Below are 72,089 nucleotides of genomic sequence, written 5' to 3'. Positions count from 1 at the left end.
ATATATGGTCTCACATTTTTCCAATTGGTAATTTCTATTAAATGCATATTTTATACTAGTTTGTATCCAATTACTCAAGAAATAAAATTATTTTAGAAAATTAATGTTCCAACAACTCTTATTACTTTTTATGATATTTTTTAATAACATATAAACATCATTTTATAAAGCTCAAAGTCAAGAATATTCTCATATAGATTTTATAGTGTTTTAATTAGATATAGTATATTGTAATTAAAAAATTCTACAAGTATATATTTTAACACTAAAAAAATATGTCAATTTTGAGAAAGGAAAAAATATAAAATCATATAAAAAAATAATAATCATATGACATTCTAGAGGAGAGAGTCCTCTTCTAGAATATTTCTCTTCTAGCTATGATAATTTGTTTTGAAAGACATAGTGGGAGATGAAAACTATCAATTTTAGGTGAGTTAAAATTTGAATCATTATAAAAGAGAAAATATAGGTTTAAAGCCAATTTTTATTTGTGATTGTTCTAGATATATATGTTATCTATAACATAGTCTTAAATCCAAGGGAAATAATTTTATTTTCATATAGTTTTGTGGTGGGAACTAAAAAATTATCTATTAAAATTAGAAAAATATATCAATTCTTATTCCAAATAATTATTAAAAGTTATAATCCTAAACTCATCCATTTATACACATTTCATTAGTTTACTTCATTTTCAAATTCTAAATAATAATACCAATTTTTTCTTTTACCCGATGATTTATTTCCTCTTTAGTCATAATAAGATTTTCTCTTTTTCTCTTGATCTACTTTACTGTGAGTTTGAGGAAAATTATAATCTGAGTAAAGTGGGGGCTCAATGTACCATCTTAAAATGGACATAGTCGTGGACTAGGTTGACATGGTCCTCCTAGGTTGACATAGTCCTGGACTAGGATCATCCAAGTCGACCTAGTTTCTGGTAGTTCTAGATCTCGAGGCTCAAAAGTCCTCAGGGGTTTGATTAGTTTATGACCATTACCCGCTGGGCCTATATTGTTTTCCCACTCCAAAATGCATGGATTCATTTGATTATCAAGTAGTTTCAAACATCTCAATTAATATCTCATCTCAAGTAATTTAGTCTCTTTCTCTCTAGTGGATATTTAGTCGTTTGCATTCAAGGAGTTCAAGCATTCAAGCCTTTTTCAAAAAATCAAGAAAGGAGAATTCTATCTAGCATTTAAAAATCCTTTGTGAGAATTTCCTCTTCAAGATCTTGCATAGATTTGGCCAACAAGAGAGGAGATCTGCATTGAATCATTCATCCTCTTTATTGATGTATATCCATATCCATGCCACCATAACAAAGTTATGATAGATCCATTGCAAAGTGTGGAGATATCCTACATTCCTAATTTAAGAGCTACATTACATACAAACGAGCAAAGTGAATCCCATAATTTATCTTATTCTTTATAGTCCTTTACATTTACATTTTTCATTTACGATTAATTCTTTAACATAGGGCTTGACCAAGGAAAGCCCTCATCAAACCCCGACCCCAAACTTTTCTTTTCTGTTTTGATGTGTAGGTTGGGAGTAAACAAATTTGTAGATATGGAACCTATAGCTTGCAATACTTATGGATGTTTTAGTTTCATAGCCAAGGACTATGTCAACCTAGTTATAAGATGTCCTTCCATATCGACCTATTCCTTTAGTCTCATATTTCGGAGAGATTTTTGGGTTTTCTTTCTTTTGTTGTTTCATTCCAGGATCAATGAATGAAAGTTCAAAAAAGATTTAGATCCAAAATTTATTGAGCATAAACACATCTTCCTCTATGCATTTCAAGCTGAGTCTTTTGCATTTGATTTGATTTCATATCTTTAAGCTAGATTTGAATCTTATTTGGGCTTATTGTATTTACAAAGTATCTAAATTTACATTTCCTCGGCAATTAGTTCAATTTCACATTCACATTATCCTATAAAGAGTCTAAGATTGTGTATTTCTTGTTATTGCATTCCTCTTTACAACCTAGATTTAGTATGAGTACCCTTCTCTAGGTCTTAGTTAATCTACTATGAATAATAAGTGGAATCATACATGGAAATCCCTCTCGTCCCCCCCACAACACACACACACATATTTGAATGGATCAGTGTCTTGTAAAGTGGAGGCCTACATTCTATTATAGTGCTTCTATTTTACAATAGAACATAAGCAAAACGTATTGACAAAAAAGAATGGTGAGATGCATTATTTAATGAAAGGAAATGATTAGTTGAGAAATCAAAGGAAAAGATTTGAGAAGATGTTTCTAGAAGTGTAGAGAAGATAAGACAAACAAGAAGATGAACAAATTTATTGAATTTTTTGGATATGATCGTAAACCCTATGATCTATGATTTTGATTAAGTGGAAAAAGATCAAAGATACCTACCTATTTAAGGAGGTGTATGATATGTTTTAGAGGGTTGTTGGTATGAAATTTTTTTAAGAGAAGTGGTGAAAAAGCCTGAAAGGAGAAGTGCAAAGTTTGTAAGGTGAAGGATTTCTTGAAGAGTTGCAAAGTAGATCTAAGATGATGAGAATGATGGAGTTTACTAAATGAACTAAAGTTGAGTAAAACATAGATCTAAACTTGCAAAGTGAGTTGTATGTTATCACATCAAACATTTATTGTTACTTTCTAACCATTGTGGCAGTAGTAAAAACCCTTCTGATAAGGTTGACCTAACAATCATTTCTAAATCCTTAAATCAAGGTGACATTCTAATGGAATGTTATTAAGTCCTCTAACAAGGCCACTCCTAATAGGGTGATTAAATAATTTAACAAGGTCACACCTAACAACAATGTGTTTTGTAGCCTTTAACAAGGTTGGCTCCTAAAAAAGCTCACTTTAGAGAGTTAAAAGTGGTAGCATATTTCTAGTATTTTTTTCCAAATTGGGTTTCCACATTAAATCTTGGTGTCAAACATTGTGTTCATGTGTTTATGCTACTTTCAATTTTTAAGTTTATTTTTATTATTAACTATGATAAGTTTTTGCAATTCAGCACATACAAAACACAAAACTAAATGGAATGAATAAGTTGGATTATAGTGAATAGTTTTAGTTAGTGAGTTATTGGGTTAAGTTTGTTGAAGTTTCAAGTGTTTGATTTGTACATCTAGATCTAGGAATAATGGATTTAACCCCACTCTCAATTATTCCAAATATTCTAACACTAGACACACCTGCACACCTTAATAGTGTGTGCCAAGTGCACACTTCGTTCATGCGCACTCATAAATACATAACCCCCATAAGCATGTTCATTCACATTCTTGATCTCTAGTTTGCCACACAATCACACCCTTGAACCTACACCAAGTCTATTTCTCTCCACTCTAAGGTATTGATTTGTGTACAAGGCACACTTTTGTATGTATTCCATTTACATCACATATATTTCCTACCAATATAGACTCACTAGGTAGTCTGCATAATGTGCTCCACACATACATGTGCCAAATTTACACCTTCAATCACTAAAGCTAACTCACTTATTTAGGCATTTGTATAATGTGCACTTGTGCAAGTGCTCTAGTGTGCCAACTATAGTATTTTTCTAATTTTTCTTTGTTTTTTAGTTTCTTGTATGTCCAACCTAGTTGTTAAGAATCTTTTATCTCTCAAAAATAATATACTGACATTTTTATTTTGTACAGGTTAAAATGGCATCCTCATCATCATGCAAGGCAATAGAGATTGTAGCCAAGCCAATTACCTTTAATTTTCAAGGTGTGAGAAAGTAAATTCCACCAAGATAGCTAAGAGGAGGGGGGTGGGAATGAATCAATTATCAGATCAATATAACTTTTATCAACGTTATTAAACCTTAAGCATGTGAACAATATAATTAGCAAGCATAAGAATATACATGTCCACAATAACATCAAATATGTTAACTAGGGAAACCCTTGATCAAATGGAAAACCCTGATAGGGATGGTACAAACAAAATGATGTAGTACTATAAAATTTCTTTATAAGAGGATGGACTCTGTTAGGATCCAATGAAATACATTCAGTACATATTATTCCCTGTTAGGAGACTTTGAATCCCTATTATGAGATTCCAACCCTATTAGTAGTTGTAGAAGGTAGATGGACCCATTGTCCAAACAACTTTAGGGGCAAGACAACCAAACTCACTGTCCAACTAGTCCCTTAATTATTCCTTTCAGACTAATAGAAATAAAATTGAACTCTGCAACTTGAACTCTTTTTTCATCCTCTTACTATGCCAATACCGCACCAAATACCTTCTCAGATCTCAAAACAAAATCTTCAAATTCACATCAAACTGATCCCTTTGATCACTTATATGTAGTTACCAACTTTACATATGTAATACAATTTCTCTTACTTACATTGATACACACTTCACCACAAGGAAAATAATCTTCCTTTGTACCATGTCCTCAAAATAATTCTTAGAGTTTTCCTTTAGGATTTCCCAATTAATTATAATTAGACCTAATAATTAAGATATTTGAATTCATTGCATCTTTTTGCAATTACAAGATATTGTCAGATCACAATAAATATAACTTCTCACACATATAACTCTAACCTTGCACACTTACTGATGTCATCATCAGGTTTTTTACTATCATTGTCTAACTTTTCTCATCACGATTCTATGCATGTTAAGAGATACAATCCAAACATCAGAAACTGCTTCTTAGGTACTCTTTCTACACACTATCTTTTGTAATCATAAATAACTTTCACATGTCTTTGATTCTTTGCATGCACACCTATCTATATCATCAAGACACAATGTAGAACATATATACTCAACTTTTCTTGACCTCATCATCAATACAAAGTCTGTATGACCTAAATCTCTATCTTCTACTCTGCCAGTCTTTACAGAAACAATACTACATTGACATCAATGACAAACACAATCATGAATGCAACATATCAATCATGATAAAAATCTTTCTAATTGTTCTAGAAATTCTTAGGATACTCCCACAAAGCAATACCATCAACATTCATGCTAAAAATACCCCCCTTTGGCATTGACGGAAACATAGATGAAAAACATCTAAGCTCCAAGAATACCAAATCCAACTTTGTTGTGGCTATTGTTGTCATCTTTTCAAATCCTTTTCATTAATCAAATTTGAAACTTACATGAATAACTCTCCATCTATGATTCCTCATTCTTACATAAATGACATCAATTGTTCACACTTCTCTCCTATTGATATTATTCCCTATTGAACAATTCCCCACCATACATTCTCTTCCTCATACACATCTCCCATATACTATCAGAAGATGTTTTTCATGCAATCTCCCCCCATTATCAATCATTTTCTTAAAGTCTTCAACCAGTTCAAGTGTCCAAAGACATCATTTCATACTAGCTACCAAGAGTCCTTAGTGACTCTTCTCAATCATAGATACTCCCTCATACAAGAAGCATCAACATTTAGTCTAGATAAAGAATATAGCTTTGTACCACTAGGATGATGCATTCTCTACATCATCTACTAAGAAGTAGGTAGGGGCATAACCTCAAGCATACTTTGCAAATACTCAAATGTATCCTTAGGAAAAGGCTTCATAAAAATATCTACAATCTACTATTTCATATTCACATAACCTAATACGATCTCTTTCTCTGCAAATTTCTCTCTCAAAACATGATACTTAATCGATATATGCTTAGCCTTAGAATGTACCACAAGATTCATAGACATACTCACTATACTTGTGTTATCACAGTGTATGATAACAAGTTCAAAAAACTCCGTCCCAATATCCTTCAACATTTATTTCATCCACATGATATGATTGCAATTGTTTGTTGCTACTACATACTCTGCTTCTGTTGTTTTCTATTAAATACATTCTTTTCTCTTGCTCACCAAGAAACCAATCTTCCTCCAAGGAAAAAGTCTCCACCACTTTTACTCTTTTTGTCTCACATATTGCTTGCCCAATTTGCATTAGTATATGTACATAGAGTAAATTCATTTGATCTATCATACCAAGGGACAAAATCAAGTGTACCCTTCAAATATCTAAATATTCTTTTTACTACTGCATAGTGTGATTCCTTAAGGTCTACTTGAAATATTTCTACTATACTAACTGCATTTTCTATATCTAGTCTGGTGTGAGTCTGATATTGCAAACCTTCAATCATGGATCTTTACTTCTTCTTCTTCTCAACTGTAGGTGTCTCATCTTTGCTAGATAACTTGTGACTAGTTATCATAGGAGTACCAATAATAAGCTTACAACTTAGTCTGTGATAGGAAAATACCATCATTGTTTTACACAATCTATAAACCTAAGAAATATTCCATCTTACCAATCATACTCATCTCAAATTCATTCTTCATTTCATTAGAAAAACTATCACTTGCTTCATCATTGCCTCCAAATATTATGTCATTCAAAAATATCACAATAATCAACAATTCATCTTCACTTTCTTTCAAATATAAATTACCATCTACAATAGCTTTAGCAAATCCCAACTTTTCCAAATACTTGTCTAACCTTGCATACCAGGTTCTAGGTGCTTGCTTTAGTCATATAACACTTTCTTTAACTTTTATACCATGTCTCTTTTTGTTATCAAACACAATCCTTCGAGCTACTCAATGTAGACTTCTTATTCAAGTTCACCATTTAGAAATGTTGACTTCACATCCATCTAATACACTTTGAACTTCTTCCTTGCTACATAATCCAAGGACATCCTTGTTGCCTCAATTTTGGCAACAGGGGAAAATGTCTTTTTATAGTATATACCTTCTTGCTGTAAATATCCTTTACATACCAATATTTCTTTATTTCTTACAATCTCACCTTGTTCATTCATCTTGTTTCTGAAAACTCATTTTGTTCCTATAGAATTCATACCTTTAGGTCCAGGAACCAATTCCTATGTCTCATTCTTCACAATATGATCTTGTTCTTCCTTCATTGCTTGAATCCAATGATCATCCTTGCATGCCTCATCTACACTATGTGTTTCAACTTGAGAAATCAAACACAATTCTTCATGTACTCTATTTCATGTTATAACTCCTTTTTATTTGATTCCAATAATCTAATTAGTAGGGTCATTCTTTTTCAAGTTCCTATTAGGTGTAGGTGTCATTGACTCAATTCTTACTTCTTCTCTAGGTTCATATCTTGATTTTTCTCTTTGTTCCACAACTTGAATATCATTCTAAAAATCATTATTAGTCTCAAAGAAAGTTTCAACATTTGCTATGGTAGGCATAGGATTAGCTTCTTCATCATTAGAATTATAATCCAACATTGTCTCTTAACTTCAAACTTTTCATCCACTTTCACATTTGCGCACTCAACAATAGTCTTAGTTCTATAATTAAAACATCTATAATATTTTGTTTTCAATGAATAAATAAGAAACATACCTTCATCTCATATTTCATCAAACTCACCAATTTCATCATCCCTCTTGATATAACATTTACTTCCAAAAATTCTAAAATACTTCACTGATGGTGCATGTCCAAACCAAAATTCATAGGGTGTCTTGTTTGTACCTTTTTTGATATGTACTCTATTCATTGTATATATTATTGTATTTATTTGTTTTCTCCAAAATGTCTTTGATACATCATTCTCAAACATCACAACCCTAGCTACTTCTATTACATACCTATTTCTTCTCTTAGCAACTACATTCTGCTCAAGAGTCTTAGGTGTTGAGAGCTATCTCTTAATGTCATTCACTTCACAAAAGGTGTTAAACTCATTTGAGCTAAACTCTCCACCTCTATCTGAGCTTAAAAATTTAATCTTCACTCCACACTCATTCTCAAATATATTCTTAAACAACTTAAACTTCTCAAATTCTTCAAACTTTTCTTTAAGGAATGCTACCCACATCATCCTAGTAAAGTCATCAAAAATAGTCATGAAGTACCTTTCACCATAGAATCCTCTTGTTTTAGTAGGAACACTTATATCTATATGAACAATCTCCAAATTTTCTATTGTCATAAAATTCTTGCTAGGAAAGGAGCTTTTCTTCTACTTAGCCATAACATGTTCTTTGCACACAACATTATAGGCTTCATCATTTTTGGTAAATCTGTAAACTAAAATGTACTACTAGCCTTCACAATATTATCAAAGTTTATATGACAATACCTTCTATGCCACAACCAACTATTATCAAATTTTTCCACCAAACATATCATCTCTTTAGTGTTTAGCTAAAAAACATTACCTCTAGATCTTGTAGTAGTGCTAATCAACTTACCATCTTTATCCTTGATAATGCATTTCTTCTCTCTAAATTGTAGCTAATGTCCCTTATTAGCCAATCGTCTAAAACTCAATAGGTTATGCTTTAATCCATCAAAAACATATACATCATTTGTGTTAGTTTTCCCATTGACATAATAGATCCTATCCCCTTGATATGATAGGTTGCGTCTTATTTCACCACTGAAACTTAATCTTATTTCACCAATTAATCCTTCATATATATTCTAATCTAATTACATCCATGAAAGACTAAAAGCAATAAAACATTTATAACATATTGACACAAGATATGATGACCCAGAAACCTTCCAAATAGAAAGTAAAACTAGGGTGGGGATGATACCCACAACCTTTAGTACTGTAGTACAAAGTTGGCTGATTAAGGCTTACAATTGATCACTTTTGATGATCTACCTAGTTAGGAGAAAAAAGGACTACTAGATCCACCTTGTGAAAGGAATTACAAAACATATAATGAAGTATGCACTCAGTAAAGAGACTTTTAAAATATTATTAAGTCTACCTTGTTAAAGGATTTAACTGATACACCTATTAGGATGAACTAGTGGCTGATCTCTGATCTACAACTTTGATTTGTCGGTTGAGATTCCTTTGAAATGTAATGATCACCTTGTTATGATAGATAAATCTTTTTTGCTCCTCATACTACTTGTAGCCTTTTCACTTTGCACTTCTGCTCTCTATATTCACATCATTACTTCTTGCATGGTTATTTGGATATGATACAATACATTACATATATACCAATCCAAAACATAATTCATCAAATCAACTACAACATAAATTTCCAATAAGAATCACAAAGTTAGCCCAACTATTGGTACTCAAGTTCTGAAGAAAAACTTAGTAAGGTTGTGATACTTGATAACCATTTTCAACACTCGGCATCATCATGCCCTCAGTAGATGTAGAAGATTGGTTCATACTAATCAATTCAAAGTAGTATGAACTTGGTCAACACTGGTGAGTTAGTGAACATTGTGAAACTTGACATATAAATAGAATCACTTGGTTAACACTCAATGGCTTGGTCAACACTAACATTGCAAGCTCAGTATAAATTGAATCACTTGGTTGACCCTCATTAGCTCGATCAATAATAGAATTACATCACTAGCACTGTAAGCTCCATAGATACTAGAGACCGTGGTTGACACTATGTAACTTGATAACAACTATGAAGCTCAATTCGCACTATCACTAATCAACTCTATAGATACTATTCAGTGTGAATTAAATATTGATTTTGAAACTTGGTAGCAATTGTAGAACTTAGTAGAAATTGGATTACTTTGTTAACATAGAAAATTGCAAGATAAGCTTAGTAGCTATTTAACCAATTCACTAAGTTTGAGTCACTAATAAACAAACTTGACCATAATGTCAACAATCTCCCCCTTTGGCATTAGTGACAAAAACACTTATCAATCCAAAACTAAATTCTCAAAATTTCAAGTACAAAACTTTCTTTTGTCTCCATCATGTGTCTTCAACTCGATAACATACTCTATTTTTGTGATTTTTCAAAATTGATTTTGTAAAAGATGTTTTATGATTCTCTATACATGTATTTGTATAATATTATGTTGCTCTACCATATATGTGTGTGTGTCTGTGTGTATATATATGTATGTGTGTGTGTGTGTATACATATATATCACATATTATACTTCTCCTCAATACATGTGCAATGCATTTCTATAATGCATCCATGTTTGGAAGAATCATGCCTTGGATTTCTACAAGTGTGGCCCTTATTCTAGCTTCTTCCCTTAATAATTTTGCTTGCAAATTAGTCAAAAATCTAATGTTTGAGTAGTAAGCAGAACTATAGCTCGGGTCAAGTGACAACTGGCGTGCACTTTCCTTTAAGTCTTCATCTATCATAGATAATTTATCTTTGATTCCCTAAGTGAAGATAGATCTATCACATAACTTAATGAATAATGAAGTAACATTATTAGTAGAGGTTTCCAATGGCTAAGAATAGTTAATGAAGGGTGCTCCCCTTAATACCATAAACCATAACAGAAACAAAGAAACAATAACAAATGCAAGAATGAAATATGGACTTCTTATTTGTGCTACAAATGCGAAATTACAAAATTCACAAGTACAATATGCTAACCCACATGGGCGCCTTCATTACTGTAATCTACAAGACAAGCTGCAAACTATCACTCAGAGCTATTCTAGACAATGTTTGAACCTTTCTTAAATAGGCAATTTTATGCCACCTGGAAATGTTCTATACATTGAAACTTAATACCTAGGGTTGATAGACCCTAACAATACATATAGAGTCGGCCAAATACATCTTTGTCAATTATTTTAGATATTTTGGGTAGCCGAACTTTGAAAGGCCATAACTCTCGAATCGTTGCTCTGATTGGCTATTGTAACCATTTTTCAAAAATGCCAACTTGTGATCTACAGGATCAAAATAGCACAAGTGCTCGTCTATCAATTTTTTGGACCTCATCTAGGCACTCTAAGACCTCCAATGGTGAGCCTGCAAATTTTTCTGCAAATTTTTCCACCAAAAATCTACAATAACTTCTCTGATACTTAAGTTGGAGCAATGAGATTTTTATGGTAGACTCATAAGTCTAAACTGAACCTTCATGTATAAAATGAGAATATTCCAAGCTTGTATGACATTACTAAAAATAGCAAGTTCCCATAAATAGTAACCACCCTATCTACTAGTCATTACTAAAATAAAAAAGACTAAAATGAAAATATTTTTGGGTGATGCAAGATTTCTCTTACACCCAAGATGCTCCTGCATCAATAGTCGACAATTCTACTTGATTTATTGTAATTTTTTGGGTAACTTGCTCCAATACTTTGTTCTCAAATTTCTTATCTCCTCTCTATAGCAACTTTTCTTGTCCATTCAGATCTTCATTGAATTTTTGGAGAACTTCTACTAATTGAACCAAAATAGGTTGTGTACTATCAACCTCAATACTTAGTGCATCCATGAGTATGCTCTTTACATCTTCAAGCACTTAGTTTTCTCTGCTTTTCTCTTCTTTAAGCTTCTATTGCTTATCTCTCTTTTGCAATAGTTCACCCATTATGCTCATTTGACTAGGATTTAGAGTAGAGATATCCCAATTTGGGATAACTACATCCTCATATAGATCAATGTCTTCTTCTTTACCTTTATCCTTAATTTAAACTTTAATACCTAGTTGAGACTTGTTCTCAACTATCCTTGTACTTGTTATTTGTACACTTGGAATTGAAACAACAGTGGAAATAGAAGGCCTAGAGACAATAGTAGATATTGGATTGACAGTATAAATACCTAGTTGTTGTGTAGCCAAATCTGATGATGGTGGAGGCACTAACTACTTGGTAGATGAAGTTTTGATCACTTTAGTCAATATGGTACTCAGGTGAATAGGTGCAAAGATTGCTTGGGTGCATGGTGTTGTAGTGGTTGCCACAACCAACTTAGAAAAATATTTCTCTAAGCTTGATGGCATTAAAGATTTTCTTCAAGAATGAGGAAATGAGGCCATTTCTATTGCTGCAATCTTCTCTTGGTTAGTTTCCTCAATACTATGAATCTAAGGGAGATTCTCCTCTATAGCTTCCTATTCTTGCTCCTCATCATCTAGATTTACATCATCTTCATCATCATTGTCATCATATTCCTTGATGTCTTCCTCATCTTCCTTATCACTAACATGAACAAAAAAATCATCTAGTTGATGAAGTTTGTAAATGTTCTTCCATATGATAGTAGTTGTATTCACTATGGATTCTATGTCTATCACCGGCACAAGACATGTATTTAACTTCAAAGTGAGCTTCTCCTCATTTTTCTTCATGGAATCTTTCACCTCTTTGTTACTAAAACTTGACATGAGTTACCTTAGAGTATGTTCAAATATATTGTTTTCAATCTTCTTAGCATTTTTCCATCTTGGCTTGATCAATTGAATAAGCTCATTGGAAATTTTTTGTACAAGTTGATCAGGGGAGTATATCCATTTACCCAGTTTTGACATCAACATGTCCTCAATTTTCTTCTTCTCATTTGCACTCCTGGTTTCATACTTGAGAGGTTTGAAGTTTTCCATTCCAGCTCCTTCTTCAGTTTCCTTTAATTTTTCTTGAAATTTAGGTGAAGGTCTTTTGAAAATGACTTCCTCGGCATCCTCCTCACCCAATTTCAATTTCTTTCTAGATCTTGATGCTCTTCTAGTGAATATTGTAGTAGATGACTTGGTAGGTCTGGTTATGATAATCTTACCTTTCTTCCTAATTGGCTCTTCTTCTTCAAACTTTATTTCTTCTACTTAATCCTCTATTTCATCTTCTTCTACATCATCTCCTTTTACTTCAGTCAACAAGAGAGTAGAACTTGCTTGCTCAGCTTTTCTATCCTCTCCTTTCCTTTGTTGATTACTTGAGGAAGCTTGATTTCAAGTTTTATTCTAGCTTTGGCTTCATCACAAGTACCAAAATATGTGGCCTTGGGATCCACAGGTTCATTCAACAATGCCTCAATGATATCTTTGGTGTCATCAATGTTAACCTCATAGCTTAGAGGCTTAATCCAAACCACTTGATATTTGACTGCTTGAATGTACACTTTGTCACAACTCACCATTAAACAAACATCATCTTTGTATTCTTCTACAAGTTTCTTTGGAATTCTATATATGTTATTCATCTTTTCCTTGAATGAATCAAAATAATTATTCATGATACTACCAAAGTTCTCACCCATCTCTTTTATATATTCATTAATCTGATATAACACGGGTACATCTTTTCTCCATACAACTAAGCCTTTAGAAGAGAAAAAATTTTGCACATAGAAGAATAAACAAGTCAAGAGTGAACCAAACTTACACAGAATGTTCTTTGAGGTTTTGATGCTCTCCATGTCCTTGTTGAACTGATTCAACATTAGCTTGGCAAGGTCAAAAGAAAGGTTGTTGTTTACTACCTTGAGAGCTAGATCAACTGCCTCACATGACATGTTGTTGAGATGATCAAAGCTATATATCTTACGGGTAATCACATGAATTTCAAATTTCAGCTCCATATTAGTTACATTGTTGATCTTCATTCCTCTTCCATCTCACTCAACAGCAGTCTTGTTCTCAAGTTCTACCTGACTTAGGGTTTTGGTAGTCTTGGATTTCTTCAACATTGGGGGCCCTATGATTCTATGAATTATTTTCTTTGTGATTTGAATAGGCTGCTCCAACCATTATTTACCATTGTGCACTTGGCTAAGAATAAAATTGATCCATTTAATTTGAAAATCTTGGGGCATATGTAGAATGTGTGTCAAACCCTTGGTCTCCAAATTTTGATGCTTAGGTTTCAACACATCATTAGCACATGTTCAAAGATTCATCCATCTTTAGGGTTCCAAGTTCTTAGATCAAACATAGACAATTTGGAAGGATATTGTTAACAAGTAATACCTTGGGTAGAATCTATGATTGAGCTCCAGTTGGGTCAAGCACTTCTGCAATTGCCAGACTCAACTTGAAGTTTGGTGCCTTCCATTCAATTCCATGAACCTACATCTTGAATCCTTTCTTGGTTTTGCTACTGGAAGATGCCATTCTTAGTAGGGTCTCATAAAACACAAAAAAATTCAATAATAAACACATAGATCACTTGGAAGCACAAAGTCCTTGCAAATATCTCTTCAAAAATTCACAGTGAAAAATGAATTTAATTTCCTTCCTTGTAACAAATTTTCACTTTTCAATCACCATATGCTTGGTATGATCGCTCATTCAGTGACAAACTATCTTCCACTCAGTTCAACCTTAATTCTCGATACATACATTTATAGCTCAGTGTCCATACATTTTTTAGTGTATCTCAACCTTGCTCCATAAGGTCTTTCAACCCAACGTAGCTCGGTAATGTCTTAATTTTTCGCAATCACTCGATGATCCCTTTGCATCTTGAATGTTGATATGGATCTTTCTTTTTGTTGGTTGGAACTAATGTAAGATGTCTACTTCAGAGTCTTACTTCCATTCATTCATGTGGGAGATCAATTTGAAATGCTTGAATCACCCAAATTCTTGAGTGACATTTGTTTCATGATTCAAACTTGCATTCTCAGAAGATTTTGGAATCCATTACTGCCTTATTAGCTTTCTTTTCATCTTCAATCCTTCCAATCTTCATACTATTCTTGGCAAGATGTCCAACAACTATACAAATAAAACATCTTCTAGTGGTGTCTCTTGTCCTCATGTAATGTTTAACACTATTTTCTCCAATGTGCCCAAATTCTTCATAGTAGTGGCATCTAAACCAATTGTATTCACTTGCTCTATGACCATGCTTATTGCAATTGTATTACTTTCCATTGAATTTTGCTTTACCATAACTCCAAAATTTGTTTGATGTATGACCTAATTTACCACAGTGATTTCAAGTAGGCCTTTGATTCTTTTGAGCTCTTTGCTTGGATGATTCACCTTCTTCTATGTATCCTATTCTTTCTTTGTCTTTCTATTGGTATTGACTTTGCTCATTCAAATGATTCATGTCCGCCTGAGATTTCATCATCCTCACATTGGTTTTCTTTTTAATGTTTAGATCATTTTTTAATATTTCATTCTCTAATCTTAGATTCATGATTTCTTCATTTGCATTAGTGAGCTAATCAATGAAGTCCACATGTTGAAGGCATAGATGCTAAATTTTATTGTTCTTTCCTTCTATCTCTTCTTTGGCTTTGTCTTTTTCTTCCATGACTTCACATAATCTTAGTGACTAGATTTCTTGTTCACTTTTTAGCTTTCTAACTTCTTCTTGAAGATTGAAATTCTTTTCTAATAGATCTTTGATTCCTTCATTAGCTTCATCTAAATTTCTTTATGGATAGACGTTATTTATTTGTACTACAAGATATTTTCTTATTTTCAATAATTGAGAGAGTTGCTCCTTTGCTTTATTTAGTTTCCCAATAGCCAATTACAAATCCAATTTTTCACATTGCCTTAGCTAGCCTATATATCTTCATTGCCTCCGTTCTTTGCTCAATCTATAAAACTTCTTCCTTGAGAACTATAATAGCTATGATACCAAGTGTTGGAAATATATGATAGACTAGGTTACTGAGAGGGGAGGGGTGAATCAAAAACTAATAAAAATTAATCTTATTTCACCAATTAATCCTTCATATATATTCTGATCTAATTACATGCATGAAAGACTAAAAGCAATAAAATATTCATAACATATTGACACAAGATATGGTGACCCAAAAACCTTCCAAATAGAAAGTAAAACTAGGGTGGGGATGATACCCACAAGCTTTAGTACTGTAGTATAAATTTGGCTCGTTAAGGCTTACAATTGATCACGTCTGATGATATGCCCCGTTAGGAGCAATAAGGACTACTAGGTCCACCTTGTGAAAGGATTTACAAAACATACAATGAAGTATGCACTCAGTAAAGAGATTTGTAAAAGACTATTAAGTCTACCTTGTTAAAGGATTAATCTAATACACCTATTAGGATAAACCAGTAGTTGATCTCTAATCTACAACTCTGATTTTCCATTTGAGATTCCTTTGAAATTTAATAATCACCTTGCTATTATAGTTAAATCATTTTTGCTCCTCATACTGCTTGTAACCTTTTCATTTTGCACTTTTTCTCTCTATATTCACATTATTATTTCTTACATGATCATTTGGATATGATACAATACATTACATATATACCAAACCAAAACACAGTTCATCAAAGTTGGCTACAACATAGATTTCCAATAAGAATCACAAAGTTGGCCCAACTACTGGTACTCAAGTTCTAAAGACAAACTTGGTGAGGTTATGATAATTGGCAACACTTGTCAACACTTGTTAGAAATGATTTAGAATAATTGAGAGAGGGGGCCGGGGGGTGAATCAGTTATCCAAGGTCCAAATGTCCTATTCAAACTTTTCACTAAGTATAGTGAGCCCATTCAACCATTCATTCATCCGAACTTTAACTTTTCTAATCAACAAGTTACTGTAAATCAACATGCAAGCATAACACACAAGAAATCAACACATAACACAATGATTTATGTACAAACCCAATTTGAAAAAAAACACCAGTAACATGCTACTCAATTCTCACTCTTCTAAAGTGATGCCTTGTGAAAGGCCTGCCTTGTTAAAGGATTACAAAACACTATTAAATGTGACCTTGTTAGAGGATTTAACCACCCTGTTAGAAGTGGGCCTAGTTAGAGGACTTTAAAATGTTCACTTGGAATGCCACTCTATTAAAGGATTTACAAATGCCTATTAAACCAACCTAAGTCCATAGGATTTTCATATCTAATACAGTTACTAGAGAGTATTAGAAAATCTTGACTTGACTACAACATACACCTTAACTTTTAGATCTCAGATCACTTCTCATCTCTACCATTGCCTAACCTTCAATCTCTGCAACTCTTGACAGCTTGCCCTCCTTTCAAGCTCAGTCTCCTTGAGTCTCCATGCTCAATGTACCAGTGCAATCATCTCTTCATGACCACTCATAGAAGTAGAGCCTCTGTGCTCTTCCTTCTCCTAGATGTCTTCACCTTGACACCCTTCTAAGCACTTCACAATTTGGCCCTTCAACAGAAATAGCATCAGCAACATTTGCTTCTTGGTCTATGAATCCTTAAATAGAAGTCTTGGAGTTCCTTTTCCTGCTCAATTCTTCCATTATTTAATTTCAATTCGTATGGATTAGGTAGGATTCATTGCATCTAACCCATATTTTTTTTCCTCTAAAAATTTATTGAATAATCCTCTTGAATTTGCCTAAAAATGGTTTACATAAAATTCTGTGCCACCAGCTCATCATCCTTATCTTTCAACTCGTTCACAAAATTCAAGGTAACCACTTTGTTGGCTCAGATTTGGCAAGTCTTCATCATTTGAAATAATGCAGCAGCATGACACTATTGAAATATTGGTGCTCAGCATGTACTGTGTTACCCGACATCAACTATATTTTTCCTGATGCTCGGCACCAAGATTTTCTATTGCTTGGCACCTGAACTTCACTCGACACCAACTGAGAGTTTTCTCAGCTTCAACTAATTTTCTCAACACCCACTAATGATCTTTGTTTAAACTTTGCAGTCAACCTTGTTACAACTTCTTCCTCTAATGTTTCTAAGTGTGGCCAACCCCTATATCCTTGAGCATATTATCAATACATCATTTAACCATTATCTTAGCTAATCCTTGCACTTCATTCCAACATCGTAACTCAACCTTTTCCCTTAGGTTCTCTTATTACATCTTGTTCATCAAATCCTCTTCATCAATCAACAAAGTGATAGTACTTGGATCTTATAAGAAAATGTCATTCCTACAAATAGCAAGTTTGACATCAATGACAAAACAATGATTGAAAAAAACAATCTTCTTTCTTTGCAACAATCTCCCTCTTTGATCTTCAACAATGAGCTTTTCAATCAGATTTCCAACAATCTCCCTCTTTGGCATTGATGGAAAACTAAACTAATCAACCATCAAACTAAACTATTTAACCACAAGTTAACTAAGTTAGAACAGTAAGTCAAATGCCAAAAAGTAATTGTAAATTCACATCTCCCTTTACTATTCTGATTGCTTCATTTCTGCTTCTCCCTCTTAGCTGTTGTATCCTTGTTCTTTGTCTTTCTCCCTCTGTTTGTCTTTCTCCCTCTATATTGCTCATCTTCTGTTGTTCTGATCAACTTTTGATTATTTATGTCAACTTCTCCCTCTATCTTCTTTTGATCAGTATCTCCCTCATACTTCTAATTACCGGATCATCAGCATGTGATCAATTTCTCACAACTTCTCTCATTGACCGGTTTCTCACAATTTCTCCCTCTGTGACAACAATGCCAAAGATAAATTAGCATCTTAGTATGCAAGTGTAGCTTTTGTAGGTTCATTCAATTTCTCCCTTTGTCACCTTGCTTGCGACTAATTTGGGACTTCAACACATCTACTACTTTAGGCATAAATCTTAAAGTAAACATCTCCTGCATCAATGTGTAAAATCTTTTAATAATCAACTTATTTGATGCAAGGAAGTCTTTCTTTTTCCTCAAGTAGCCTTGGCTAGGGGTATCACCCCTAATTTACCTGTAAGATACTCAAAAGCATCTTTGGGTAGGGCTTTTGTGAAGATGTTAGCAATCTGTTCTTTTGAGCTAACATATTCGATCTTCACTTGTTTATCTTCCACCAACTCTCTTACATAGTGATACTTGATTGCAATATGTTTGGTTTTAGAATGCATTACAAGATTCTTTGATATATTGATAACACTTGTATTATCACAATAGAGTATCACAAGCTCAGTTATTTCTTCCTTCATACCTTGCAGCAAATTTTTGATCCATACAATATTGATGCAATTTATAGCAGCTACAATGTATTCAGATTTAGCACTGGACTGTGAGGTACAACTTTGCTTTTTGCTGGTCCATGTAATCAACCTCTTTCCCAAGAAAAGTGCTCCTCCACTGGTGCTTTTTCTATCATCAATGTTACCTCCCCAATCTACATCAGTGTAGGCTTTTAGTTCAAAATTTTCACTCCTTTTGTAGTACAAACCAAAGTCATTAGTTGCTTTTAGGTATCTCAGTATTCTCTTTACTGACATTAAGTGATTTTCTCTTGGATTTGCAGAAAATATTTTCACTATTCCAAGAGCCAATGTAATGTCTGGTCTACTATGTACAACATATTGCAGCTTTCCAATCATTGATCTATACAATGTCTGATTTACTTCAACAAACTCATCATTCTTGGATAACTTATGTCCTATTGCCATTGGTGTGCCAACTGGTTTTGACTCTTCTAATCCAAATTTTTTAAGTATCTCCTTGATGTATTTGGATTGGGTCACAAATATGCCATGTTTCAATTGATGTACTTGTAACACAACAAAGAATTTGATTTCTCCAAACATTGACATCTCAAATTCATGTTTCATTTGATCAACAAAATCTTTGCATAGAACATCTTTTCCTCCAAATATTATATCATCAACAAGGATTTCTGATATCAAAATATCTTTACTTTTTTCTGCTTTGATGTACAAGTTGTTGTTGTCATCTATTCTCTCGAATCCTATCTTCATTATATATTTGTGCAATCTCTCATACCATGCTCTAGGTGCTTGCTTCAATCCATAAAGTGCTTTGTGCAGTTTGTAGACCATGTCCTTGTTCTTGTCATCTACAAATCCCTCTGGTTGTTCTATGTAGGCTTCCTCTTCCACTATACCATTCAGAAAAGCAGACTTCACATCCATTTGGTACACTTTGAAACCTTTGTATGCAACATATGCAAGTAATGTTCTTACTCCTTCCATTCTTGCAATAGCGGAAAATGTCTCCCCATAATCCAGTCCTTCTTCTTAGGCATAGCCTTTGCAAACTAATCTAACTTTGTTTCTTGTTATCTCACCATTCTCATCAATTTTGTTTCTAAACACCCATTTGTTACCAATCACATTCTTATCGGTTGGTCTAGGAACTAGGGTCTATGCTTTGTTCTTCTCAATATGATCTATCTCCTCTTCCATGTCTTTATACCAGTCATCATCTTGTAGGGCATCTTTCACTATTTTAGGTTCAACCTTGCTTAGTAGACATGATTCATTCTTGAGTCTATTCCTTGTCATTGGTCTAGCATCCTTGTGACCAATGATTTGTTTTGTAGGGTGATGTCTTCTCACATACTTGGCTAATCTCAGTTTTGTCCTTCTTTCCATGTTTGATCCTTCAGCTTCAGAGTCAATTTATTCTTCTTCATCTAGCACTTCATCATTCCTCTCATGTAGACTGTTTTCAGAATCCAAATGTGCATTTTCTACATTGTACAACTCAGCTTCTAAATGCAGCTCAACATTCTCTAGCTATGACTTGGCAAATACTGAAATTTGTTATTGATTCCCAACTTGATTTGTAGCATTGTCTTCAAAATTCATTCCTTCATAAAAGTATACAAAGGATCTATAATCCCCTGATTGCTTGGACTCATCAATTTGAACTTCTGCATGCTCATCAAAATTTACATTTGCACTCTCCACAATCTTGTTAGTGTTAATGTTCAAACACTTATATGCTTTTCTTCTAGTGGAGTATCCAAGGAATATACCTTCATCACTTTTTGCATCAAACTTGCCATTTCTAGTATCTTTAAGAATATAGCATTTACAACCAAATATTTTGAAATATTTAACATTAGGTGAGTGACCATACCATTATTCAAAAGGTGTTATATTTGTACCTTTCTTGACTTGGACTTTATTCAGTGTGTAGATTGTAGTACTTACAGCTTCTCTCCAATATTTTAGTGCAACATTTTTCTCCATCATCAAGTTTCTAGCATAGTCAATCACTAATATATTCCTTCTTTTAGCAATACCATTCTATGGTGGATTTCTTGGTGTTGATGTTTTTCTTTTGATACATTTGTCATTGTAGAATATTTCAAACTCTTTTGATGTGAACTCACCTTCTCTATCTGACCTTAGACATTTCAGGTTCTTTCTTGTTTCCTTCTCAACTCTAACCAAATATCACTTAAACATTTGGAATGCATCAAATTTTTCCTTTAAAAACATAGCAGTCATCATTCTGGAATAATCATCTACAAATATCATTATGTATTTTTCTCCTAGATAGCTTTGCACTTCTATTGGACCACATAAGTTTGTATGGACTAACTCTAGTACTTCTTTGGAAGTGTATGTTTTTCTTTTGAAACTAGACTTAGTCATCTTCCCTAGTTGACATTGTTTGCACATTGTGTTTTCAGGTTTCTTTAGTTTTGGCAACCCTCTAACCTTCTTCTTGCTCATGTTGATTAGATTATCAAAGTTAACATGACACAACATTTTATGTCATAGCCACATAACATCAAGTCTAACAACAAGACATGTTACATCTTCCATATCTAGGTAAAATAGATTACTCCTAGTTTATTCACCTTTTCCTATTAGATTTCTATCAGTGTCATAGATCTTAGCAGTTTTGTTTCCAAATTCAACTTTGCAACCTACATTGCCTAATAGTGATACACTCAACAAGTTGTAGTTCAATATTTCAACATAGTATGCATTATCACATGAAATTTTCTCTATGAGTTTAATAGAGCCTTTTCCTTTGATTTGACATGGAGCATCATTACCAAATCTAACACTATTTTGATCATATTGAGTAAAGGTAATGAACTTACTTTATCTCCTGTCATGTGATGTGAGCATCCACTATCTATGATCCACTTGTCATTATTTTTCACATAGGTAACCAATGTTGTTGCTTCATCTTCATCTTTATCCGATTCATCCTTCATGGCCACATAGACTACTTCATCATCATTCTCATCAGAATCTTCTTCAACAATGTAGCATTTCTTGCCTTTTTCCTTATAGTCTTTGCTATCATCTTCCCTCTTGTTCCTATACTTGTTTCCTTCTTTATAGTTCTTCTTCTATGTACATCTTGTAGCAATATGACCTACTTCATTGCAATTGAAACATATGATAGGGAGTTTACCTTTGAATTTATCTTTGCCTCTATGGAATCTCCTAGCCAGTAGTGCTTCTAACTGTTCCACATCTTCCTCATCTGCGTTGCTATCACTAGATGCATGTTTTCCCATTCTTCTCTTTTTGTTTGATGTCTCTTCCTCAGTATCTTTTATTGTCATGTTGGCCTTGAAAGCAGATTCAAGGTTCTCAGGTCTGTAATTATCAAAATTTGACAATTCAAATGCAGTAAGTCTTCCCACTATTCCTTCAAAGGTTAGTGTGTTTCCTTTTACACACCTTAGCTCTTGGATGGCTGAAACTCTAATAGCATAGATAGGGAGCAAAGTTTGTAAGTATTTTCTTATGATAGTTTCTTCTTCCAATTGACCACCTAGACTTCTTATTGCACTTACCACTTCTTTCATTCTTGCAGCATATTGAGTATCATTTTCACCTTTCTCCATTTTCATATCATCAAACATTCCTCTTAGGCTTTCTCTCTTTGCTCTCTGAACATTTTGATCTCCTCCATAGATATCTGATAATGCTTTCCACATCTTGAATGCAACGTCACAATCTTTGATGTCATCATATTCTACATAATTAAGTGCAGAGGCAATCTCCAACATTGCTTGATTGTGCTCCTTTTTATTCAAATCATCTACAGTAAGAGGTCCTGCTAGATTTACATGTTCTATTCCAATTGAGGTTTGTGCATGGTTACCTATTGATCCAAGGCAAAATTTTATCAAACTCTACCATGCAGCAAAGTTGTCTTTGTTAAGCTTGGGAACTACTCTTTTGGACATCTTGATCTTCCTGCTTCTAGTACCTTGAAACTAAATCAGTAGATGGCTCTGATACCAATTGTTAGAAATGATTTAGAATAACTGGGGGGGTGAATTAGTTATTCAAGGTCCAAATGTCCTATTCAAACTTTTCACTAAGTATAGTGAGCCCATTCAACCATTCATTCATCCAAGCTTTAACTTTTCTAATCAGCAAGTTACTATAAATCAACATGCAAGCTTTACACACAAGAAATCAACACATAACACAATGATTTACGTGGAAACCCAATTTGGGAAAAACCACTAGTAACATGCTACTCAATTCTCACTCTTCTAAAGTGATGCCCTGTAAAAGGCCTTCCCTATTAAAGGCTTACAACACATTGGTATATGTGACCTTGTTAGAGGATTTAACCACCCTATTAGAAGTGGGCTTAGTTAGAGGACTTTACAACATTCACTTGGAATGCCACCCTATTAAAGTATTTACAAATGGCTATTAAACCAACCTAAATCCATAGGATTTCATATCTAATACAATTTCTAGAGAGCAATAGAAAATCTTGACCTAACTACAACATACAACTTAACTTGCAAATCTCAGATCACTTCTCAGCTCATACCATTGCCTGGCCTTCAATCTCTTCAACTCTTGACAACTTGCCTTCCTTTCAAGCTCAATCTCCTTGAGTCTCCATGCTCAATGTACCAATGCAATCATGCCTTCATGACCACTTGTAGAAGCAGAGCTTCTGTGCTCTTCCTTCTCCTAGATGTCTTCTCCTTGACACCCTTCTAAACACTTCGCAATTTAGCACTTCAACAACAATAGCATTAGCAACATTTGCTTCTTGGTCTATGAATCCTTAAATAGAAGTCTTGGAGTTTCTTTTCTTGATCGATTCTTCCATTCTTTAATTTGAATTCATATGGATTAGGTAGGATTCATTGCATCTAACCCATATTTTGTTTCCTCTAGAAATTTCTTGAATAATCCTCTTGAATTTGCCTAAAAATGGTTTACATAAAATTATGTGCCACCAGCTCATCATCCTTATCTTCCAACTCATTCATGAAATTCAAGGTAACCACTTTGTCAGCTCAGATTTGGTGAATCTTCATCATTTGAAATAATGGAAGAACTCGGCACTATTGAAATACTGGTGCTCGGCACATACTATGTTACTTAGCATCAACTATGTTTTTCCTGATGCTTGACACCTAAAGATCACTTGGCACCAACTAAGATTTTTTGATGCTCGGCACTTGAACTTCACTCGACACCAATTGAGAGTTTGCTCAGCTTCAACTAACTTGCTTGGCACCCACTAATGGTCTTAGTTTAAGCTTTGTAGTCAACCTTGTTACAACTTCTTCCTCTAATGTTTCTAAGTGTGACCAACCTCTGTATCCATGAGTATGTTATCAATACATCATTTAACCATTATCTTAACTGATCCTTGCACTTCATTACAACATCATAACTCAACCTTTTCCCTTAGGTGCTCTTGTTACATCTTGTTGATCAAATCCTCTTCATCAATCAACTAAGCGATAGTACTTGGATCTTATAAGCAAATGGCATTCCTACAAATAGCAAGTTTGACGTCAATGACAAAACAATAATTGAAAACAACAATCTTCTTTCTTTGTAACAATCTCCCTATTTGATCTTCAACAATGAGCTTTTCAACTAGATTTCGAACAACACTCAACATCATCATGCCCTTGGTAGACATAGAAGGTAGGTTCATACTAATCACTTCAAAGTAGTATGAACTCGATTAGCACTGGTGACTTGGTGAACACTATGAAACCTGGCATATAAATTGAATCACTTGGTTGACACTCAATGGCTTGACCAACACTAACACTATGAGCTTGACATAAATTGAATCACTTGGTTGACCCTCCTTGGCTCAGTCAACATTAGATTTACATCACTAATAGTGTGATCTTGGTAGACACTGGAGACCATGGTTAACACTATGCAACTCGGTAATAACTGTGAAGCTCAGTTTGCATTGCCACTGATCAAAATTGATAGATACTACTCAGCATGAACTGAATACTGATTCTAAAACTCAGTAGCAACTAGAGAACTTGGTGGAACTTGGATTATTTGGTTAACATAGCAAACTACAAGATAAGCTTGGTAGCTGTTTAACCAATTGACTAAGTGTGAGTCACTAATAAACAAACTTGACTATAATGTCAACAGCTTTCACCATAGAATCCTCTTATTTTAGTAGGAGCACTTATATCTATATGAATAATCTCCAATTTTTATATTGTAGTAAACTTCTTGCTAGGAAAGGAGCTTTTCTTCTACTTAGCCATAACATGTTCTTTGCACACAACATTAGTAGGCTTCACCATTTTTGGTAAATCTCTAACAAAAAATGTATTACTAGCCTTCACAATATTATCAAAGTTTATATGAAAATAGCTTCTATGCCACAACCAATTATTATCAACTTTTGCTCCAAAATATATCATCTCTATAGGGTTCAACTGAAAAACATTACCTCTAGATCTTGTACCAGTGCTAATCAACTTACCATTTTTTTCCTTGATAATACATTTCTTCTTTCTAAATTGTAATTGATGTCCTTATTAGCCAATTCTCTAAAACTCGGTAGGTTATGCTTTTATCCACCAACAACGTATACATCATCTGTGTTAATTTTCCCATCGAGAGTAATAGATCATATCGCCTTGATATGATAGGTTGCATTGTTACCAACTCTAAAAATCCCTTCATCATGACTACTAAACTTAAAATAATTATTCATGTCATTTTTCATATGATGTGAATAACCACTATTTGTGATCCAATCAGTTTTATTTTCAACCTGCAAAACTAGGGCTTTGTTTTCTCTGACTTCTATTTCAAGATTTTATTCTTTTATAGCTACAAATCCTAACTCATCACTACTTTCACTCTAAAATCTCTCATCAAACTCATCATCTTCATTTGCATACACATAATCTTTAGGCCTTATAGACTTGAAATTATTTTTATTATTTTTCTCTCTTTTAGATCACTTAGAATTGTAATGACCAAATTCATTGCAATTCTAACATTTAAAAATTATTTTACCATTTGGTTCTCTCCTTACAAGCAAAGAAATTCCTTCTTCAATCCTTTTGTCCTCCTCAAATCTAGATCTTTTGATACTAGCATAATCTTCACTAATGCTTGCACTTCTTGACAAGGAAGGGAAAATACTTAATGCACTAAAAGTGGTTTCCACTCTAAGAAAATCTCCAATTTTCTTCAAGCTCACTTTTGCAGCTTTTGCTACTTCCAATGTTCTAAGAGGAGTCTCCTTCGTAAGTTTATTAGTGAAAGGTATCACTTTCTCAATCATCTGAGCTATCTATTAGAATGGTGGTGTCAAAATTTTCAACACCTTCCATATAATCTCATCTTCATCTTTAGATCCATTACAAGACTTAATTCCTGCAACAATTTTTGATATTCTACCAATTTAACTTCTTACAGATTCATCTTCCATTATCTTAACATCTTGAAACAAATATATCCTATTTTGTAATCTAATTATCTTAGCATGCTTATCACCTTAAAAAGTAGATTCTAAAGTTGTCAAACTTTTATGAGATATTTCTAAGGATTTTACCTAACTATATTCATTTTTAGGAAGATATGTCAATAATGCTTCCCTGGAAAGCACATTGCACATAAATAGATCTCCTTTAGTTTCACTACTTTCTTCAAGTTTTCTTTCTTCCTTAATATTCTTCTTATTTTTTGTCATCAACCAATATCCTAGACGCATACGTAGAAAATGTGTCTTCATCTTCTCTTTCTAGTTGTCATACTGAACTCTATCAAACTTCAGAATTTCTTTTTAGAAATGACTATGAGCCATTTTTGCCCTCTCACTAAAATTTGAGTTTTGCTTGTCAAGCATGGCCATTATATCTTTTCAAATATTCATATTTTAAAACATTCTAATGTTGTAAGGATACATATAAAACCTTGGCTTATCTTTATATCCTAAGTCTTCAAGCCATTTCACATTACAAACACCTTAGCAGGCCCACATCTTCTCAACCATCCAATTTAAAAAAATCAATGAAAATCACTTTGTCACTATGAAAAAATGTACGATCAATTTACATAGGGACATAACGACAATGTGACAGGTGTCTAGGTGGGGCCTCTTGCTTCAAGTCATGTATAGTAGTTAGTGAAACATTGGGAACCGTAGATTGAAGATAGATCCACGGTTGTCATTTTGTCACTATAAAAAGTTGCTATACCTTTAGTAGTAGTGACATAATGACAACGTGCCACGTATCCTAGGTGGGCCTTTCTTCTTTGTGGCTGGTGGACTTGTCAGCCAAGGTAACAACTATCAAAATTCTATTCACTGCCTTTTGAAGTGGGTCAGTTTCTTAACGTACCCTTGTCCACCGTTGATTTGGAGATGATCAATGATTGTCATTTTGTCACTATGAAAAGATGCAAGATCTTTAGTCATAGCGACATAATAACAATTTGACGTGTGGATGTGGTGGGACTAGTCCGTGTAGGAGTTGTTGAAGGTTTTCTTCCATAAATGAAGCACCAGCTGTTAGGTTCCTATTTGTTGCAGATATAAGCATAGAGAGAAAGGGTATTTTGTAATGGTTGCCCAATCTTTCAAGATTAATGATTGTTTCTTTGTCACTATGGAAAATTGTATGATGAATTTTCATAGTGAGATAGCAATGATGCAACACTTGTCCCAATGGGCCCATCATAGTTCATAAGGTGTTGTATTTCCTACATCGTCAAATTAAAACAGACCGAGAGTTGTCGCTTTATCACTATGGAAAGTTGTACAATAAAAAATCATAGTGACATAATGACAGGTTGACATTTTTCCTAGTGGGCTCGGCTAGCGAATGAGTAGTGATGGTTATGATCGCAGTTTCACAGGATCACTGACATTTGATGTTAGCCAGGAAAAGCACAACGATGATGTGAAGGACAAAATTCATACATTCTTTGGGTCACAATAATTAGTGAAATGAAGAGAAGGCAAGTTGTGAAGCAATGCTAATAGTTAGTTTGATGAGTTTATGGTTTTACAAGGTTAAATAATTAATTAAGAATGAAAGGTGGTGAAGCTATGACTAGGGAAAAGGCACGGGTCAACATAAGTTTGAATGCTGGAATGAGGTGGCAAAATGTTTTAATATGGTTAGACCAAAAGGCGAAGCCTAAGAATTGGCTCTAGTTGACTAATGACATGACTGGCTTGGTGTGCTAAGAACAAAGAAAGATAACTCTTTAATGGTGAATCTAATCTTCTTGATCATCTACAACCACATATGAACATTCTCTATGCCTAAAAAATATAAAGGGACACTCCACCACCTAGTTATCCATCTACTCGGTTAAAACATTAATGGCCACCATTTTTTTCTTCTCATGGCTATTTTTTGTTGAATGATACGATTTTCCTGCATCTAGATGTGTACCAGTATCAGATCTTCTTCAGGTTTGTAATGATTGTTCTCTACAACCTTAAATGTAGTTGTTGTGCTTTGCCTTAGGGTAGAAGTTTCTTAGTTATGCTTGAACTATAAAAGAAAATTTTGTAACCCTTCCAAGGGTCGACCTCTTTTCTGATTCATTGGTATGGAATTTTATGCTCTACTACTGTAATTTTCCTTTTGTCTATGCATGAATGTATTCTCTATCTTACCTCATTCTCCCATTAACATATATGTAGAACTTCCTTTCTTTTGTTGATGTTTTGTCTTCTATCCTTTAATTTGCATAACAATATCTATCTTGCCTTAGATGTTATAGAGTGAATTTCCTTCCTTGTAGAATTTCATTTGGTTTCTGATATATTTGTGGCTTTTGGACTGAAATAAAGGTTGAATCAATGTATCCTGGGAATGTGTTGACGAATAATGCATTGTTAGGAAGAAACAAGGTTGAACAAACTATTTTAGTATATCACCCCCTTTAGACTAGATTAAGTAGTTTTATTTCATGCATTCCTTCTCCCTTTTCCTCTAAAAGTGTAATTTGGTGCACCCTGATAGCAAGGAAGTCAACCTTCTCCAGAGACTCAATCTCACAGTTCAAGTCTCACAGCTTGGAGATTGTTTTCATGTTTCACAAGGTTGCCTTTAGGTAAAACCTTTAGGCAAGGGTACAAGCTTTTGTGACAACATTTTTTGGCATGCTCAGTGGGACTAACATATTGAAGCATTCTTAAATCTACTAGTTCGTTGGTGTCAAAGAAAAGAAATTCAAATACCTATTGAGAAGATAGTGTTGCTCTCAGTATTTTTAGGCCTTCAAGAGGCTCATTTGCAAGAATTTGGTGACTCCAACTCTATATTCTAGTTTTTAGACCAAAGTTTTTGTGATTCATGCCCAAAGCTCATACAAGAGCATCTTCTAGAGGTAATTTTCAATGTACTGAGCTTTCATTTTCAAACCCTAGGAGAAAGAGAAATATATTTTCTCTATCACTTGTTAGGAGTGCAGTAGTAGCACATACACCCACAAGATCTCTCTCCACTCTTCTTGTTGATAGATCATAGCCTAGGTTGCCAATTTTTCATTTAAATAGGTCATTATTCCATATAGCACAACCTAGAGCACATACATTTTCCACCTTTAATGGTGGTAGTCCTGTCCTATTGGCCTAGAGACATAATATCCCAGTATCATCTCTCAAAAGTATACCTGATTTTACTATTGAAACTTCCATATCCCCTATAGAACATATTCAAGAGATTTTAAATATTTGTAATGTACATGGTATTATAGAGTATGATTTTGTTGTTAGGATTCTAGCTTCATCCTTAAAGGGAAAAGCATACAATGGGATAGAGATTTGCCACACAACTCTATTATTGATTTTGATGGGTTAAGAGCAGGGCTTTGTAAGAATTTTGAAGATAAAAGTGATCATTTATCACTTTTAGAGTAGCTAACAAATATCAAAAGAGCACCCCATGAACACATGACTGATTTTAATTATAGATTCCAGAAGACATGGGATAGAATACCTACTCTAGTAAAGCCTACCCCTGGTAATGCTTTCTTTTATTACCTCAGAGCCTTTAATAGTGATATTTCTATCACCTTACAATCCATGGGAGGAGACACCTTACTTGATGCCTATGAAATTTCTATAAAGGCAAAAAATATGTTGATACAAGGAGGGAAGCTAGCTCTAAGGCCTCCAATGACTTTCTTTCCTGACATGCCTAATCATTAGCCTATTGTAGCCCCTATCTTTACCACATCTACAAGTCAACCCCTTGATATTGTCCCTTAAAACTCTGCATCTTCAAATGGAATAGATGAAATTAAAGATGTGATGCAATCTATGATGCAAAATATAGACAAGAAGTTGCAAGGTTAGGAGAAGAAGCTAGAGGATATCTTCTCAGTGATATTGAAGATGAGTAACAAGGTGGTGAACTTAGAAAGGCAACACACTCAAAATAATAAGCCTCCCTCAATTTAGTATCAAGGTCCCATACATAATAGGCCTCCAAATCAAAATTAGGGTCATGTTCCATATAATCATAATAGACCTATTGGGAATACCCCTGCTACAAATACAAACCTAAGTAGGGCTTTAGTCCTTCAAAATAATCTTGCTCAAGATCAATACTTTTTCCCTTCTTGTAACTATTCCTATGGATATTGTATGTGCCAGAGGGCAGATTCTTACTTAGCATTGACTACACAAGAGCAAGTAGCAGGACAACAATGTAATGTCAATCTATCTACTGATGGTTCTCATCTACAAAGCATGATGATTGTTCTTTCATGAATCATCAACCAAGGGAACATTGTCATGCTAATCATGATGCCATAGCTCATAATACTAGAAGTAAAAGAAGAGCTATTAGAGATGTTATTCCCCCACCAATTCAAGCTTCAACTTTAGATGTTGATCCCCATGTTCCAATGATGAATGCACAATCCAATGTTGCTCCTCAATAAAGGCAAGATATGAGCAAAAAGAAGTTTACTAAACCTCAAACTTCTTAAATTCAGCAACATGTCCATACATCTCTGATGCAAGAGCATCCTGGGTGTAAGAGCAATCTTGCATCACCCCAAAATTATTTGTATTTCAGTATTTTCTATTTTAATAAGGACTTGTAGATAGGGTGGTTACTATTTATGGGAACTTGCTATTTTTAGTAAATTTTTCATATGAGCTTAGAATGTTCTCATTTTCTACAGGAAGGTTCATTTTAGAGTTGTAAGCCTACCATAAAAATCTCATTGCTCAGGCATAAATATCGGAGAAGTTATTGCAAATTTTTGGTGGAAAAATTTGCTGAAAAAATCTTCAAGCTCACCGTTGGAGGCCTTAGAGTGCTCGGATGAGGTCCAAAAAATTAACAGAAGGGCACTAGTGTAATTTTGTGCCTATAGATCATGAGTTGGCATTTCTGAAAAGTGGTTATAATAGCCAATTAGAGCAATGGTTTGTGAGTTATGGCCTTCGGAAGTTGGGCTACCAAAATTTCTAAAATAATTTGTCAAAGATGTATTTGGCCGACTCTATGTGTATTATTAGGGTCTATCAGCCCTAGGTCTTAAGTTTGAGCATCTAGAACCTTCGCAGGTGACATACAATTCCCTATTTATGAAAGGCCCAAACATTGTCTAAGAAAACTTTGGGTGATAGTTGGCAACTTGTCTTGCAAATTGTTGTATGAAGGCGCCCATGTGGGTTAGCATTTTATACTTATGAATTCTGTAATTCCGCATTTGCAATGCAAATAAGAAATCCATATTTTGTTCTCATATTTTTTGTTATTTCTATGTTTATATCACGAGTTTATGGTATTAAGGGGAGCCCCTACATCAAGTGGTATCAAAGCTAGAGTTCTTGAGTGTGTGGACAGATCATCGACTGTGAGGTAGTTCACACCAGGACTGTGGTTTGGGCTAAGTGTGTAGACAGATTACCAATTGTGAGGCAGTTTGCACTAAGGTTTCAGTGGAAGTGCAAAAATGCCTCCACAAAGAGAGCATGGTGGAAGAGTTGTAGGTGTTACATCTAAAGGTTTTCGAGCCCTCAAAAGACAAATGCATAGAAGAATGAATCTTCCCATAAGAGATGAAAGCGAGGATGAGGATGAAGTAGAAGAAAATGCTGAAGAAGAGGAAGTTCTAAATCTAGAGGAAGAGAGGCTTTTTAGGGTCTTCTGTAAGATTGGAAAAAGACCTAAGTTTGAGGTTCCCACATTTTTAGGAAATCTTAACACAGAGGAGCTAATCGATTGGATCAATAAACAAGAGGAGTACTTTGAGTATGAAGATATTGATGATCCTAATAGGGTCAAGTTTGTGAAGGAAAAACTAAAGGGACATGTGAAGATTTGGTGGCAGGAGGTTCAGTTGGAGCGAAATAGAATGGGAAAGGACGAAATCACCAAATGGGATTGGATGAAAGATAAATTGAAGCAACAATTCATTCCTATGGATTATGAGCTTGATTTATTAAAGAAAAATGCAAGGGTTGAAGCAAGCGAAAAAATCTATTCGAGTATACCAAAGAGTTCTATTGAGTTCTCATTAGAAATGGCCATGCAGAAGCTGATAAGGAGAAAGTTGCCCATTATCTTAATGGGTTAAAGCCAAGCATTTAGAATGAGCTAAATCTAATTTGAATGAGCAGTATTGAGGAGGCATACCAATTTTTCCTAAGAGTTGAGGAAAAACTAAGCTATAAGTCTGACAATAAGAACAGTGTAAGAGGTCGTGGTGGAAGATCTGGTGGATGATCTTATGGTGGTCCTAATGATGATCAAAAGAACAAGGATGAGGCTAGAAGTAGCAATCAGAACCAAAGGGGAAACAATTTCAATTGTTTCCATGATCAGAACAATAGAGATCAAAGAGGAAGAGGCAGAGGACAAGGATCTGGAAGAGGAGGCTTCTGTGGAAAATGTTTTCACTACAAAGAAGAAGGGCATAGAGTATTTGAATGTAGTTAATGCCAAGCAAGGAAAAATTGAAGAATAGAAGGTCAGGTGAGAGTTGCACATGTTGATGAAGATGCCAGATCCTCACATTCTCAAGATGTTGAAAGAGGAGAAGTCCTAGTTAACTGAAGAGTCTTGCTAAGTGGTGAGAATGAACCTGAACAAAGAAGGAGCTTGTTTCACACAAGGTGCAAATGTGAAGATAAGTGTTGTGATGTGATCATTGATGGTGGAAGTACTGACAATCTAGTGTGTCATTCTCCTCAATAGCAATTTCCTTCCTTCTCTTCAAAGATTTCTTTAGTTCTTCTCTTGCTTCATTCAATTGATGTAGAATGAGATGTATTTCAATCTCCTGATTCTCGATAGTCTTTCCCAACTTGTAGATTTCCATTTCAAGATCTTTTCTCAAAGCTACAAAGCTTCTTTTTCAAAGAACAAGGCTCTGATACCAATTGTAGGAATTACAAGAGGAAAGGTAAACTTCTGGGGGGGTTTGAATCAGTAGTTTAAACTTAGACCCGTAAAAACTTTCACCACACATCCATCTCATACATTTAATAAGTAAATTGAAATATCATGTAAAGAACATAATTGAAATCATGTAAACATATAAGCATTCACACACATATGACACCAAATATGATTACCCAGAAACCCTCCAAGTGAGAAGGTAAAATTGAGGTGGGGATGACACCCAAATTTTTTTACTATTGCAGTAATAAAGTGTATCGGTTACAATGTTTTGATCATGAGACATGATCTACCCTGTGAAGGGTCTGCCCTACTAAAGGCTTACAAAGACTGTTAGGTCTCACCCTGTTAAAGGATTTCAACACCCTGTTAGAAGTGTGCCTTACTAAAGGACTTTAACTCACAACTAAGTAAGCACCCTGTTAAAGGATTTCAATATAGCTTGTTAAGAGTACTCTGTTAAGAGATTTGATTGATTCACCTGCTAGAATGATTTATCAATGATCTTGCGGTTAGCACTTGATTACTTGATGACATATCACCTCTAAATTGTTGTCTTCTAGATCCTTCTTGATCAGATGTCTCTTTTTTGTATACTCTTATCTTTCCTCTATTATGTTCTAACTGATTTTGTAGTGCAATCTCACTTCATAATTCCTTAGCCACCATGAATGCTCTATTTGCACATGCAAAATACTCTCTTCGCTCCTTCCTACACCTTACACACACTAGAGAGTTTAGTGTTTGTCCTCCTTAAGAAGACTTTGGTGACTTAGGGTTAGGTATGAATCAACGACTATGATTCATCCATTTTTTTGCTTACACCTTCCCTTTTTTTGATTGGTTGCATGTAATTACATTGGGAATCCAACTTAAGATTCGTCCTTATCTCCAAAATATCATAATTCATCTTTAAGTTCGCTCAAAAATGATTTACATAGTTGTTTGTGCCTTTACAAACAATTATGTCAAAACTGTCTTACTCAACATCTAAAGTCTCTGATGCTCAACATGTACTGATCTCTATGATGTAACTTGACATCTGTATCACTCAGCATGCACTGTTTACTCAGCTCCTAAATCACTTGACATACACTGTTTGCTTGGCAGTAGAGTGACTCGGCACATGAGTGGCTCAACACTCACTGTGGACTCGGCATGCTCTATAATATACATGTCGTGCTTGACATGTACTCCTTGTTCGGCATGAACTAAGTAAATAACTTAAGTGTGTGGACACTCATTAGTCAAAATCAATATGAGATCAACACATGGATGTCTAAGATAGACTAGGAGATGAGACTCATCTTGCATATTCCCTAAGTTGTACCGAAGGGGAGGTGTTAGTGAGTTCAATTGTTGCACCTAATAAGTCATCCTCCTACAACATAGGAACACATATTACTTAAGTTTAATTAGAAACCACATAGGAGCTTTTAGGAGCATCTCCAGTTTAGGTGGTGTTACCTTGTTATCGGATTCAACTTTATACTATACCTCCACTTTTAGTGCTCTTACTACTTTATTACTTTCCACTTCTAATGGATGTGTTGGGCATACTTGAATTATTCAACTTTGGAGAATGATCCACCAAGGGGACTACTTTGTAATATTCAATTTAATTTTCAAGTTGATTCAATGAAATGGATTCAAATTATTCTATTTCATTATCCAAAAAACTACAATTTATTCTTGTCATACTACTCTATCTTGTTATCGTGTGTTCCATTTGGTTGCTAGATCTTGGGTGGCCATTTTCATTGCTAATTTTTATAATTTTAATTTAATTTTTAAGACTTCAAAAACAATTTATTAATTTAAACTAGTTTGGTGTTATGAAGCTTATTTTTAGAAGGGCTAATAGAATGTTTCTTCAAGACTTCATGTCTACTAGATTGAATAAAAGTGATCATGTAGGAGAGGTTCTTGTTGACATTTTTGTCACCCTTTAGCCCATCATAGATAACTTATCGGGGACATTTTTATGTGCTAGGTTATGTTTGTTTTTAGTCAGGAAAGGTTGTGTATTTTTAGCATATGCTCTAGCACTCACAAACATTGTGTATTTTTGTGTGTCGTAGCAAACATTTTTTACCCTTTCAACATGTTTTGCTCATTTGATGCACATGCAAATTGAAATTGCAATACATTGTCATGCCTGCACATGATCACATGTCAAATTGAAGAGAATAACTTTCTTAGTGAGATGTTGCGCAAGACAAAAACATCATAGGAGTTTGGACATCGTAAAGGTTGATGTTGAATGGGTTCAACTATCACAGGAGGCCCTTTTTGCTCATTCAACATTACAAAGTTGTGCAAGTTGTGAAGTTGCACTTGTGTGTTTTCGTGTTTGTGCGACATTGCAAGTCTATTATGCAGATAGAGGTTTCTTGTCGTGATGTTATGCCAGTGTGTTTTTTACCCTTTTGCATGATTGCACGTCAGTTTGAAGAGAGAGAAAATCATGTTGCGATGGTGTGAAAGTCAAACTTTTGTATTTTTTTGACCTTCTCGCATGATCACATGTCTTTGTGTAGGAATTTGTTTCATGCTGCAATGTTGTGCATGTTGAATATGTTGTGTGTTTTGGTGCCTACAACAATTTTTTCTGGTAACTGTAATACGACCCAAGAGCTCAATATTTACTGTCGAATTGCTTTTTAAGATTTTTTCACGTGACATAGAGGCTTTTCCTTCATTTGTTGCCACTTGTAGAGGTTATGGACACAATTTTTTTGATTTTGGGAGCAGTTATTGACCCATTTTCTATCACTCCATGAGTATATAACTTTTGTTTAAAAATAGTTTTTTTTCTAAATTTGCACTTTGTAATCTTAAATTCAGTTGGTGGGAGTTTGATCTCCATGAGTTATACCTGATCTCTTTAAAAGGCAGCTTGATCTCTTTTTCTAGTCTTTTTACATAATTCTCTTTCTGTAAATGTGGTTGCCTCTTTTCCAATAGAGATTACTACTATTATATACACCTTCAACCAAACGAATTTGTGCAATCTATTCTGCCTTGTTTGTCTAGATGTATTGTAGCATCTACAATACTAGATGACTATGTTTATTTCAATCAATTAATCTACTAAGTGAATTTTTTGCATTCCTTGCATAGTTGTATTGATTCTTGATTTTTCTTTGGTGCTAAGGTTGATAAAATACAAACAATAGTATATCTTTGTGAGTTATGTTGAATCTTAGTGCAAGTATTGGAAGAAGTAGATCAAACAATATATTTGGTGCATCACTGTGTGTCCCCTTCAGCATTTCAATTTCTACAATCAGTCTCCTCTTTTCCTCAAAAGTTAGTTTAGGCGCATTCTAATTGTAAGGAAGTTGGCCTTCTTTGAATATTCAACCTCAAAGCGCAAGTCCCAAACTTGGATGTTGTTTCTATGTTACACAAGGTTGCTTGAAAGTCATACCTCAAACATGGGTGTAAACTTTTGTGTCAAGAGTTCCAATGAACATACAACCTTTACTGATTTACATACTTAATATTTACAATAGAATAACATTACTAATTACGGTTAAAATTGTGAACATTGATCATCTATACTCTTAACAAAAAGAAATAGTTCCTTGAATCAGAATAACAACTAATCATCTGATACACATCAACACACCAACAAAATATATGCACAGCTATCATTTATCTATTTTGAAGTCTTTTTATACACAAAACAAAATATATATTTTAATATACCACCATAAGCATATTCTACTTTTGAAAAAACTCACCAAAATTACTTCTATCAAAATATAACATCGAGCCTTCAATCTGAATACAATTTATTAAGTCAAAATTAAACCTGATATCTGGACACAATTTATTTAGTCAACATTAACCTGACGTGTTCAAGTCTTTTTAGCTAACAAAAACACCAGTTTAATATATCCTTTCCTCAAAAAAATTATGTGTCAACAAATTAACCCAATAATAGGATAGTTCATGTTTCCAATTTCCAAAAATGATCAGTATCACTGCCATATGTGTATATATATTTTTCTGTGTTCAAGTTGCAGTTAAACTCTCCCTTAATATTATTCCCACAAGTGGAATACTCCCAAAGTCATTGAACAACCCACCCTCATGCAATTTTGCTCTGTCAAGTAGTTATTTCTCTTACATTTTCAATATATATTTTTCTCACTCCCTTACAGTTTGGACTGCTCATACTTCATTCCTAATTAAATTTTATATTCCAATCTATATTGTAAATTCTACTGATTCCTTCATCTGATCATATAAATTTTATGTTCCAATCTATATTGTAGATTCAATCAACTAATGTGTTTTCCTCATCTGTCCATAATTCTGTCAAATAGTGTATGGTAGCATAGTTGCCAGAAAACGTAACAGCAACAGCAACATGACGAAAAATCGAAATTTTTAGAAGTTGTGTGAAAGAAACATGTGTATATATATATATAATTTAAAATTTAAACTGTTTCAAAAATATAATATATGTATTATTCATAAATAACTAATCAAAACATCTGTATAGGTTCGAAGATATTATTACTAAAATTGTAATCTTTGTTTACAAAACTTTAAATTTAAATTGAAATATTATTTACTAATTGGAGGTGTAAACACCAGATTTATTGAGATATTCCTCACACGTGTACATTCAAGGAAAAAATAACAATTAATTACTGTTAGTGTACTCCAGTTTTATAATATTAGTGTACTCCAGTTTTTTAATAATTAACTACTTAGCCTATGCTAGAGTTGGCAATCAAAACGAGCAGCTGGAGTTGGCAGTCAAAATGAGCAGATGGGCTCGCACTTGCTATGTAATGACAGCCGAACCATCTTTGCAGTTTCCAACTGAAGTGCAGTGAATATAAATTTTAAAATCTAAAACAAGAAAGGATCTTAGAAAGGGTCGTTGGCAACGAAGAAACCCGTTTCTGCCGTTGAAACCCGGCACGAGTCTACGTTTCTCGCACCATAGTATGGTAGTAATGTATTAGTTCAGCCTTGTCTGTTCTCTCCTTATCCATCTTTAGAAGTTCTGAATATGCTTGCGGACAAGGCCAGAATTCTTTAATCACACTCTAAATGACGGAATGAATACCCAAACTGCACAAAAATCACAATCTCTGCTTGCACAGTTTGATACCCAACTTCACTTAAACCACATCACATTTCGCTATTTTTTTGGTCTTCTCCGTATGGACATTGAAATACCCAACTTCATATAAATCACAGCTTATTTTTGCTTTCTTTCATCAGTTTCATTGCTCACATACTTGAATACCCAACTTCATATATGTCACAGTCTATTTTGTTTTTGCTTAGTACTTTCTGAATTTCATCACAATGGCTGCTGCAAATTGCTTTGGGCGTGGATTGTTTATCTCGATATTATTTTGGTTAATGCACTGCATGTTCTGTGACCCGCCCAAATTATGCAGAAACAGTATCCCTCCGCAGATGGCGTCTCATACATATCGTTATGCTCTGGGTACTTCTCATAATGAAACGTGGAAAGCAGAATTACATTCACAGTATCATCATGATGAACACTTAACTCCCAGTGAGGAAAGTGAATGGAGTCGTCTCCAACCTCCAAGAAGATCAAATCTGGAGAATGAGAAAACTTCCTCTGCCGGGGAGGAATTCAAGTGGACTATGTTGTATAGGAGGATGAGATACAACATGGAGACAAATGCTCCAAATAATAATGTTCCCAGTAATAATTTTCTGTTAGAGGTTCCATTGCACAATGTTAGGCTGGACTTAGATTCGCTACATGGTAGCGCTCAGAATACTAACTTGGAGTATTTGCTGCTTCTGGATGTGGATAACCTGGTCTGGAGTTTCAGAAAAACAGCCGGTCTGCCTACCCCGGGGACGCCTTATGGCGGTTGGGAAGCTCCCACTGTTGAACTCAGAGGACATTTTGTGGGTCAGTAGAGCAAATCTATGCTAAAAAGTAGCAACTTATTAATTATATTTCTTTGTTATCTTTGAATAAATAAAATCGCTTGCAATTTTGTATTCTCTAGTAGGTAGGCTGTTTGAAGTGTATCTACAGTCGGGTGTTTGCTTGAAAAGAGTTTAGTGGTGTTTGTAATGTCTATAGTAATTTTCTTTTAATTAGGATATTCAATACAATCCAGTTAAAACTTAGATATAGCAAATAGAGTAGTTCTTCATTCTTAAGTCAATTGATTGAGGGTGAATTTGAAGCTGTTTTTCCATTGATGATTAGATTTTGAGATTGGTGAATTTGAGGCTGCTTTTCCATTGATGATTAGATTTTGAGATGGGTGAATTGTCATGGATGATATGCTAACATTATTGGTGCTTGTGTGCTATTTGAATCGCTTTGCTCTTAAATACAAATTGCAAGCTTGTTCGTATTTCCCCAGCCGAGTATTCAGTTCCACTATAATCCAACTATTAGTATTACAGGGCATTATATGAGCTCATCGGCAATGTCATGGGCTGCTACCCACAACGAGGCCATTCGCCAAAGAATGACAGCTGTGGTGTCTGCTCTTTACGAATGCCAGAAAGCAATGGGGACGGGTTATCTATCAGCTTTTCCTTCCGAGGAATTTGATCGTTTTGAAATGCTGAAGCCTGTCTGGGCTCCATATTACACTATTCACAAGGTAAGTTTTAGCCCTACTATAAGAGACAAATGTTACATTTGAGAAAATATGGTCTACCCAGAAAACAATTTATGACGTTTAAAGAAGAAAAACAATTTTTTTTTTCTTGTCTTAAATAATTATTTGGGGTCTCTCTATAGATTATGGCAGGATTGCTGGATCAATATACATTTGCTGGAAATGCTCAAGCATTAAGTATGATCGTATGGATGGCTGCTTACTTCTACAGTCGTGTTCAAAATGTTATACGGAGATACTCTGTAGAATGGCACTGGGATTCTCTCAATGAAGAGGTTGGTGGTATGAATGATGTTCTCTATCGTCTCTATACACATTCGGTGAGTTTTCTCTTCTCGTGTACCCATTTCTAAAAGTTATATCTGATAAACGAGCTTTGTTTTTGTCAGTGTTGCAACCTATTTTTTCCACTTTCCCCTATTTCCAAAGGAATCTAATTCTAATTAGAAAGACCCATAAAAGTGATACTGATATGCTTTCGTATGAATTCTTAAAGGCAGTTACAGTTGAAAGGGACGTGACATTTTAGAGACAAAATAAATAATTTTTAGAGCAGGGACGTTTTACTTTTGCATTACAAAAAGACCTAGCGGGAATCATTCTTAAACTATTTTAGTTTTATCTTATGATTATGTTTTGTAATTGACCTGAAAGAAATCTCAATTGCCTATTGAGTTGTAGCCCTGACCCTATGGATGTTCTTGAATTGATGAAAGGAATGAAGAAAATGAACAATTGAAAAAAAAAATTTGTGTACACAGGAAAATTTCTTAGTAGAATTCACTGGTTGAGAAAATTTGTAAGTTAATGCTTTCTACTAACCAAAAGGGTTCAGAGACCGTAAGAGTAAAACCTACTTAAAATAGCCAAGAGGTAGCGCGCAATGTTTCTAGTATATGGGCTATTTTCTAAAAATATAACAGCGAGGGCTTACAAGGCACAGAAATTTCTTCCAAAACAAATCCGTAAGAGGGAAGTCTTTCAATGATACCCTCCCATCAACTTAAGGTAATTGAATAAAGGGTTTTCTTCTGTTGTTTCTTTCATATAGTCAAATCAGCTGCTGCAAAGAAAGCTTGTACACCAGGTCTGACGAGTACTGACCATGCAAGTGCTTAATTCTCTTTCATAGGAAGGCCAAAGCTTTGTTGTTATAATATTTTTGGGTTTCTTACAATCTACAGTACTAGCCAGATAGGAAAGATGAAAATTCAGATCTAATAACAAGGATGGTTATTTATTTCAGAGATGCATGATTCACGATAACAATGTTACTAAAATATTAACCAGTGTTACCAGGACGCGTCTCGGGTACTGGTACTTGTCTCGCGTCTTGGAAACGTCTCTGGAGACTTAGTGGGTGCTTAAGGTTCAGGCAATGATGTCTCCTGCAGTCTCCAGTTGAAAAATCAATGTCTCCACGATGAAAAAGTCAATGTATCAGAAATTTGCCCTTGAACTATCAATATTTTTGCATTTCAGTATGTAATGAAAATCTAATATGAAACATTGAAATATGAAGTGTGAGTTTTAAAATCTGACACAATTTTATTTTACATGTGTATTTAAACTTATATTATTTGCTGTTCTTTCTCTCAAAGTTCTACGCAATGTTATTTTCTAGAGATTATTGAACTTAAATTATTAAAAAAATATTGACGTCTCCAAGTACCCCAGTTTCCCAGTAACCTTGATATTAACTATGCCATACAAAAATCATTGTAATTCCTCGCAGGTGTCTAAGAATCCTCTTCAGATTAGCTCTAGTCAGTTCAAATATGTCTAGCAATTGCTTGTCAGAGAAGATATTTCATAAGGAAACATGTGTACAGATGATGCAATTTTATGATTTGATAGGCCCTGCAATTTCTATAAGCTATTTTTTCTCTATCCCAATGAAATGATATGCATGTCTCCCTTTGTATATGGTTGTGATGTGGCCTGCCTAATGGGGATAACTGGGTAACCAAAGAATGAAACTCTCTGTCCCTTGTGAGTTTTGAGAAGATTTATGCATGGGACGTTGCCTGTGGATGAATTTTCAACATTAAGTACTTATTCCCAGCTCAGTTTCCTTTTTATCTAAATTTCCTTTCAGTCTAAATCTTGAGATATTTAAAATGATACTTGATTGCAGGGAGATCAAAAACATCTGGAGCTTGCTCATCTGTTTGATAAGCCATGCTTTTTAGGATTGTTAGCTGTTCAGGTACTCCTTTTCCCACAGTCAAATCTCACAGAGCTTTCTAAGAGAGAAACATGCATCAAACAGCATTTTGATTCATGTCTTTCTGGGCACTTCTATGGAATGATGGTTATGCATTGTTATGAATTATTGTGCAATAAAAGTTGTAATTTAGGCATTTCTACCTGATTTGCTTGCTTTTATAATTGTTTCACAGGCAGATGACATTTCAGATCTCCACGCCAATACACACATTCCTATAGTTATAGGCGCCCAAATGCGCTATGAGGTTGTTGGTGATTCACTTTACAAGGTAACTCAAAAAATTCTTTTGTTGAATGGAAATGGCATGAGAGATAGAGATTAATTGATGTGAGAAAGATCAAGAACCAAACTTCAGTCTATGATAGATTTCAAAGGTTATTAGTAAACATATTTTAGTTTAATACTCAAAGGTTAATTTTGGCCAATAAAAATAGGATAATTTTTTACCACATATTGTTGTGGGTGATATGCAAAATGGATATTAGTATTTAACTGTTTGACCTTTGAAGTGGGTGGCATTTAAGTAGAATGGAATTCAAATGGAAAATGCAATGTTACTATGAGTAGCTTTTTGCATGTCAAACATATCTCATGAATTTGAAGTCTATTGATCTCACCTTTATTGCTAACAGTACAGTAGTTCCTGTGTATTTAGTGCATGTCTGCTATAGCCTGTTACTGCAAATAACTTCCAATGCCTAGTTCTTACCAGGTCTACAAAAATCATTTGTAAACTGTCTCTAGACAAACTATTGGAAGTCATTTTTTGGCATTATCTCACATTCTATCAACTTAGCATCTTAATCTTCAATAATAAAAAGCAAACTTAAATGTTACACCATCTGCTAGTTTCTCATCATGTTGCTGGATCTGCTAGGCATGTTTGACAAAGAATAATAGCAACAAACACCCAGTTCAGTACTTCCACCTTGTTGCTTGAATGTTTAGGTTTGCATCCTCCTAAAATCATGATTTTGGTAGAGGAAAATCTATCTTGTCTGAAAACTATTACCGAGTTTCTGTAAAATATTATTCCATTTGATCTGACATTATTGATTTACAATGATTAAAATAACTCAAACATAATTTAACCTAAGCAATGTGATTTATTATAAATATAGTACTGTTGTCCAATGTTTCAATCAAAATTTGGAGAAGTTCATAATTTATATTGATATATTTGCATCGCATTACTTTGTCAGGATATTAGCACATACTTCATGGATATCATCAATTCATCACATTCCTATGCAACGGGTGGAACATCAGTTGATGAATTTTGGTAAGACTAGTGAAAATTGCTTATCTTAGCATTTTAAGACTGAATGCAAACAGTTTAATGCACAATTAAATTGTGTTTGATTAACGTACATATCTAAGATGCCAATTCCAGGAAAAAGTGATCTTTCATTGGTTTTTTATGCAGGAAGTATCCAAAAAGAGTTGCTACACAACTTAGCACTGAGAATGAAGAGTCTTGTACTACTTACAATATGCTAAAGGCATGTAACTTTCATCTTCCTTCCTCGAGTGCAAGTTCACACATGTATTAACAAGCTGAAATAGAATATTTTATTCATCTCAAGATATTAATTGTGAAACACAGAATTCCTCAAATTAATAATTCAATGCAAACAAAATACTCAGTTGTTATTCTTGGTAAACAGTTCCAGTTTAGACCACAGGAATCAGGCATTAGCCAAAGTGCACACAGGAACTTATCTTGAATTGAAAATGTTTATATAAATCTAATAAGACTAACAAAAAGTAATATAACAGTCTACAGTCTTATAGGAACATTTTAAATTTAAACAATGAAAGGAATAGGGATAACTTTCTATCTTAATTCTTCTATCTTCCATATTGTGCATTTGGATTGAATCTTAAAGTTAAACATGATATGATTTAATGTCACAAATGATTTTCTGTGCGACTCTCTCAAGCCCTTTCATTTCAAACATCACTTTAGATTAATGTATTGTGTGTCTATGTCAATATAATTTTCCATTTGTATGCTCTTTTATTTTCTCCATCTACTCTGACCAGGAGAGACAAAATTCAGTTCTTTCCTCAATTCTTTGTGGAACTTTGTTTGTTGGTTGAGCTTTTTCTGTAAATTTGATTTTGGTTAGATAAATACTTTGACCAGAACAATGAACCGAAAGAGTGTTTTGAGAGGATTCCAAAGCATTGGTCAACAAGAAAGACAACAATATTAGACTAGAAGCAACAATTGTATAGGCCTAAAAATCAGAACTGCTTCTGAGAAAAACAACAAAACTAATGTAGAGGGACAGCCATATTAATAATCAAGGATATTTGAATCCAAACCTCACCAAAGAACTCTGTAGTGGAGTTAAAGCTTGACATTTTGGGATCAACTTGCCCCTTTTTGAAGAAGAACCAATCTCAACCAGAGGACACATAACCACAACTTCTAGCTTTCTTTTTCTCTTAAAAGGGGATCCCTTCACGTCCCCAATGGGACTGACAACTGCAATGTCCAACTCCTTCCTTTATTCAAAGAATAACCAAGGACACACAACATATGTTTTTCTCTTGTTCTTCAAGGAGGATATTTGAGTTTTTCCTATGAGGTTTACAACCATAGGTCCCAAATCCTTCACTCCTCATCATACAGTACATGTTAACAACATTCTGAAACTCTTTCAATGATCAAGAGCAGGAAAGATCCTTTTTAACTAAACATGGAGTTTGTATTTGATGTTTTGGCATAAGAATTAGAGAAGTGTGTTGCCTCTTGGAAATGAAAGCAAACCTAGGAGGACTCATGTTAAATTTTCTGCTCCTAGACACCAAATTTGGAGCATAATTTAATAGTTCTTGTGAGCACTTTATTAATATCAATAAAAACAGAAAGTATAGCACAAAACAATTTATTCATTGATTTCATAATAGATAAAAGAGAACCAAGAGCATTGGCAGTAACTTGTTTTATCTCTTTATCCCACTATTCAAAGGGAAGCCTTGGGATCCTAATCTTAAACGATACCATATAAAAATTTCCTCGGTATCAAATCTCGCAGACAATCTTTTGAATGAAAAATCAAATTTTCCAAGGAACCAAGGATCTTCATGTAGAATTCCCATGCTTTCTGCATAGCTTTGGAAGGAGAGAAAAGGTTAATTTTTCATGGCAGACTTCTAAAACTAACTAGATACATGCTTCTTTAATGAGCCTAGCTATAGACAATATGTCAATATGTCAAAAAATTTATTTAAATCAGAGCTTGAGTACCTCCCAATGAGGTCATTCCCCTTGCAAGAAACACTTTGTCAAAAATAGCATCAAGAATCCTTAGGAAAGTGCGTGAAACTTCCAAGGTGAAGGACACCTCTCCTTGACAAAAAATACACAAATGCGTGGTAATGTTGGTGTGAGTTTCGTTCTACTATAGCATAAAAATTCAAATACTTAATATCCAAAGATGAAACACCGAATATCCAACTCTCTCTTGAATAAGGTTGCTCAATGCTAAACAATATATAATGGATTGTGTGATCAAATGAGACAACTTCAAGGTTCCTTCTTATTGTGGACTTTCACTCAGTTTCATTATGTGATATGTTAGTTATCACAAAGGGACTTACACTATTCATTCAATGGATATCAATTGACTTCAGTTCAACCAAACAAATTGCAAAGAGATAAAAGCTATCTAACTCTAAGAATGTAAGGCAATGTTGATGATGGGGTGAGTGTCTAACCAATCTGTGCTTCGTTGTTTCAACTAGACATAGGAGGGGTTTTTTTTTTACAAATGCAGGAATGGTTTTCACATTGTTAATATTCGTCAAAATACCATATGAAAGTACAATCTAAATAAACATCAAGAATAGAAATTAAACACTTGCAATGTACATTGAGACTAATCTTGCACTAACACTTGCAAAGCAAGTGCGCAAATGAAAGAGATATACAAAATTAAAACATTTGATAGTATGATGCCTCTAACTTCACCAATACATATTCAAATATTCAATAAGATTATAAACCATATCATATACGTTTGTGTTCATGATTCCAATCCAAATCAGCAAATCATCACAATTACAAAATCATAATATAATTCATCAATCAATGTTCATCAATCTGAATCCGAATCAAATGGAATCGCAAAAAATTCCTCATCATCTCCAACTCCTCCAACTACTGCAAGTTCAAGATCATTTGAACCAAAAATGGTTCCACTTGGACTAGATGCACCATGCGTCATGATGTTATCAACATCGTCATCCATGATTATAGTAAGATCTTGAATTGTTGCATCCAAGTTTGCACACTCAAGTTTTACATCCCAAAGCTTGGCTGCCACTTCCTTGTAGTGATCCTTTTTACGTGACAAAAGATGCAAGTTGGTATAAATGTAACCAAGTCTTCATCTTTTTTAGAGCTCAACAGGTTATGCTTCACTAAGTGGATAAACAAGTATGCACTCCAATTCTGTTCAGCAGCAAAAGAACTTATAACCTAGACAATGTTCACAATTACAAAATTAATTATTAAAGTAAAACATAAAAATAAGAAAGTAATTTAAAGAATTGTAGAATACATGTGGTAAACAAAAAACAAATAAAACTTACTTGTGAGAGGATTTTGATTGTGAGAGGTTGTAGATGCTTAAATCATTCACCATAGAGGTACCACCATGTGCTAGCTTCCATATCACATTGGTCCTTTATTGCAAGTGGACTAAGTTTTGCTCCCGAAGCAAATAATGGAAATTTTGCCTTAACTTTTTTGTGAGTGTCATCATCTTGGCAGAATCTTGCAAAATTTTTATAGCACCCACTAGCAACTTCTTCATCCACACATAGTGCTACTCTATTTGGCATGCTAGGTACTTCCCTGCTAAGTACCTTGTAGATAAGGCATATGCAAGGAGGTGCAATGGGGTAGTCACTTTTTCCCAACAATGATGAATGCTTGATTCAAGTTGATTGCATAAGGCTTCACATTTTGTGGGGTCATCCTCATGTGTTTGTATAGAAAGTTTTAACTTCTCTACCATTGTATCCATGCCATCATAGACATCCCCTAAACAAGATTGTTCTGAATAAGCAAATTAGAGCATATTCATGATAAAGTCTGCAAAATCTAATACAGATTGCACACGAGCCCACCAATTGTCATCCAAGGTCTATACCTTGACCTTTTGTGCCCTCTCTAATTTTGAAGCCTTCCATATACCCCATTGGCTAGAAATAACCATTTGGCCTAATGCCCCTTGCACCTTGGCAAGTCGTATCATAACAATAGTATGAGATGCAAATCAGGTTTTAGCCACCTAAGTTAATCACAACAATATGTTAATACATATTAAGAAAATTTATACACAATTTGATAATTGAGCATGACACAATATATTCATATTAAATAAATAAATGAAATTTACTAATTACAATTTACCTGCAGCAACTCTAGAGTGCAGAATGATCTAAGTATGGAATATGACATGTGGTGGTTTGTCACAAACATTTGTATCTCCACTCCCTCTTGTTATATGTGCTTCACCCAATCTATTTGGGTGTCAATTCATTGCATGACCAAGTTTAGGGAGTGTATGATGCATGGTGTCTAAAAAACATGGTCACCGGCCCTCAACCACAGCACCTGCACCCCTACAATTTTGTAATTATCTGTAATCACTTGGACTACATTCTCACTACCCACCATCTCTATGGCCTCAATGAGAATTTTTGAAATGAATTGCAAATCTTTCACTTCCCCTTTACAATCAATTGCCTTAAAAAAAATTACCCCTTTGGGTGAGGTTGCAATCACATCAACAATTGTTGGTTTCTCGTATCTTTCCATCCATTTGAAACAATAGAAACACTCTAAGTTTTCTATGAATTTATAATTGGTTGAATAGCTCTCTCTACTCAAGCCCTCTCTTTATACACTAAAGTGGTACACGGCTTTTTATGCCTGGGACTTGTGTAATCAGCTGGTGCTTATTTATGGCTACCACTATTTCCTTTTAATATGATGATCTTACCAAGTTGAAAGGAAGACCATTGGCATAGAGGCAACATGCAATGGCTTGATCAGCAAGCTCTCTTGCCTCCATTTTAAATGCAATCTCCAATGGACCTCTTTTGTGAGCAATAGTTTCTACTTCTTCATCTTCTACTCTTGATATAGGTACTTGCAAGCATGGGTGTTTGGAGGATACAATTGGTTCCGTGGATAATTGCATTATTTTCTTTGAGGATGGAGGTTATAAAACTTTGTTTTAATTTTTTTATCAATTTATTAGTAGCTTCTTGTTCTTTTACAAATGAAGCTATTTGTGCATTACAGAGCCCCTTCCCATCTGTGCCTTTGTGCATTGCAAATTCTTTACTTGTAGGACACATAAAATAAAGTTTGACCTAGGCATATGAGCTATTGAATGGTTTGCCTTTGTTACTTTGACAATAATTACACTTCCAAATATATGAGCCACCACTGGAAACCTATGAGATTCTTGTGGTATGTCTCCATAAAAGCAATGCTACATCAATTCCAAAACTATCGGCTCCTTCTCCTCCCACTAGGCTTTGACTACTGGTGGTACATTATTATTTCTTGATATGCCTATAATAAAAAAATTAAATAAATTTAAATTAGGAAAAAAACTATGAACATCAAGCATAAAAGTGCAAACAAAACTACTAAAATAGATAGCTAAACTTAATTCCTTATTTCTTCGTTTTAAAAAAATGAAAAAACTTTAAAATTTTCTTTTCAAACTTGAAAAAATTCTTCCAAATCTCAAAAAGAGTCATTAAAGAACTGAAGAATGGGATCAAATGCTTACCTTAGATGCTTAAAAATCATTTATGGAAGCTCTCTCTTGCCCTATGAACAATCCTCTTCGAAAATAATCACCTTGCTTTCAAAATGCCAAAATGGAGACCAGATGAGAAATGAGTCGAGTTGCAAACAAAATGTGATGAAGAGTGGTTTAACGGCCTCTTTTAGGGGAGTATTAGGGTTCAAGAGAAAAAATTATGTTGAAAAATGTATTTCGCTATGTGTTAATAAGGTGTTTTAAGTATTGTCAAGATGTTTGAGATAGGTTTCAGCTTCATAAGAGTTTTAATAAAGACTCTAGGTTTTGTGAGATTTCAAAAAATTGCAAACTTCGTCAAATTTCAAGGTTCAGTATGTCTTTAATAGTGTTACCTCCCATGACCTTTCTTGACTTTCTAAGATAAAATTGAAGCTAGAAAAAATATTTATAAAAAGTTCCAACTCATTTCATCACAAATCACTTGGTTTATATCCCTGACAGACTTAGCCCAACTCTCACTCACACCCCAAACAATCTTAACTTCCTAGTAGGCCAAAATTGCTCAAACTCATCTCTACAACTTGGAGACTTGAAAATTGCTACCAACAAAGGCCACCTAAAAGCATCTAAGACCGCTACTTCTACTACTAAAGAAAAAACGAGGAGGTCCCCATTGGCAATGGGGTGTTGCTATGAAAACCTCACAACAAGTAGAGTAGAACCACCAATTAGTGGTTCACCAAAAGGAACCTCAACTTGCTCATTAATCATATGTTTGACATCATACTCCTTGTGGTCAAATTGGCAAGAAACAAAATGCAAATTCTGATCAAAAGCTTGAAGAAAAGAATTGGATGGGATCCGAAATCCATTGAACACCAATACCAATAGTATGAGGTGAATCAACTGAAGTGAAACCCTTGCCAACACCTCCTTGCAAGATGCCTAAGTGTGCAATGGGAAAAACCACTTTGAACCCAAACATAGTCCTAGAAAGGCTCCTACCATAATTAAACACGTCTATAATATTCAAATGCTCAGCAAGCACATCTCCAATGGAATCCTTTACTAGAAGAACAACAATGGAAATCGCTAAGGAAAGAAAACCCCTATGCAAGCCCAAATTATGATGGCCACTCAAAGACACATTGAGGTCCATCATGGAGTCATACCTAACGACCATAGGTGTTCAACCCTTCAAATTGACCTACAACAATAATCCACTAGTAGTTCATCGTCCTCCAAATCCCAATCACTTGTTAGTGTAATAACATTGAATAAAATATCTGTCTCTCAATTGCAGCCAATTATAATTATGCAGTTACCAAACTACATTACCAATACCTCATGTATAAAAAACAAAGCAGATTGATCTAATAGATCAAGCTTTTATCTAATTTATTGGGTAGAAGAACCTACGAATGGATTAGCCACCTATCATACCTGCAATGTGCTAGATCAGATTCTTGAAATAATTTTGATATATACAATGAGATGGTGCTTTGGTGGTTGGTGTATCTGATTGGCGCTAGTGTTTCGTATTTGTGCATTGATCATGAGTGATAGTTTGTTTGAACAACAAAGTGAGGTGAAAGAAGCAGGTTTGATAATGGCATTAGTTAATTGTTCACAATAAAATGCAAGCCAAACGTACTCTCCCTATCAAATGTTTTTCTCTGTCATTTGGTATACAAGTTACCACCTGACTGTTGCATGAAGTGTTACTGTTTGAGACTACAACTTGTATGTGAAGGATTGTGAAGAGAGATGATTGTTGCAGAAAAGAATTCAATGAAAGTCAGTGAAATGGAGCGAAGCCTCTGCGGGAGCCTATGAAATTATGTAACTCATGCAAGGAGACTAGAAAAAGCTAGTGAAGGCCCGCGTACTCAAACATTGAGCAACCTGTGAGGATCGAAACACAAATATTCCCAGTTTGGTTTGCATTGCCGAGTTGTTTTCAGTGAAGTGGTCTGATTATATTATATTGAGAATAAGCCAAGTCATCCCAAATGTAAAGTACTCTAGTTTGGTGTTCAAATTCATTATGACATAATAGAATCCGTGTGAGTTTGAAATTGATTAAGGAATCGGTATGGTTAGTTGAATGGGGTTTTTAGAGCAGGGAAAACCAAAACCATTTTTTATAGGTTTTTGAATTTCTTTCTAAGCCAATGATGAAGCTGCTTAATGGTTGAGTATCTGACATGATATTTTGTTTGAGAATTTTATGGATTTCATATTAACTTAAAATTTCATTATTTTGAAGAGAGAGAAATTCCATTAGAAGAATATTTTGGTTTCAATTTTTCGTACATGGAAAATAAAAATACAAATACAACTGATGAATACGAATTTATGGGGAATAGTATGCAGAAAATAAAAACCACCTACAGACGCAAATAATTTATTGGAGAGGAATAGTAGGGATGATAAATCAAAGGCCATTATTGGTCTTGCTCTTATAGATTCAGAGCGTCATCATTTAGATCTAGATAAATTGTGTGCAGGGATTTGGTCACAATGTCAAACCATATAAGTAATGCCTCATGTACCATATAGTTATTTTGATAAATTATTTACCAAACTGCAACACCAATGCCTTATATATGTCAAACCATATATGAACCATATAGTTTGGTAAATCGTTTGGTACATGAGGCATTGGTGTTGCAGTTTGGTCACAATGTCAAACCATATAAGTAATTTGAGGTCTCTCATTAGACAACTTGTAGAGATTAAGGCTCACGTTGATGATGATGATGCAAATGCCATCCAGCTAAATAGCTTATCTTCAAAATACAGTAACATTGTCTTTACACTCAGCCAAATCACTTCACAGAGTTTAGAGGACATCATTTAAGCTCTTTTGGCAGAAGAAAAGAGGACAGAGGAAGTTACACAAGAAGATCATCTAATAGACAAGGAATTATACTCGCAAAGTACTAAAGAATGGTCAAACAATAACAAAAGAGACAATAAATGTTTTTATTGTAAGAAAAAGGGTCACACAACATGGATTTGCAAAACTAGAGCTAGTGATGCTCTTAAAGGAAAATTGAAAGAACAATCTCATAAAGAGGGAATTGTTGCTTCCATTGAAGATGTGGATACATCATTTGATCGAGAAATTGTTAATATTTCTCCTATCAATCGCAATTTTGTGTTTTGAACCTTCATATCTAGAGGTTGGTGACATCGAAGGATCGAGGAACTTCCTTCATCTCAAGTCAGCTTCTCGCTTTAAAATGGTGCTTTGCATGAGAAGCATTTTTGGGTTTTTTTCTTTGTTTTGCCTTTTGATGCTAAAAAATGTGCAGAATATATGTTTTGTGAAGCTTCATTTTAGAGATAGGTTTGGGACTTGATATTGTGCTCAATATGGATTGTTGTCAAGCTTCAGAGTAGATGATCGAGAATTGTACCCTTTCACGGTCACTAGACAATGATAGAGATATGTTGCATCTCTTAGGGATTGTTGTTGAATAATTCACGACTTTGTGGCTTAAGAACACAACTCAAAGCTACACCTTTCCAAGGGTCACAAGATAGCTTGATGGAGCCTTGTTTGGATCAGGTTTGCTACTTCAGAAAATCATTTTTCCTTATGTATTCAAATTATGTACTCAGCATGTCTTGCTATGTAAGCCTTAAGGGGGGGTCCTTCAGGTGATTTTTTGATGTTCTTAGGATCAATGTATAAAAGGGGGAATGTTACCATAATAATATTGAATAACGTAACTCTCTCAGTTACAGCCAGTTATAAGTATGCATTTACCAATCTGCAACACCAATGCCTCATGTATAAAAACATGAAGCACATTGATCAAATAGATATCAAGATTTTATCTCCTTTATCACTTGCCCAGCCATCCTTGTCTTTGCCATCTAATTCATCTTTTGCCTCCACCCCTTCAAAGTTCTTTCCACCCTTCCAAAGTTCTTTCCACCCTCCCGGGATTTGAAACCCCAATACAGCTCCCATTCCCACTTACGAGTGCACTCTTGAAAAATCATTTTCTTATTAAATTGTTACTTAATTTTAGAATATAATATGTAAGCTTCTAGATTTAACTGTGTGCATAATTTTATTTCATACTTGAATCCAGAAGCTTACATATTGTATTTCATGGACCGTAGAAAACTCATACCAGCTAAGTTTAGGATGGTTAGGTCTAATTATTTTTTTACTTCATTTGAAAGATCTTCATATTCCTCATCCACTTGCTGCTATAAACCCATAAAAATAGATATGCAAATGACAAAGATACAGTCCCCCTTTCATTTTACTCTTTTGACTCGATTATTTTTTATTTTCTGTTTTTGAAGATAAAATGGACAAACTTTCTCATTTTATCTTTCACGAATTAACCTTTTAGCTCTACTCTGAGTTCTCTGCTGTGAATTAACTCATTGACACTATTTTGGATTCTTCGAAGTAAAGTGAATGTAAATATGGAACCAACATTGTTTCTCTTCTATATTGTGTGCTCCTTAGTTCAATTATGTCCTTGTAGAAGAAAAATCTCCATAATTAAGAAGAATTTTTATTTCTGCCATTTTGTGGCCTTATTGATTATATTTTAAGTATAATTCATGGTCATAGAATGCTCTTAGTCATGCATATTCTTCCCTTTCTAAATCTTCTTCTGGGATAACTGCTTGGGTTTGCATATCTTCAAACTACTCAAAATATTAGCAAGATCAAATATGTACAAACATAAACCACTTATCTATGTTTCTTATTTATGAATATAGTTAGTTTTAACAGGCCAGGATTACTTGACGCACTCTTTGTATCATTTTAAATTATTTTCTGTTTTATGTTTGAACATTGCTACTGATCTACCTTCAGCACCTTATTATTTGGAAAATAATTTTTTGCCGTTAGTTGTACTACTTTACATTTCTTTTGTTTGCTAAAGTTTAATAAAATTAAACTGTTACAGAATGTGAATGTAGCTTGCACCTTAGTTTATATGTATGACACATAAGCCTCATATGCACCACACTTGGCAAGGAAATGCAGATTACATCATGATTGAGATAGATTGTATTTGAGTTTAGTGAAAACCCCTTTTCCTTTGTTGGGTGCAGGTTGCTCGTAATTTGTTTAGATGGACTAAAGAGATGGTGTATGCAGACTATTATGAGCGTGCTTTAACAAATGGTGTACTCAGCATCCAAAGAGGCACTGAACCAGGAATTATGATTTACATGCTTCCCCAAGCACCAGGGGTTTCTAAGGCTCACACTTATCATGGTTGGGGTACAAAATATGATTCCTTTTGGTGTTGCTATGGCACAGGTAGTATTCTTTTTCAACTAATCAATGAAAGCTTTTTATTGGTAAATGTTTGTGTGTGTCCAATATCTCAAAGTATTCCATTGTGTATTCAATAGCAGGACTGCATTACTTAATGATAATATCCCAAGTATGGGTGCTATTATCTTGTTTAGCATCAGATATATACTTGTTCTGTATTTAGAAATTAATCAAATTCTAGAAAGTTTTTAATATATTTTATTAGTTGGAGTAAAGTATATATTTTATTAGTTGGAATAAAGTCATTATGTGACAAATGTGTTGTTTAAGTCTTAACACTCTGTGGATGAAACCAGATGTTGTATGGGTGAGTAAAACTCACTAGTCAATCATGTGCATAAATCCTCTATTCGTGCAGGGCATAAAATGACCTGGAACTGGCCAACAAAATGAAGGCCTCCGACCTAGAGAACTTCAGCTTCAACTAAGTGCCCAAAGGTTCTCTCCTTTAAATTTAGAGACTAATGGGACCTCCTAAAATTGACCGACTTCCTCCAAACAAAAATGGGAAGTGATCTATAATGGAATAAGAATCCTATTATTGGTGGAAAGTCCAATCTAACCCTAGTATCCATTGAGTCTAAAAGAACATCACTGGAAAACACTGATGTTAAAGATGCAGGGTTTTGTATAAGAACTTGTTAAAAGACCTATGGATTTAATATTCTCTAAATAAACAGCATTTCAATGGTCCTTTCAGGACCATCCTCACTTCCAACAATAATGCATGGTTAAAAAACTATATTCAGTAATATATTCTAGGACAATGTGGTTGAGGAGTTCATTAAAGAAGTAGCAAACAATAGAAAGGGGCATCAGAGTAGAGCCAATATCTGTGAATTGAGGAGCAAATATCAAGTTTTAGAACGTATACATGAATAGAAACATCTTCATATATACAATTGGGATTCCTCTCACCATGCCTTTGTGCTGAGCTGACACTTAACTACACTCTTACATGAAACATCCTATTATACCTTATCATCATTTTGTCGCCAAATAGATGACTCGCCTCTATGTTTGTTGTGTGTACTCGGAAGAACAGTAGCAAAGTGTCATTGAAGGAAACGGCTGAGGCTTGGACAAATTTACATGCTCCTTATGTCCACGATCATATTTGTGTATGTTTATAATTACTATTTTGTTATCCTATGAATAGAAAACCTTAGCTCCTCATCTCATACATTTAGCAAAATATCAATGCTCCCTGGGTATGCACCACAACATTGGTACCCCTACCCCCATCCCCAAAATGTTTTGGGAACTCGGGGTTTCATTGCCAGATACAACCCCTAATGCTAGCAGTGATTCAAACTTGTGCTCTGATTTTGATAGAACTACTAGTTGTATCTGCCGATTCCGAACAGATCTATATTTTCTATATTTTTGTCATTTTATTTTGGAAGCTTGCAGCCTTTCGGAGTTTTTTTATAATTTTTATATAATGTATATGCAGATTGACAATGAATGCAGTTGAACTCTCAATTCTCAGATGAAATCTCAATTCAAGTCTAATGTTATGTATTACTTATAAAGCTTCTACAATGTCTATGATGAATGCTTTATCAATCTTATGATATGAATATTTTAAATTTCTTTATATTTTTTAGAATTTCCCTATTTTTAATAGCTGTCCCCTGCTTGGCCCCTAAAAAATGTCTGAAAAGTATCCCCGTACCATAAACATTTCCTGCCATCCCCTGTCACCCATGCCCCTGAAACTTGGGGGAGCATAGCAAAATGCTAGAATGTTGGCGATTCCTTTGAAAAGGAACTTATCTCAACCTATTATTTAAGTATAGTAAAAATTTGGGAAACATTTCAATCGCTACATGAAATTTTTCTCATATATGATAATTTTAACCGTTTGTTTTTCCTTTATATAATGGTAGCCACTGCTTTCATTTGCAAGTAAGTATCATCATTTACTTTGGAGTTAATATAATTATGTTTTGTTCTGTTGCAGCTACTGAATCATTTGCTAAATTAGGAGATTCCATATACTTCCTAGAAAAAGGCACCAGCCCTAGTTTGTATATAATTCAATTCGTCCCTAGCACACTGACATGGGATGCAATTGGATTTGCTTTGAGGCAAGTAGTTCAACATCCCTCTTCAATGTATCCATACCTTCAAGTGTCAGTGGAGTTCTCTGCAATGAAGGTATTATTTAATTACTGAGCTGATTTTCCAATGGAATTGAATTTGAGTATGCAGTTTCCAATATAACTGAAATGGAAATTGGTTTGATACCTCCAATGTATCATTGCATATTTTGACATATGTCATGGAAATATAGGATGCAATGGCAGAGAGTGAGGATTCTTCTGTGAATATACGAATACCATATTGGACAACAGGGAGTGCAAGGGCAATGCTCAACTCTAAAGAATTATCCTTGCCCTATCCAGGTAGTAAGAAAGCTGTGTTAATGGTGACTTTTATTTACAAATATGTGTTTTTATCATTTTGTGTTATTGCACTCATTTCCTTAAGGCAATCTTAGTGGAAACAACTATTTTGCAACATCAATTAGACAGAATCATTAAAGGTTTTTATTGCTTACAAATCAACTAGACAAAATAATGTTAGACGTTGACATTTCAGCTTACAAGATTAGAGAAAGAAATTTAGTCGTACAATGCTAATTCAGACAAGATTTGGGATGCAAGTAGAGAGGTTTGTGCATTAGCATCCTCCACTTAGAGGTGTTTGTGTGATTTGTTGGTGTTGTCTTCAGATAATTACCAATTTAAATTACAAGCATGTTCTGTATGCTGCAGCAATGATGTATTCTGTATGGTATAGCAATGATGCATACACTCCTTGCCTATCCTGAAACAATGTAGAAATTCTTTTTATACATTTTTGTTAGTTTTGTTTTTACAACTTGGTAGCTCAATCTAGAATTAGCATTAAACACAGTAGATAGGGAGAAGACATCAGCATTAAGACATGGAGCACATATAATTCTACTGTCTTAAATGTTAGCACCCATTAGTTTGGATGCTCTAAAGACTTCTTGGGCCCATTTTAGTGATCTCCTAGAACATGGATGAATTAATTCTCACATGTCCATTTTTTCCTTGATTTTTGTCCAATTTCTGGCTGTTTCATCTTTACCCCTGAGATCCCAGAGTACATTCTGATGTGCAAAAGGATCTCGGGCCCATTTCAGTGTTTGTTGTTTATTTCCCGCTCAAAGGTGGTCAGCCCTTTTGATTTTAATTTTGAATCCAATATATAAAAGGGCTCTACTCACTTCATTTGGGGATAGTAGATAATATCTTTGGCAACCAATTTGTATACACATTTCATTCAAATCATCATTTGCAATCAAGCTTTCAAGGTTCCTTCGAGGAGTTCAAGCAAGACAAGCAAGGATTCACTGGGGACCCTCATCTTATTTCATTTAATGCATTTATTTCTCAAGAGATATTGTCTTTCTTCATTGGAGATAGTGGAGTTGGCCATTAGGGAAGTAGATCTACATTCATCAACATTGCACAAGCATTCAATCCTTCATACATTTGAGCATACTTACATCTATGGATCTATGATTTGGCACTTGTAGATCTATTGCATTTGAGGAGACATCCTACATTAATTACAATATATCTACATACAAGCATTCGTACATCTTTTTGGATAACAGATCCAAATCCATCCATAGAGATTTGGCAATTAACGTGAATATTTACATTTGTCTTACTTTTACACGCTTTCTCATTTCAAGGTTAATTTCTAAATAGGGGCTCGCAATCAAGCCCCATCTGCCCAACAATTTTCATTTTTCTTGTGTATAGGTGCAGCTTTATAGGTTTTCAAAGCGGAAAACACAAGGATACGAACTTAGGGTTTACTGTCACTATCAGAGCTTTGGATCCTAAAATTTTTAGCAGTTGAGGTACAGGTTGAGCTCAACCTTGACCCTCCATCTCTACCTATACCTCCAGGTTGACCTTATCCTAGAGCTCTCATATTTTCTAGCAAGAGTTACCCTTTTTGATCCCAGATCTAGCTCTGTTCTAGATTCCTCTGTTGTTTGACAGTCAATTTGACCCGAATAGGCTTCCTCTTCAAATCCTCAAGCTGGATTAAATCTCTTGCGTTTTCAATTCATGGCACTTACTTTGATGTATTAGATCAGATCTTTGTATGTTCTTGATTGTCATATTTGCTCCTACATTCCTTACATTTGAATGGGCTAATCAATATACATTAGATAAAGACATTAAGCATTATCAAACAATCTACATTACAATAAAGGGATAGATAAACCACATAGAAAGAGATCTCTAAGTATACACGTTTGAGAGGGCTTGGATTTAGCATTGACATCCACACATCCTTTTGGATTGTGCCAATTTTTTTCAGGTTTTTTTTGAGAGATATGCTTGAAAGTCCCTCTTTCTCTTTCTCTAATGTTCATAAAAGATTAATCAATCAACACATCTCACATGAACTTAATCTTTTGTGATATTATAATTAACTCTTCCAACTTAAAGAGAATAAAAATAAAGGCATGTTTCTATTAGAAAAGAAATAATTTACAGCTCAGAAGTTCCCTTTTATCTAGCGCACAGGCATTACTAATTACTACCCAAAAGGATTCAGCAACACTTATATTTTGACTCAAACATATTAAATAACAATTGTTTCTCTAAGGACTGAGCAGTTTCAAAGAACTAGTAAAGTTGGTAAAGGACGAACTTAAAATTACTTACTAAAGTAGGTGTAAATTCACAAGCAATAAGTTTTCCTATACAATCTGGGCACAAAATCGGCAAAAGTGGAACGATCTGCATTAAAGATACTGCACATCTTTCAGCAACTTTGAACTTCCTGGTTCAAAGAATTCAAGAGCCCAACTACTATGGCTTGCCCTTCCACTATGTCACTGTCATATCCCTTGTTGTCGTAGGGTGGGAAAATAATTTATAGATATATTCTAAATTAAAAGAGGTTGATGGTGGGGGCTGGATGGGAATTAATGATTCATTGGCTGCCTAGTTCAAGAAGGGTGGGTTTTGGGCATTAAAATTCAATAAGGAAATTGGAAGCTAGTGATATTCAAATAAAATGGGTTGATTGTGGGGTAGAAGAAGTGATTAAAATAGACATGAGCTGCATGGTTCAAACTCAAAGGAGGAGGACCTGCAGTAGACGGCATTAAATTCATTAAGACAAAAGGGACCACCAAACGGGAGGCTACGAAATGTAGTATGGACATCCATCACCACACAAACCGATTTAATAGAAGCTGGTGGAAAGAGAAAACAAGTTTGTGAAAGTCCATCAAAGCTTAGAAGTTAAAGGAATTTTGGCGTAGGGAAGTGGAGAAATGGCGCAATCGCAATATACCTTTTGTGAAGTCGTTTTACATTTGATTTTGGTATCGAGAGAAAATATTACATCTGCAGGACAGAGGTTGTTAAAAAAGTTGAGAATGGGGAATGGGAAGGTGGCACCAATTCAAGTGGCATTCATAATGGAAAGATATCTCACAGAAAATGGGTATATAAATCCACTAGCGCTCTTCAAATTCAAATCCGTGTCACTGCTTTGGACAGGACGGCCTCCCTAATCTCACGATTGCATGCTTAGTTTGGTAGATGACAATATTCGGTTGAAAAAACAGAAAATTGCCAAGACAGGAAAATACCAGAGCATTTCAGTTCATGTTTGACACGCAAAAATTATGCATGCTTACCATTAGGAAGACATGTTCCTTCCTAGTTCAAGTGCCGACTGAACATCCTATCGTGTTTCAATTGATAGACCATCTGCAGCTCCTGTATTAGTGGTGTCAGAAAATGAGGGTAAGAAATTAATTCCCATTCTATGGGAGGGGCTTGGGTTCTATTTTTATCTAGGGGCAGCTCCATAGTAATTATTTTTAAAGGGGTTGTTTTCTTAGAAAAGAGGAGCTCCTATTTTTTAGTCCTTTCAATTTGAGCTCGGTAAAAATGGGGTGGGACTCGAAATAGTTGGATGAAAATGGGGTGGAATTAGCCCCACCAGCTTAGGAATTTCTTTGCCACATGTCAAGTATCTATTTTTTAAAAAAATTAAATATTATAATAACAAAATAATTATAACATAAATTTAAAATTTTAAGGTGACATTCCTCCTTAAATTTAGGAGCTCAAATTTTAAAGATGAAATAGTGAGATCATTCAACTTTAAAAATTCCTAAAAATTATTAGCAGCCACCCATTCTATTTTTAAGGAAGCCCCCCCAAGCTAATATTGTCATCTTGTGGAGGGGTTTCACATATCATTTGTATAGAGCAGGGGTCTTATGTAGGCAAGTGTTTTATATCCAAAAGAAAGCTCAATTATGCAATTTCCTAAAACACTAGCCTCCATCAAACCCCTATTCCATAAAAATAATTCCACCTCCTTCATAAGGGTGCGATCCCATGGCGGGGGCTTCCTAAAAAAATAGTGGGTGCTAATAAAACTTTTAGGATTATTTTAAAGTGAGAGGTCTCAAGAATTTTACTCTCGAGTTTATACTTAAAAGTTCAACCTTTAGTCAATGGGTCCTTGGTCTACTGGTGAAGTTGAATGGCTCACAAAGAGCCCACCATGGATCAAGTCTTGTTGCATGCAAGGCTCTGACATCATGAGGGATGAGATCAGGATCATGCTCTGGGTGATTTTGGTGGTGTGAATGCCCTTGGTCCTTGGCTCTAAGTCGAAGAGGTGCACGTGTGGGCTCGTATCAGGTTCTTAAAATGTTTTTGTGATGGCATTCGTTGGTTGGTAGCTTGCATGCTTTGTGCCTCTGCTTGGTTGCCTTGCAGTTCTAAAACCTCCATTAAAAAAAGAGAGTTTAGCCTCCATAATTTATGGAATTTGGTGGTCTCAAAAATTGTTTTACTCTGTGTTGTCAATTTACATGACTAAATACTTAAAAGAAAATATTGTTGACAAGGGACAAACAAAAAACCTAAGCTAGTGGGGCAATTTTTAGCCCCCCACATTTTCAACACACTCAAATTTGTACCCTAAAAAGTAGGGGTTGCTATTTTTTAGGACAAGGTTCCAATTAACCCTGTAGATTCTTATTTTCCACTTCATGGGACCTTCCACTCCATAAAAATAGATCATGAAGTCCCCCTCATGGGATTGCCCCCTAAGACCCCTATTGTGTACAATTAATATTTGAAACCCCTTCACGAGACACCGGTCTTAATTCCTTACCCTCATTGTCTGGCACCAACATTGCAAGAACTGCAGATGGATATCAATCAAAACACAATAGGATGTTTAGGCCACACTTGAACTGAGAAGGAACATGTCTCCCAAGTGGTAGTACACATGCATAATATTTGCATGCCAAATATGAATTGATCTCCTATTTTCTTGACTATTTTCTATTCTTTCAACCGAATATAGTCATTTACCAAACTAAATCCTATTGTGATATCCTATTTATCTTTCAACTAATTATAGTCATCTACCAAACTAAATCCTATTGTGATATCCTACTTATCAATCTTAATTTAATATTACAATTTGAAGTTCCTATATTTGGAGTGGGGCTAGAAATTTCTTTCATTCATTTTGAAATTTTTTTTTTTTATGGAATTGAGTGGGAGAAGTGTGCTCTTTGTTAGGAGATAATTTTATGCACCTGGAGATTCTAAATGGTACATTGAATGGTAACAATTTTTAAGTTGGTGTTCTTGTTTTTTTTTTTAAATAGCTATTTTTCTAGTTTCTAGGTAATAACAATACATGTTCTAGGATTTTTGTGCAAGTGCCACAAAATGATAATTTCAAAGTGTAGTGCAATACTTACTTAAAGATGTTCCAATTATTGGTCACTATAACATCCTCAAAAATGTTAATACTTTAATACACACAAATGTCAAGTAGTAGTTTGCACTATAGGTACCAATAATGTTTCACAATTCTAATAACTATTCAAAAATTCCAAATACTGTGGCACACACAAGTGACTATTGGTATATGTGAAATTCATTAATGAGCTTTTAGTTATCATTTTGTTGGCTTCTCAAAAGTTAGTAATTGGGAAGTTAGGTGAGCAAGGAGGGAACCATAATTCAAACATGGTTAGTAATTAGTGCTATATTCCTATACAAAATAATAAAAGTTACAGTCTTCCATGGGGATGGATCCTCCTCAAAACCCTTGCAGTCCTAGTATGAGTATGCCCTCAAGATGTGGGGGTGTCATCCCCAAGTCCCCAACTATATCCTATTTTAATTGTTGTTTGCCGATGGGATGCAAGGATGTTCTAGCATGCTCGAGACATCGAAGGTGACACTTGAGCAACTCTGAGTATCTCGGGGAAGTTTGAGCGTCTCCCATTGGTGACCACCTTTTTCCATGTGTAGAGCCAAAGGAGCCATCGCATATTGATGTGGATGAGGACACAACATCTTTAGATTTAGAGCTAGTTGGTGTTCTAGTATTCTTGTGATGAGTTTTCTTTGAGGCTCGACCTCCCAATGGATGATTTGAGGCCTCCCTTCACTACCTTTTGACAATTTTGTAATTATTTTGATATCATGCTACTCATTGTAATCATCCTTATGATATATTTCATATAATAGAAATCTTTCATTTGTCGATTCGATGGATTAAAAATTTAAAACTTATTTGGCATTGAATATTTTAATTTCTAATTAGTAATTTAATATTTGAAACTTCAATGTTCATTGTTCAACATTAAAGTGTTTTCTATTTAGTATTTAGCAATTGCAATTATGCTATTTTACTTCTTAATGGTCTTATACATATTTTGTTGTCCCCCAATCCTTGATGACGATGTAACCAGGAAAATTCATGGGACCTTCAACTTTCATAAATGTAATATGAGCTTAAACTACATTACAAAATTCATGGGACCACCTACTTTAAAATAATAATGTATCCCCAAATAACGTTTAAATGAAAGAAATAATAAGACAATAAGTAGATATTTTGAAAATGCCTTTGATCATTCTGTCTTCCCAAACGGCTCTTATATGTATGAATCGAGATCCTACTACCCCTACATTGGATGTGTTGACAAAAGCTAAGTTGTCTACCTTGACCAAATAGGTATTTGCTTCTCCACTGTAGAGTGCGGTTGTTGAGACTCTTGTTCATGGCACTAGTGGTGGAGGGATTTCTGCTTCTTGGGTTGTTAAAGATGGGGTCCCACCCTTAAAATCTATTGATGTTAGTTAGAAAAGTTATGTCTTTGTTTCCAAATCTATTGCTAGTATTCCTTTGAAGGTGAAAAAATGACCAATTGTCTATGCAAAGACCTCCCCATGGTGGTGTAGGTTGGATATGGTGGATAATGTGATTTTCTATGAATGTTGTGGGTTGTTATATAGATCCACTAGTTCTTGGCCTTCTCTTTTGGATATACATTGTTGGGTAACAAGTTCTTAGAAATCCCTTATTTCTAATAATGTTTGTTTCTCTTGCACAAATGGGTTTTTATTTTTTGCATTTTCTTCTTTAGAAGATAATTATTTTGTGCTAAGAAAGTTATAGATCTGGAGAAATTGCTCTCTTTTAGCCAAATCTTGGATAGTATCCTTCAACCCTCTTATTGAACAACATAGTGTGGGTTCATTTCCTCAATCTTCCACTTCATTTTTGGGAGATCAAGCTTTCTTTGAGGCCATCAAAAACTCTATTGGCTATTTCTTTAATGTGGATACTATATATTCATTGGGCCACTCTACTTTCACTTTCATTTTGGTTGACATAAATATCTTGATGCTACTTCTAAGTGATGATGATGTTTATGGTTGGGGATAGGACTTGGACTAAATCATTGGACTATGAGGACATTCCCTTTTGATGTCAAGGATGCTTATCTACTAGTCATATATCTACAAATGTTTATCTTTTGTGTTGTAAAAGTGTTGCTACTTGGTGGAAGGATGCAAATGATGATCATTTGATTGTTTGAGCTTTCAATTCTCCCTCTGATTCTACCTCTAAGGATTCCTCACAAAATGATGATGATCCTCTATAAGGTGATTCTCTTGTTGAGCTGACATCCTCTTATCCATTGGACATCTCTCCAGCTCTCATTGTTGGTGCACTCCTAGTCGCACAAACCCTTCTTCAATTGTTCTTGATTTGTTTTAGTATGTGGTGATTGATCTACAATGTTGCCAACACTTTGTTCCTGGTGTTGACAATGGAACCTAATGCTAAGGATAATCATTATATTTGTTACTCTCCTCCTCTTGCTATGAGTGAATTGGCTTCCCAATCTTGATGTACATGCTACTTATGCTACTGATATATTGTTAATGCTATGTTCTTTACCTTAGTGCAAATCCTTCAAGCTTGTAATGGCCAGACCTTTGTTATTGTGTTGTTGGTCTCTTGACACCTTTTGGCCATGGTTGTGTATGGAGTAACCCCTTCCTAGGCTTTGAATTTAATAAAAAAAATTGAATGAAAGGAATGGATTCAATTACTTTATCTGTTGGTATATATTTGTGTAATGTCTTAAAATCAAGTCAAACTAGTGTAGATCAATGTGTCACTATGTTAAGACCTAGAAAACCTCTTGCATAGGTTTGTGAATTACTTTACGTGATATGCATTTAGGTCAACTTGAATGGTATTTGTGAATTTTAAAGAAATATGGACTATGAATACTTGAAAATAATGTGAATCCACATGTTAGAATTGAGTCTAAAATACATGTGAAGTAGTGGTTGTCATTAGTATTGTGCATAAATACCAAGTGCTAATGTATTTTAAGGATTAGTTAGCTTTTGCTAGTAACATAGAGATAAAGATGCCTAGGGATATTTATCATATGATCAAGGCATGATTTGGCTAGCTACACTATCACACACGATAAATACTAGGACTTATGTATTATATCTTTCAATCTAGTTAGTTCCCACTGATATGACCAAGGTGACGGATGCCTTTATATGATATGGTTTAGTTGGATTTCAACATTACCATGGAGGTGATAAATGCCAAGAGCCACTCCATTCAAAGTTGGACTAATCTTCCCCAATAGTATGAAGGTGATAGATTTTAGGATCCGGTGACTTAAAAGGTTTTGTGGGCTATGGAAATCTTACTAGACTATAATATTTCTCTTCCACTAGGTCCTCTCCCCTATTAACTTTTATTTTGAATAATGTTTTATGTTTGTATTTTGCTACCTATATTCTACAATTTGATAATTCAATAGAGAATTAGAAAAAAAACACAATAGATAGGAAAGAAGACATCATATAAAAGACAAAGTATTAATAATACAGTTGTCCAAATTAAAATAAAAAAACAAAAACTACATTCACAGTTATAACAACTTACTCTTATATAAAGTATAAAACTTAATATTTCTAATTCAAAAAGATGTCAACAAATAATTGTACTATTTTATTAATATAAAAATGATATATAGATAACAACCATTTCTCTAAAAATTAATAAATTCACAAATAATTACCAAAATTAGTAAAAGCAAACTTGTGTATAACCTACCATAAAAGTTTTTGACTCCACACATAATAAATAAGCAATAATCTTTCCTAAACAATCAGAGCAATTAGTTGACAAAAGTGGAAGGACCTCCATGCAACATAGTCTTTAATATATTCTTTAAAAACAAAAATGCATACAATTATAGTGCTTCTATTAAAATTAAATTTTATATTTTTACATGAATTCATACAAATTTAGTTGTGGGTTTCATGGATTGCAGGAAACTTTTTGACAATAACAAGAAAATGGATATCGGGAGATAAGTTGTCTCTATCCTTTCGTGTTGGCCTTAGTACAGAGAAAATCAAAGGTTTGTGAAAAACTTATAATTTGGTACCTCTTTCATTGATTTAGAAGATGATGCACATATAAATCTCTCTCTTAACACTTTCTTTTGTTTGCAGATGATCGTCCTGAGTATGAATCCATTCAAGCAATTCTATTTGGTCCATACTTGCTAGCTGCCATGAGTAATGGAGAGTGGGACTTACACTTAGACAAAATATCTCCATTATCTGATTCAATTGTAGCAGTCCCTACTTCTTATGCATCTCAATTATACACTTTTGGACAAGAGAGAAAAATATCAAATGTTCATGGCTCACAAAACAACACCCTCATATTCACATATAATAATGCTCTTCACCAAATAATGATGAACCATTTTCCAATGTCGGGGACAGATGAAGCAGCTCATTCCACATTTAGAATAGTAGATTCCACTAATCCAGAGAAAAAACCAAATTCAATCATGGATTTTGTTGGGAAAAATGTTTATTTGGAGCCTTTTCCTCTACCAGGAATACTTATTGCACATCAAGGGATAAACAATAATGTCACTGCTTCACATAAAGTTGAGGATAGGCTTTCAAATAAGAATAGTGCCACAATTTTCAAAGTGCATCTTGGATTGGACAAGAGTAAAAATTCTCTATCTTTTGAGTCTGTAGACCATCCTTCTTGTTTTCTTCATGGAGGAACAAGTTACCAAGTTGAACAAGCAGTTCAATTGAAATGCATTCCTAAGAGAGGTAATTCAGAATTCTACCATGCAGTAAGCTTCAATGTAAATGCAGGCATGAGCACTTATCATCCCATGAGTTTCATTGCTACTGGTTCAAACAGGAATTACCTTCTTTCACCTCTCTTGGCTTTCAAAGATGAGAGGTATTCTGTGTATTTGAATATCACTACTTGATCATTTAATTGCAAGCATATTTTACAAATAGAGTTGTGCAACTTTGTAGAATAAAATTATCATTATCTAAATATTGTAGAAGACAAATCTAGCACATTGAATAATAAGAATTATCGATTTAAATTTCATTTGCCAAACAATGATTGTGGTTTTCCATTTTATATTTTTATGATTTAATTGTTAAATAAAGATAATCTTTAATGGTTCTCTTTAATATGACTGAGTTGCAGATTTCTATATAAATATAAATATAATAGTTGTCATATTGTTGTACTTTAAAATAATAAAATATATTATAATTAAGAGAATCTTTTAATTATTATAATTATATTTGATGGTATCATTTTTATCTTTATTTATGTATATTTGAATAATTATTTATTAATTAAAGTCACCAAATTTGTATAGTATAGTAGAGTATTATTTAGATTTAATTATGCATAATTTATTTAATATTAGTATTTTAGATTACACTCCCATATTTATCCTAACATGATAGAGAGATAAAGGAGTAGAATAATTAAATTGCAAACAAAGACAATATATAAAAACAAAAAAGATTAAAATAAATTTGAATATACAAAAATAAATCTTAAAAACTACAAATACACAAAGAACTATACATGAGGATAAAAATATAAGGAAATGTATAAAATTAGGGAATAATAATAGAAATTATAAAAAAGAAGGAAGAGTAAAATAAACTTGAATATGTAAAAATAAATCTAAAAAATTGTAATGCATAGAAAATTATAGACAAAAGAGATAAAAATATAAAGACATATATAAAATATAAGTGAATATTAAAATATAATGAAAATAAAAATATAAGAATAAATTATAAATTAATAATTTAAATTGAAATAATTATTTATGTATGATCTTTTTGTAAAATTATTGTGTTTTGTGAAAGATAATATTTTAATATAAAATTTGTATATTTATAATTACAATATATATTTTTAAGACAATTATATACTAAAAAATTAAAATTTAAAGTTACATGTTTATATGTATCATTATTTCCAATATAGATAACTTTATTTATTAAATTAATTGAGTAAAAATTTTGTTAGATTTGAAAGTAATTATAATATTGTTGTAATATGATTTCAAATATTTTACAAAAATATAAAATATAAAATAATGTAAATATTTATAGATTTTTTATATGTAAAAAATAGCTTTATAATTTTTATAATAAAATAAAAAAGTAGAAAATGCTATGATTTATATTTTTAATCCTATTTTAAATTTAAATAAAAATATGCATCTTTGTTAAGTTACATATGGTAAAAAAGGCAAGAGCCTACAAATGGTAATTTGTGAGCCTCTCATGTGGGAGGTTTTGGGTTCGAAGTTACATATGATAAATATTTTTTAGATTCTCAAGTAAAATGAATTTAGTAAAGTGAAAAAGCAATCATATGCAAAATGTGGTTCATAAATAAAAATAAACTTAAATTTCAAATAAACATATATTGCTAAGAAATGAACATAGCATGGTTAATAATAATAATAATAAATAATTATGTGGTTTTATACACAATTCAAAAGTTATTAATTAATTTTAAATTTGTAGGACTCTTTGCTTTTATTGATAAAGAAAAAAAGAAAAGAAAATTAATTGTAATAGTAGTTAGCTTATCTACAAATACTAAAAAAAAAAGTAAATATGAACAAGCTGACATAAGAATAAGATATGAATAATGTAGAAAAATATATAATAATAGATGATAAAAAGGGAAAAATAAGAAATGAAAAATGAAGAAAATGAGAAAGATCTATAAAGATAGATTTACCAATATCATTCTATGAAGGAACAATATTGTTATTATACTTCAAATATTAAAGGTTGTTAAATGGAGAATTGAATAAAAACTATTGTTATAAGGCAAAATATCATATCATGATGCAAGAGAATTGAAACTATAATAGCCAAGATCCATTATATCATGATGCAAGGGGATTCTATAAAAGCCAAGAACAATTTTGTAAAGAAGAGATGAGGTAATTTAAAGGAAGTCATTCCTCTCATTATAGAATAAATGAATACGTAGAGATAAATAATAATTGTGGGTTTGAATTAATTATATATTTTAAAAGAAAGTACTTATTTAGAGACATAACAAGATCTCTTCTCATGGATAGACACAACCTTGATCAAAAGAGTGAAATTGTGATCACACACTTAACCTGGGTTATAGATTTCATCTCAAATAAAACAAAATTTATGTCTAACTCTAAATGCATTGTATTAATGAAAAGATCACATTTTCAATATAAAATGATAAATTTCATTTCTTAAATCAATATTAAAAAAATTACATCCTTTAACCAATAAACTAAGCCTTAGTCTCTAGTAACATTCAACTTTTCCCTTATACAAAGGGGTTTTTAATTCATGTATTTTCTTCTTTTGAAGACATTAATTTGATGCTCAACAAGCCATGGGTTTGGCAGAGTCATTCATTCTCAATCAAACTATAGATAGTCTTCTCTAACCCTCTTATTGAACCACTCAATGTGGGTTCATCTCTACAATCTTCCACTCCAATTTTGAGAGATTTCTTACTTTGAGGTCCTTGTAAATTCTATTGGCCATTTTTTTGAAAGTGGGCGAGGCTATAAATTTAATCCTTGTTGCTCTACTTTTTCTTGTAGTTTGGTTGACATGGATATATCCATATTGGTTAGTTCTAGGGGATGTGGTGCTCATGGTTAGGGATAATCCTTGGAATCAATCTTTAGATTATAGTCCTTAGGTCTCCCCTTTTGATGTGGGCAATGCTTCTCCACTGGTCATCTTGCTATAGATTTCTCTATGTTGCATCATAAAGATTGTGCTACATGGAGGAAGGATGAAAATGGTGATCATTTAACCATCCAAGCTTCTATTTTTCTCTCTAATTCTACCTTTAAGGACTCCTTATAGGTTCATGATAATCCCCCAAGGGTGATACACATACTAAAATAAATCCCTCTAATTTAGTGACCCTAACTCCACTTCTCATTATTGGTGTGGCCCCTTCTGGTTACAATCTCTGACTACTACTCCTGATATGCTTCTTTGGTGGTTGATGTATATTGTTGCCAACACTTTATTTTAGGTGTTGATGGTCCCATAATTGGGGTTTCACTACTGTATGATGGGGACTCTAACGATAGTATTGACTAGACAATTGTTCACCAGTGAAGGAAGAATATCTCTATCATTCATTCTTTGTCCCCCATAGTGAGTGAGATGGCTTTGCATTCTTGATGTGGACTACTACTTGTGTTGCTAGTCTATTGTTAATGGTATTTTCTTGATCTTATTGAAAATCCTTCACTTGTAATATCTAACACCTCTATTAATGTGTTGTTGATCTCTTGACGCCTTTTGATTGCATGGTTGTATAAGGGTCATTCCCTTTGCTAGGTTGTCAAACTTGATTTATTTTTTAAAATAACATACAAATTATGCATTGGCAAATCTAGACATAAACAATAAAAGTGTTATCATAAACTTTCAAGACTATGAACTTCATCTCAAACAAAATATATATTCAACACAACTCTAATTGCATTCTATTAACAAGTGCCACGTAGTGGTTAGAATTTGCCTAATAGTTAGATATAATTTCCATATTTAATATAATTGAAATAAGTGGAAAACAATTAAATATAAAATATGTAAGAAATAGATTTATAATTTTTTATAATAAAATAAAAACTATAAAATGCTATAACTTTTTTTTTTTAAATTAACAATTTAAATAAAAATAAAATAATTAAATTACATAATAATATAATAATAAATATTTTTTGAATTTTGAATATTCAATCAAGTGAATTAAAAGTTTAAATATTCAATAATAAGATGAAAAAGAATAGTATGTAAAATATGAATGGTAGAATAAAAATTAAATTAAATGTAAAACTCAAATACACATTTATAAAAAAAAGTAGATAATATAATTAGAAAATTAGGAAATAATTAAATAATTTTACCTTTCGACAAAGATATATATATAAGAAAGCAAAGGTATTAAAGATAGTAATATTTTTAAAATATCTTTTTTAGAGATAATATTGGAGGGAAATTTAAAAAAATAAGGCTTTAAGAAAGAATAAGTTGTTAAAATATTTAAATGAATGGATTTATTTTTTATATTAAATTAGTGGAAAAAATTTGTTAATAAATAAGTAAATAAATAAATTATAATGATTAGATGAATTAAATGGTTTAATAAATAATTAAAGCAATAAGAATAACAAGTTCTATTAACGTCGGTAGATTTTTAAAATATTGGTTCATGTATAAGATTTTAATTGCATTAGCCAAGATAAATCATTTTTAAAAAAATTAGCATGTAGACATTAAAATTTTGTTTGAAAATTTTAGATAATATAATTATTGAATTGTAATTGGTGGATATAATATTTTTTAATAACGAGTTAAAAAAAATAGATTAGATTTCTAAAATTTTCATCCTAGAACCTACATTCTTTAATTAACAAATTAAATATATCTATATTATTATTATTTCATTTTCACTATGCTAGTACTATTGTATTAGTTTGAACTTTTACTCAATTATTTTTTGATTGATCAAATATTCATAAAGTTTAATAACAATTTATTAATATACTTTATTATTGAAATAATTTCTCTCAATCATGATTGGTTCATTTGATTTTGTCTTATAAGACCCCTTTGCAAAGGTCTCCAGCATATTGCTTTATTTTCAGCGATATTTTTGCTTAATTTTGTTTGTTTGTTATATTTTCACTTAATTCATTGTTCTCATGAAATTATTTATAAGTTTTTGATAATTAATTTTATCTACCTTTTTATTAGCTAATACTTACTTTTACTTCAAGATCATATATAACATTACTATTTCAAATTTAAATAACATGCTATGTATTATATTTTGTTTGATATTTTACTATAAATAGTACATGGTAAAAAATATTAAGATATATTCATTAACAAAATAGTTAGATCTCATTTTAAAAATGAAATCAGCTAACATTAACTTATTTTATTTTATTTTAGAATATATTTTATAATACTATACTACATTATTAAAATAGAATGATTTATTTATTTCTAAATCTTTCATCATTTCAAATGCTATCAGCGCTTAAATATGAAAAAAGATTGAAGCATATAAAGATTAATACAAAGGATAACAAATAAAAGAGATAAATTATGAACTGTCAAATTTATGAAAAAAATATGAAAATATGATCACAATCTTA

At 33.6% G+C, this 72,089-nt stretch overlaps 1 protein-coding gene across 1 annotated transcript; it reads left to right on the top strand.

The window, feature by feature from the left end:
- Positions 1–37,869: 37,869 nt before the first annotated feature.
- Positions 37,870–66,979, top strand: LOC149543460 (uncharacterized). The gene is made up of 12 exons (XM_089798256.1): positions 37,870–39,050; positions 39,560–39,762; positions 39,903–40,100; positions 41,918–41,989; positions 42,183–42,278; positions 43,213–43,292; positions 43,437–43,512; positions 53,911–54,121; positions 56,106–56,302; positions 56,439–56,550; positions 65,862–65,951; positions 66,046–66,979. The coding sequence occupies exons 1-12, from the start codon at positions 38,462–38,464 to the stop codon at positions 66,837–66,839; spliced, it is 2,718 nt and encodes a 905-aa protein (XP_089654382.1). The 5' UTR covers positions 37,870–38,461; the 3' UTR covers positions 66,840–66,979.
- The last annotated feature ends 5,110 nt before the right edge of the window (positions 66,980–72,089 follow it).

Source organism: Cupressus sempervirens, chromosome 8, assembly GCF_028749045.1.
Source record: "Cupressus sempervirens isolate cs-2001-9-10 chromosome 8, ASM2874904v1, whole genome shotgun sequence".
NCBI classification, from domain to species: domain Eukaryota; kingdom Viridiplantae; phylum Streptophyta; class Pinopsida; order Cupressales; family Cupressaceae; genus Cupressus; species Cupressus sempervirens.
The sequence above is the reverse complement of the archived record's forward strand: the minus strand, read 5'-3'. Positions and strand labels throughout refer to the sequence as shown.

What these genes read in the sequence shown, in the direction of transcription:
- LOC149543460 (XM_089798256.1), top strand. Translation starts at nt 38,462, where the DNA reads ATGGCTGCTGCAAATTGCTTTGGGCGTGGATTGTTTATCTCGATATTA. An exon ending in ATCGTCTCTATACACATTCG is followed by an intron (nt 40,101 to 41,917) that starts GTGAGTTTTCTC and finishes ACTTGATTGCAG; the next exon opens with GGAGATCAAAAACATCTGGA. An exon ending in TTGGTGATTCACTTTACAAG is followed by an intron (nt 42,279 to 43,212) that starts GTAACTCAAAAA and finishes TTACTTTGTCAG; the next exon opens with GATATTAGCACATACTTCAT.